The following is a 72,089-nucleotide window of genomic DNA, read 5'->3' as shown; positions in this document are numbered from 1 at the left end:
GGGGGAGCAGCGGAGGGAGAGGGAGAAGCAGACTTGCCGCTGAACAAGGAGCCTGATGCGGGGCTCAATCCCAGGACTCTGGCATCATGACCTGAGCCAAAGACAGATGCTTAGCTAACTGAGCCACCCAGGCGCCCCTGGTGAGTATTTTCTTTCCTCTTCCTTTACTCTCATTCCAGGGGCCTTCAAGGAGTATGGTCTTATTGGAACACTGTCATGTAGATTGCTCAGGCTGCCTTCCTCTAGCCTGTGGCTACTCTATGGGGAGGAGAAAGCCTGCCTTTTGGCTGGAAGTTAGTACCCTTGCCAGGATGGTAAGAAGACCCAGAAACTTGAAGCCCTCTCTTTATTTCTGTCCTTATAAAAGTTGTCTGCCTTAGGCACGGGACAGCCACCTAACTCACCAGGACAGCTGCCAATCTAAAGACTACCATGTGAGGTTTCCTCCTGATTGATCTAACGTGATCCCTTTCACGTCCCTGGTCTATCTGCCTCTGGCTGTGGGGCTCCACTGGGAGCCACCTGAAACCAGTACCCAGTGTAACTAAAACCCAACAGGGGGCCGTTTCCTAGGAAAGTTGGCTGTAAAGACCACATGTCTTGGAATGCCGTTTAGACCATGATGGTTTTCTGTTTTTACTGTTTTCCATCAGTGTCCTCTACTGACTAAACTACAAAATTGGGTAATTTCCCCTTGTAAAAGTTTTCTAGTATTTTCCATGGGTTAAAAGTGGCGGGGCGATAACACAGCTTTCAAGGCATAGGACTGCATGGCATAGGACTGCATAGGACTGCACTCATTAGTAGCCTAGGATGCGATAGGGAAGGGAGGGATGCTGGCATCCCTCCAGGGCCTTTTATGGCAGGAATGCCTTCACTGGAAAGCCAGATGGTGATCAGTAGTGATTTTTTGTTTGAAGGACACCTCTGGTCACTTTTGACACAGGGGAACCTCTGACATATCCTGTGTGGGACGCCACCCGAGTTGGGGCGGATTTAGTAATGGACCTTCTTCACTTTTCTGGGATCATGGCCTCAGTAGGCTTCTTCGGTTCCCAAGGACTCTCCCTTGGGATGCCTTTTAACCCACTGGAAACAAATTGGATTGCAAAATTTTGGAAAGGAGTAACACTGCATGGCCTCTGGGATCTATCAGTTAGGTCTCTTCTGCAGGAAACAGGCAATGGACCTAGGGCACCTTCATTGCTCTACACCAGGACTCTGACCTAAGGGTCTCTTGCAGAATGTGTTTGCCCAAAAGTGTCAGCTAGTAAACTCCTTCCTAACATTGGATGATAATTATCTAAATAGGCCTTCTCCAATTAAACCAAGATTGCTGGAGGAAAGACGGGCCATCCCTGGCAAAGGGGACTCTGACTCTCTCTCTCACTGTTCCTTCTAATAGATGTGGGGGCTTCTCCCTAATTCATTCATTTCCCCAGTTAATGGCTATAACTGGAGCCAACTGTCGTTATTCTTCCTTAGGACAGGGACTTCAAGGAATATTTCCAAGCAACTGCCAAAACTCCCTCTGTTTGGGGGAAATTCCCTGTCTTCTCCAGCCGGACATGGACTGTCTATTCCCCCTTGTTGGCGAGAAAACATGGTGTCTGCTCCTCTGTTGGAGCTGATGAGCTCTAGAACCAGGAACCCTTTCTCTGCCTTCTGGCAGCACTTCCCTTCTGCCTCCCCTCCCCCACCTCCTGTTTCTGCACCACCTTGGGTGCAGCCTGCATAACTGGCTAATAAATGTACCATCCTCAATGCCTCCTGCACTGTGAAGCCTCCTACTACCCTTGGTATCAAGGAGCAGAAAGAGCACCCCCTGGACTTAATGTTGCCCACTTCAGATTTCCCCACCAGTGTTTCAGGTAAAAATTGACGATGGGGAGCAAACGGACTTTTAAAAGAGGATCCAGGTGGAATATAATTCAGTATTTAAACTAATTTAAGTTTGTTGGTTTAATTAAGATAGATACGTCTTTAAAGTTATCAACACTAAATGTAAAACTTTATTCTGTCGAGGTTTACTGAAGGTCAAATAAGCTTGTATTATCTCTGTTGCAATTTGCATCTAGCAAAAAGATGACTAAAAGGATGGTTAAACTGTCTCGAAGTTTTCATGGGCAATTGTTAAATAGCTTTTAAAGTCTTTGGTAACCTGAAACTTTAGTTTTGCTTGGATGATAAATGGGATTCAATTCACTGGACATCTAGGTCTTTTCCAAATAGGATAAGGTGCTAAGCATTGAGTATTGGACATAGGTTTGTGCTTTTGACTACTTACTGCAAAAAACAAAGGATATTTGAGTCTGTTGGTAAACAAGCTTTGTGCTTATTAACTGATTGACAAATTTGCCATCTAAAGTTTTGGTGTAACAGTTTACAGTTGATTATTACTTAGTTTTCACTGGACACTGAGGTTTCTAAGAGTGCAGAATTCTACCAAATGTAATTAAGACTGGGAATAATGGAAACAACTCCGTATGTAGAAAAGTAGGAGATATGTTAGAAGGATATAAGGAATTTTTGTTGAAGGTAAAAGAAGGTAATTTGTCCTAAATGAGACTGGTTGTGTGGAAGGAAATGGCTTAGGACAAAATCTGAATGCAAAAGAAAGTTGTAGAAGGTTTGTGAAGGGAAATCTTTAGAAAGGAATTTTAGGTCAGAACAGAGTAAAATTAAAATAAAGGGATTTTGCAAGTGCAGTGGCATAAGATTGAAATTCTCTTCTCTGTTCAAAAGACAAAGTTTTCTTAAATTATTGGTCTGTCCTTGATAAGAAATTGTAAACAGTTTTTTGTCCTCTTCTGTCTAGGAAACCAGTTTCTATGTTTTGTCGCTGTCAGGTCTTCCATTACTTGGTTAAAACTTCTCAGTGTTAAAGGAGCTGAGTTTTGCTAATAACCATAACTCTACATATTTGCCTTTGGAATCTCTTATTGTCACCTTGGTTAAATAAAAATAATTGAGTTTTGCAATCCTATTCAGGCATGTGCTATAACCTTCCAAGGTTTTAACAAACTTTACCAAGATTTAAATTGTAAATGAAGTCTCTTTAACTCATTAGGCCTTTTTATTTGTATGTTAAGTTACTTTGAAGGTAACTTTTACCTTTTAAAAAACAAATGTTTTAACAAATTGTTAAAAAAAAAACAAATAAAAAAAGTACTTTAAAGCAAATAATAAGCTTAGGTTACATTTGGGTAAATGCTATTTCTGGAGGTGATACGCAGTTCCTGAAGTTTTAATGTTTTAATATAAGACCATCACTTAATATTTTGATTGTTGTGTTATGTGTCACAGAAATAACTAGATTTCCTTGCCAGCTATACTGTAACCTCTCATCAGATCTTTAACCATTTTGAGTCTTGTCATTTGTCATTTACAGTTACTCTTCTTTTTCTCTTTAAAATGGTTCATCTCAAGGAGAGTCATGTAAAGGACTTTTAGGACAAATACAGATATTCGATATCTGTAAGATTAAAACTGAAGTGGTTAAGAATTTCCAGAACTAACTAAAGCTGCATTCGAACTGAACAAGAATAGTAACACGGAACTAAGTGAATTGGGTAAATGTTCGTAGTTTTTTTGTAATTCTTGGTTGAGACATTGCTGGTTCTCTAATATTTGTTCTTCCAGACTAAGGAAACTTTCTCTTAAGGTATCAGTGATATCCAGAAATAATAATAAAACAAATTAAAGCATTTAACTTTTCTATCTGAACCCTCTGAAATTCAGAAAGTCTCGGTAAGTATTCTTCCTGCGAGTCATAGTCATTTGCATAAGTTCAGTAAAAACCTGTTCTCCTTGCAACAGGACACCATTGGAAACCTTGGTTATTTTACCAAGGCTTTGACTGGAATGTCATATTTGAAAAAGACATGCATAGACTCAGATACGAACAGCTTTAAGGAACTGAGGTTGACTTTATGAAACCTGGAGCCATAAAGCCCCTTGGAAATGTTGGCCCGGTACCTTGCTTACAGAGTTCCCAGCAGCCTTACCAGGTGTGTAAAAAATGTCACTTCCAGGCAGGTGCAGGAACCTCAGGATACTCTGGGGACCTCATGAAGAGGAATTTGCCCAAATCTACAGGTTTTGCAGTCACGTCTGATGGCTTCTGGCCTAGAGAGACTACTAAAAAGTTTAACCTAGAGATTCCTTATAAAAAGTTCCAGCAAAGGAGATTCTAAAAGATCTGTATGACCAATCATTCTTGCTAAGCTTATGTAAATAATTAGGCCAGGTTTGTTAAAATTGAACTTGTTTTACAAGTGAATTAATCTTGATTTGGCTATCTCTGAAAATGAGGATTATCTTAGAAAAACTATGTTTCAGTAACCCACCTTTGCAGATGTTAAATCCTAGTTTTGATTGCCCTTAAATGTTGTTTGCTTAAGCTAGACAACTCGAGGTAAACTTCAGAGAAATTGTCACAGTAGCGCACATATAGATAATCTTGCTTTTTATTCTGTGGGGATAATAACCGGACCCATGAGCCTATGATTATTTAGGATTAATCCCCCAGCAATTGTATAATTCATCTACCACCTTGACCAATTCTGTGTGACTGGGATGACAAAAATTTTTCCTTAAAAGCCAGAGCATACCCCACTGTATGGGGTTGACTGTGGACCTGGGGAGATAATGGACGAGCTCGCTTTCTTTATGATTGGATTGGATAATGTACTTGGGGATGCCCTTATCTCCTGAGACAAGTCTTCTCCCACTTGCCATGATTCCTTGTAATTAGGATATGAACACTTTACCTCAAACGAAGAGGTCTTCTTGATGGTATTATCCCTTAGTCATATTTATCCTAAAAGCCACCTCTGTTGAGGTGCAATTACAAATGCTTTAGCCAAGCATACAACAGTCCTTTTGGTAGGAGCCTCAAAACTCAACGATGGGACAGTCCCTGACCCTAATGACTTCACATCAGGTCCAGAATGTCTTAGAGACCAAAGGCCACCAATAATAGATGATAGGAGACTGACTTATTAAATACCAGGTTATGGTTATAGATATGCCTGAAATAATATTTAAACCCTATCAAACTTTAAACCTAGCTACCCTTACGCCTGGACCTGACCATTGTACTTTCATAGAGCATAACTGTTCAGAGGATACTGATCTTGTTTATTGTAGTCAACCAGATTTAAGATGCCCCTATTAAAAATGCAGATGACAGTTGGTTTACCAATAGCAGTAGTTTCATGGAAAAGAGGATAAGAAAAACGGGGTATGCTATCGTCAGTTTAACTCAGACTGTTGAGGCCAGAGCCCTGTCAGCAAATGTATCTGCCCCAAAAGCAGAGTTAATAGCGCCCACCTGTGCTTTGCAGTTGGCAAAAGCCTTAAAAATTGATATTTATACTGACTCCTATGCTTTCCTAGTCTACATGCCCATGGAGCTAGCTAGTTAGCTATTTATTTATTTATTTATTTATTTATTATTTGTTTATTTATTTATTATGTCAGTCACCATACAGTACATCCTTAGTTTTTGATGTCGTGTTCCATGATTCATTATTTGCGTATAACACCCAGTGCTCATTACAACACGTGCCCTCCTTAATACCCATCACCCGCCTACCCCATCCGTCCTCCCCCCCTCCCTTCTGTAACCTCAGTTTGTTTCCCGGAGTCCAGAGTTTCTCATGGTTCATCTGCCTCTCTGATGCCCCCCCTTCAGTTTTCCCATCCTTCCCCTAATGTCCTCCGTGCTATTCCTTATGTTCCACATTTGAGTGAAACCATATGATAATTGTCTTTCTCTGTTTGACTTACTTCACTTAGCATACTCCCCTCCAGTTCCATCCATGCCAGTGCAAATGGTGGGTATTCATCCTTTCTGAGGGCTGAATAATATTCCATTGTATATACGGGGCGCCTGGGTGGCACAGCGGTTAAGCGTCTGCCTTCGGCTCAGGGCGTGATCCCGGCGTTATGGGATCGAGCCCCACATCAGGCTCTTCGGCTATGAGCCTGCTTCTTCCTCTCCCACTCCCTGCTGTGTTCCCTCTCTCGCTGGCTGTCTCTATCTCTGTCGAATAAATAAAATCTTTAAAAAAAAAAAGAAAAGTCAGAGATGTGTAAGAAAGCTATAAGGAATGGAAATACATTTTTGTTGGAGAAAAATGTAATTTTGTCCTAAAATGAGACTGGTTGCTTGAAAAGAAATGGCTTGGTACAAAATCTGAATGCAAAAGAAAGTTGTAGAAGATTTGTGAAGGGAAATCTTTCGTAAGGTAATTTTATGTGTGGTTAGAACAGGCTAAGATTAAATGAATGGATTTTAAATTGCACTGTGTAAGACTGAAATTCTCTTTCTCTCTGTTAAAGTTTTCTCGGATTGTTGGTCTGCTCTTGATAAGAAAATGTAAACATAGTTGTTTTTTCTTTTCTCTCTGCCTGAAAAACAAATTTCTATGTTTTTTTTTTCCATCTTTGATTATCTGTAATCCTATTAGGCATATGCTTTAAAAGTTTCTTAAGTTTTCTAACAAACTTCCCCTAGATTTGAAATTGTAAATGAAGTCTTGTTGACTAACTAGGCTTGTTGATTTGGTATGTCATGTTCTAGTATAAGGGTCCTCACTCCGTATTATGATTATTAAGGTGTTATGTGTCACAGAAATAACTGGATTTCCTTATCAGCTGCATTATAATGAGCTCTCATTTCAGATGAGTAACACTGTCCATTTCTGAGTTTTTTGGTCACTTCCTGTTCTGGTGCTCTTGAAAACTGTGTTTCATTTTCAAGGAGTTTCATAATGGGCTTTTGACAGATACAGGTGTTTGATACCTTTAAGATCAGAAAACTGAAATGGGTAGGCATTTCCAGACCTGACTAAAAAGCTCCATTCAAATGGAGCAAGAATTAGTAACATGGAACTAAATGAACTGAAGAAGATGATTATAGTGTTGTGATTCTTGTTTGAAACATTGCTGGTTCTCTCATGTTTGCTCTTCCAGACTAAGGAAACTTTCTCCTAGGGTATCTGCCCTACAGAAATACGATAAAGTGTTCATATGTGAACAAATGGGAGCATTTAACTTTTCTCTCTATTCAGAACTTTTCAGTGAGTACTCCTTCTTTTATGACAGTCATAGTTGTTTGCATAAGTTCCGTAAGAATCTGTTCTCCTTGTAACAAGATACCGTTGGAAACATTGCTTATTTTAGCAAGGCTTTGACTGGAATGTCATAGTTGAGAGACATGCATAGGCTCAGATATGCCCAGACAGCTTTAAGGAACTAAGATTGACTTTATGGAGTCAGTAAAGCCCCTTGGAAGTGTTCCTCTGAAACCTTGCTTCCAGAGTTCCCAGCAGCCTTGCCAGGTGAGTAAAGAATGTCACTCCCTGGCAAGTGCAGGAGCCTCAAGATATTTGGGGACCTCCAGCAAAGGAATATGCCCAAATCTACAGGTATTGCAGGCATGTCTGATGGCAAGTATTTGGCTTGGCTTCTGGCCTAGAGAGGCTACTGAAAGTTCAACCAAGATTCTTTATGAATAGTTCCAGCAGAGCAGATTTTAGAATTATATGGTCAATTACTATTCCAGCTGAGCTTATGTAAATAATTCGGCCAAGTTTGTGAAATTGGTCTTGTGTTGCAAATGAATTAGTCTTGATTTGGCTCTCTCTGGAAATAAGGTGAATTTAGAGAAGAATTATGTTTCAATAATACACCTTTGCGGATGTTGAATTCTAGTTCTCATTGTCTTTGAATATTTCTTATTTGCCTAAGCGAGACAACTTGAGGTAAGTTCTGAAAAATTGCCACAATAGCACATGTATAGATACTCTTCATGCTTGTTATGCTGTGGGGATGACAGGACCCCTGGACATATGATTATTTGAACAGCTGGAAAATGGAATGGGTTCTGCAACATCTGTATAAATCAACTAGTGACTGGGATGGCAAAATTATTCCTTAGAAGCCAGTGTGAACCCCAGTCCATGGGGTTAACGATGGACTTATGGAGATAATGCATGGCCCCACTTTCCTTATGATTGGATGGATGATACACTTGGGGATGCCTGTATTCCCAGACAAATCTTCTCCCACTTGCCAGTGATTCCTCATAATTAGCATATTGTTATGATTGTTATGGCTAGCTTCAAACAAAGTGGGCTCCTTGATGGTTTTATTCCTTAGCCATATTTGCCCCAGAGGCCACTTCTGTTGATAAAAAAGTGCAAGTAGAGGCTTGAGCCAAGCACACAGTGACCACCTTTCACTAAACTCGATATGCAGGCACCCACAAATTCAAAAGACGTTGCTCCCAAACTGAATGACCCTTGATGTCCTGATGGGAGCTCAAGGTGGAACCTGTGATTTGTTAAAACAGAGTGTTACGTATATACTCCAGAGTACCACAGAAATAGTCTAGGTTTCTAACTGACCTGGGTGCTGGGGGCCAGTGAGAAGGGCCGAGGTTAGCAGGGGCAACTCCCAGGCATTATAGAGCCATGGACACAGCCACAGACCATCAAGGACCCTCTGTGGAAACAGGGCAGGGAGGTGTCACTTGTAAGACCCAGAGCAGAGAGAGGGTCTGAGGCATAATATCGCAGACTGAAGTCACACCCCCAGACATCCTGAGCTCATTCTGGGAGGAGCAGGGAAAGGGCAGTGGGGTGGGGATGGGGGCGTTTGTGATCAGAAAGACTGACCTCAGAAAAGCTCCTTACCCAGTCAGACCAAGAAGTTGTTTTAGGGTAACGTGAAATTCTCCCTCTCCAGTCTCACCCCAGGAAGTTTGTCAAGGGGATGATGATGCCACAGATGAAAATTTTAAAAGCGATATTTTCTTTGAGCATCTGTGTGTTTTCAAAAGCAGTTGGAACCTCTCATTCCTGCAGTTGGAACCCTGCCACAGTTGACTGGTTAACAAAGATGAAATGGAAGAATCAGAGAGCTGGAAAGGTCTCACTGCTCAGGTCAAAGGCTTTAATTTTACAGATTATTCCCTTAGTCCTAACAGCAGGAAGAAACTGAGGCACAGAGAGGTTAATGACTTGCTCACAGTGAGAGTGGGAACAGTGGAGCCCTCCGACCTGTGGCCTCACTCACTATGCTGAGCCTCTTCCAGACAAGCTCCTTAGACCCAGTGCTGGGCTAGAGCCCACAGGCCCCCAATGGATTGGGTATCTTGGACGCCAATTTTGGCCCCACTGGTGTCTTTTGGTGCCTAGTACACTATTGAACACACGGTAGGCCTTCATTAAAAGCATCCTGATGCTGTTTGTGAAACACTATTTGAAAAGCACCTGGACTTCTACCAGTACCACTCATGGTTTTGTCATCTGGGGATTTCCCAACATAACCTCAGACATGCCTGGAAGGTCCGCAGGAAGGTGCTTGTTCTGGCGTTTGTTTAGACCCACACACATTTCCTAGGCACCACTCTGGATCAGGTCCGAATGTACCCCATTGGTGCGGAAAAGTCAGACCCATGGACACACAGATTCAATAAGGTCAGCTTCGCTTCTTTAACTACACGGAAGGTACTCGTGTCCACAAAGGGGGTTGGGCGGAGCTGATACCTGGTCTGGGTAAAGTTAACAGTACTACAGTGGCTGTAAGAAAACTAGTCGCACTTTGCTCCACCTGATTTCCATTCCCATTTTCCTCTCAGAGTCCAGTTTCAACCAGTTCAGTAGTTTCTTCTGTTTACTGCTGTGTCCTTAAATGGCATGCTCCTACTGTTACTTGCTGATTACCTAGAAGCTGAGAGTTTAGGTTGCTAATATCCTCGTGCCTCGCACCCACTTCCCACCGTCCCAAAGCAGAGGTGGGAATTTGATTCCTATTTGGTGAATGACTTAAGTACTCATTATTCACCGTGACCCATGTACATTTCTGTGTCTCCATTTCTAGACAAGTTTTCATATTCCTTGGAATCAAGAGTTCCTTTTTTATAATTTTAGAGTTTTCTTTGCCCCATCTTTTTTTAACTCCCCTTTCCATGTGGTCAGGCCTTCCTCAGGCTCTCTCCTTGCTTTGGTCTAGTCTCTTTGCTCCCTGTAGCTTGTGCAGGGCTGTCATCCTGGCATTCCCCTCAACTGTCTGCTTACCAAATTACCTGTTTGTAAATACAGAGGTACTGTCTTTCTTCGTTTTCTCCGTCATTTTGGCAGAGCCCATCTCCTTGTAGCTTTCAGAAGAATGATGCGGAGAGTAAATTTTTTTTTAAGAATGTGCATGTCCTCAGACATATCTCTGCTCTACCCTCATAGTTGATGGATGATTTGAGCATAGAATTCTAGGCGGGCTGGAATTTTCTCTATGAACTTGATGACATAGAGACTTGTCTCTGGTATCACTGTGGAGAACATTAGTGCCCCTTTGGTTTCTGATTCCTTGTATGTGACCTGTGTCTTGCTCTCCTCACTCTTTCTATAAGCATTTGGGATCTTGTTGTCCCTGGTGTTCTGAAAATGCATGACAGTGTGCCTTTTTGGACTTGCTGTCATCCATTACTCTAGACAGAGGTGCCCAACAGCCCTTTCTGCAGTGATGCCAACGTTCTCTATCTGCGTTGTCCAGTATGGTTGCCTCCAGCTGCATGAGGCTGTTGTACACTGGAAATGTAGCCCTTGTGGCAGAGGAACTGCATTTATGATTTTATCTACTTTAACAAATGTATATTTAAATGTAACTTGCCATATGCGTCCAGGGGCTGTGTATTGGACAGTGCACTCTATTAACCTTTCACTTTAGAGACTGTGGCTCTTCAGTCCTGTGAAATTTTCTTGAATTATTTATTTCATTTGTTCTCTTCCTTATTTGGAAACCACTGTTGGTCAGATGATGGAATTCCTGGAATTATTCTGTAGTTTTCTTATTTTTTCCTTCTCATTTTTGGAGTGAATTACTTACATAAAATTAACCTAGTGAACATGTCTTCATTTAGAATTTTGATATTTTATCCCTTATTGACTTCTTTGCATTAATATTGATTCTTTAACACAATATGTTCAAATAACATTTGTAATTATATAATTACTCCTGTTTTAAAAAGTTTTTATATAAACTCCAGTTAGTTAACATACAGTATAATGTGCGCCCCTTAATCCCAACACCTTTTTAACCTGTCCCACCCACCCCCATATCCGCTGGTAACCATCTGTTTGTTCTCTATAGGTAAGGGTCTGTTTCTTGGTTTAACTCTCCCCCCCCCTTTGCTTGTTTGATTTCTTTTTTTTCTTTTTTTTTTCATAATAATATTTTTATTATATTATGTTATTCACCATACAGTACATTCTTAGTTTTTGATGTAAAGTTCGATGATTCATTAGTTGCGTATAACACCCAGTGCACCATGCAATACGTGCCCTCCTTACTACCCATCACCAGTCTATCCCATTCCCCCACGCCCCTCCCCTCTGAAGCCCTCAGTTTGTTTGATTTCTTAAATCCAACATGTGAGTGAAGTCATATGATACTTGTCTTTCTCTGACTTAGTTAGCATTATACCCTCTTTCTCCCATTCCATAGGTTGCCTTTCAGTTTGTTTCTTTTGCTGTGCAAAACCTTTTTATTTTGATAATGTCCCAGTAGTTTATTTTTGGTTTTCTTTCCCTTGCCTCAGGAAACATATGTAGAAAGAAGTTGCTATGGCCAGTGTCAAAGAGGTTACTACCTGTGTTCTCCAGTAAGATTTTTATGGTTTCAGGTCTCACATTTAGGTCTTTAATACATTTTGAATTTATTTTTGTATGTGGTATAAGAAAGTGGTCCAGTTTCATTCTTTTGCATATTGCTGTCCCATTTAACCAAAAGCATTTGTGGAATAGACTGTCTTTTTCCCATTGGTATTCTTTCCTACTTTGTTGAAGATTCATTGACCATATAGTTGTGGGTTCATTTCTGGGTTTTGTGATCTGTTCCATTCATCTATGTGTCTGTTTTTGTTCCAGTACCATACTGTTTTGATCACTACAGCTTTGTAATATGTTTTGATATCTGAAATTGTGATGCCTCCAGCTTCGCTTTTCTTTTTCAAGGTTGCTTTGGCCATTAGGTTTCTTTTGGGATTTTGGGATTATCTGCTCCACCTCTGTGAAAAATGCTGTTGGTGTTTGGATAGGGATTGCATTAAATGTATAGGTTGCTTTGGGTAGTAGAGACATTTTACCAATATTCGTTCTTCCAATCCATGAGCATGGAATGTCTTTCCATTTCTTTGTGTCCTCTTCCGTTCCTTTCATCACTGTTTTATAGTTTTCAGAGTACAGGTCTTTCACCTCTTTGATTAGGTTTATTCTTAGAAATCTTACAATTTTGGGTGTGATTATAAATGGGATTGATTTCTTAATTTCTGTTTCTGCTGCTTCATTATTGGTGTATAGAACTGCACCAGATTTCTGAATGTTGATTTTGTGTCCTGCGGCCTTGCTGAATTCGTTGATCAGTTCTAGCAGTTGTTTGGTGGAGTCTTTTGGATTTTCTGTATAGAGTATCGTATCTTCTGAAATAGTGAAAGTTTGATTTCTTCCTTGTTGATTTGGATGCCTTTTATTTCTTTGTATTGTCTGATTTCTGTGGCTAGGACTTCCAGTACTATGTTAAATAGCATTGGTGAGAGTGTTTCCCCATTGAGGATGATATTAGCTGTGGATTTTTCATGTATGGCCTTTATTATGTTGAGGTATGTTCCCTCTAAATCCACTTTGTTGAGAGTGTTTATTACAAATGGATGTTATAATTTTCAAATGCTTGTCTACATCCATAGAAATGATCATATGGTCCTTATCCTTTCTTTTATTGATGTGATATATCATGTTGATTGATTTGTGAATATCTTCTTGCAACCCAGGAATAAATCCCTTGATCGTGGTGAGTGATTTTTTTAATGTGTTGCTGGATCTGGTTTGCTAGTATTTTTTTGAGAATTTTTGCACCCACATTCATTAGGGATATTGGCCTGTAGTTCTCTCTTTTGGTGGAGTCTTTATCTGGCGCTGGTATCAGGGAATGCTGGCCTCATAGGATGAGTTTGGAAGTTTTCCTTTCTTTTCTATTCTTTGGAATAGTTTGAGAAGAATAGACATTAACTCCTCTTTAAAAGTTTGGTAGGGTTTGCCTGTGAAGCCATTTGGCCCTGGATTTTGGTTTGTTGGGAGTTTTTTGATTACTTATTCAGTTTCTTTGCTGGTTATGGTTCTGTTCAAGTTGTCTGTTTATTCCTATTTCAGTTTCAGTAGTTTATATGCTGCTAGGAATTTATCCATTTCTTCCAGGTTGTCCAATTTGTTGGCATATAGGTTTTCATAATATTCTCCTATTTAAAATTTAAATTCAGGGGCACCTGGGTGGCACAGCGGTTAAGCGTCTGCCTTCGGCTCAGGGCGTGATCCCGGCGTTATGGGATCGAGCCCCACATCAGGCTCCTCCGCTATGAGCCTGCTTCTTCCTCTCCCACTCCCCCTGCTTGTGTTCCCTCTCTCGCTGGCTATCTCTGTCAAATAAATAAATAAAATCTTTAAAAAAAAAAAAAATTCAGTTAATTAACATGTAGTGTATTATTAGTTTCAGAGGTAGAGTTTAGTGATTCATCAGTTGCATATAACACCCAGTGCTCATTACATCAAGTACCCTCCTTAATGCCCATCACCTAGTTACACCATCCCCCCACCGACCTCCCCTCCAGCAACCCTGTTTGCTTCCTATAGTTGAGTCTCTTATGGTTTGTCTCCCTCTCTGATTTTGTCTTATTTTATTTTTCCTTCCCTTCCCCTATGATCCTCTGTTTTGTTTCTTAAATTCTGCATATGAATGAAATCGTATGATAATTGTCTTTCTCTGGTTGACTTATTTTGCTTAGCATAATACCCTCTAGTTCCATCCATGTCATTGCAAATGGTAAGATTTCATTTTTTGATGGCTGAGTAATATCCCATTGTGTGTGTGTGTGTGTGTGTGTGTGTGTGTGTATATATATATCACTTCTTTACCCATTCATCTGTTGACGGACATCAGGAACAGATGGAGATTTCTCAAAAAGTTAAAAATAGAGTTACCCTATGACCCAGGTATCGCACTGCTAGGTATTTACCCAAAGAATACAAATGTAGTGATCCAAAGGGGCACCTGTGCCCCAGTGTTTATAGCAGCAATGTCCACAATAGCCAAAATGTGGCAGGAGCGCAGATGTTCATATTATTCTCTTATAATTGTTTGTATTGCTGTAGTGTTGGTTGTTATTTCCCCCTTCTCATTTGTGATTTTATTTATTTGGGTCCTTTCTCTTTTTGATACATCTGTCTGTCTAGAGGTTTATTGATATTATTAATTTTTTCAAAGAACCGGCTTCTGGTTTCACTGATCTGTACTATTGGCTTTTGTAATTTCTGTATCATTTATTCCTGCTCTAATCTTTATTATTTCCTTCCTTCTGCTGGCTTTAAGCTTCATTTGTTCTTTTTCTAGCTCCTTTCGGTGTGAGGTTAGGTTGTTTATTTGAGATTTTTCTTGCTTCTTGAACTAGGCCTATATTTCTCTATACTTCCCTCTTAGGACTGCTTTTGCTGCATCCCCAGTTACTGAGATTTTTGGCAATTTTGTGGTCAAGTGGAACTCCTCGCTCTTCTCTTGTCCCAGCCCTATCTAGAAGTCTCAACTGAATTTTATAAAGGCACTATGTTGATAAGGAGAGGATGACCCATCCTTTCTCCTATATTTTGGTTCTTTTGGGGTTTAGCATTTCTTGGCCTACAAGGCACTCTACTTAGTGAATTACTTAGAGACAAATTCTGCCCACTAGGAGAAGGGGGACAAGAGGTATAGCAACCTAGTGGGGCTTTAGATCCTACAGGGGTGGGGAAAAGTGAGGTGTGGTGGTCCTGCTCCCCACCCTGTGTTTACACAGCTGGACAGACACTGCAGGCTCCAGTTAGAATCCAGGAAATGAAATCTCTAAACATTTATGAGCTCAATGGCTCCTCACAGACCAGGGGGTAAAAAGAGCCAGTTAAATATAATCAAGAAGGAAAAAGTAAACAGTCCATATCCAGCAAACTCCCAGTCGTTTAATTTTGTTTCTTTCTTTTTCACGTTCTTATTTAAATTCCAGTTACTTAACATATAATATAATATTAGTTTCAGGAGGAGAATTTAGTGATTCATCACTTACAGATAACCCCCACTGCTCATCACAAGTACCCTCCTTAATACCCATCACCCATTTAACCCATCCCTGCCCACCTCCCCTCCAGCAACTATCAGTTTGTTCTCTATAGTTACGAGTCTGTTTTGTGTTTTGCCTCTCTCTTTTCCCCCCTGTGTTCATCTGTTTTCTTTCTTAAGTTCCACATATGAGTGAAATCATAATGATATTTGTCTTTCTCTGATTGACTTATTTCACTTAGCATAACACACTATAGCTCCTTTCACATCATTGCAAATGGCAAGATTTCATTCCTTTTATGGCTAAGTAAGTTCCTTCTTTATCCATTCATCATTTGATGGACATTTGGGCTCTTTCCATCATTTGGCTGTTGTTGATAATGCTGCTATAAACATCAGGGTGCATGTGTCCCATCAAATCAGTATATTGCCTCCTTTTGGTAAATACCTAGTAGTGCAATTGCTGGACTGTAGGGAGTCCTATTGTTAACTTTCTGAGGAACCTCCATACTATTTTCCAGAGTAACAGCACCAGTTTGCATTCCCACCAACTGTTCTAGAGGGTTCCCCTTTCTCCACAACCTCACCAACATCTGTTGTTTCCTACGTTGTTAATTTTAGCCATTCTGACAGGTGTGAGGTGATATCTCATCGTAGTTTTGATTTGTATTTCCTTGATGATGAGTGATGTTGAGCATCTTTTCATGTGTCTCTTGGCATCTGTATGTCTTCTTTGGAAAAATGTCTATACATATCTTCTGCCCATTTCTTAATTGGATTATTTGGTTTGGGGTGTTAAGTTTGATAAGTTCTTTAGCGTTTGGATACTAACCCTTTATCAGATATGTGATTTGCAAATATCTTCTCCCCTTCTGAAGGTTGCCTTCAAAATGGATGAAAGACCTAAATGTGAGACAGTAAGTCATCAAAATCCTAGACGTGAACACAGGCAACAACCTCTTTGACATGGGCCGTAGCAACTTCTTACTAGACATGTCTCTGGAGGCAAGGGAAACAAAAGTAAAAATGAACTATTGGGATTTCATCAAGATAAAAAGCTTCTGCACATCAAAGCAAACAGTCGAACAAACAAAAAGGTAACCTTCAGAGCGACATTTCAACTAAATCTTGAACTCATGTCTCCTCTTCCTGCTAAAGAAAATACGTTGCATAATTTGGGGTTACTCTATAACTCTTGTCCTCTCTTAGACATGAGTTGAACTCTTCATGAGTTCATATTGAGTGAACATTTCTAAAGGGCCTGCCAAGGGTCAGGTATCTGGCTGACCAAAGTCACCAGATATACCAGTACCATTACTTTATAGCAGGTGTCTTGATTTATAGCTCAATATTTGAGGGCTTGTTTAGTGTCTCTCTCCCCTTTAGCGTGTCAGGTTCACACAGGAAGGATTTTGACTATTTTATATTTAGTGCTTGGTGCATGGTCTGAAAACAGCAGGTGTAGAGCCCAACCAGTATCGAATGACAATGGGAAAAGTGCCCACCTCCTCCAATGCCAGGAATGTCCATGGACCATTCACTTTCCTCACCATTCCCACACTCTAGCCATAGAGTCTAGCCACCATAACTTAGATGCCACCTAGAATTGGCAACATCAACTGTGGTCTTACTGAGAAGAATGGGGGCTGGATAGAGGAGAAACAGACACTTTGCTTTCGTTTTTGCACACTCGAGATAGTGACCTGTGAAATTTGGATGTAATGCGCAAATCATTCCAGAGCAATACCGGCTCTCCTACTGTGAGCAGTTCTCTTGGCTGGTAGAAATCAGGCCCAGCCTCCAAAAGAGGTGTCACGTGGATTCATCATATAAGGGGTGGAAATATTAGCCAGAGCTCCTGTATCATTAGTTTCTGCCAACCTGTCCACCTACGCTGATATCTGAGCCTAAGGCTTCACTGAATGTTATTTGAGATTCAGTTTTGACCAATAGTTAGGGAGACTGAGAAAGCAGATAAATCGTTCACTGTTGAGAAGGACACATAGTTACTTTCACTTGGCTGTACTATAATTATCTGTCAGTTTCTCTGTCTTCAACCTGAATCATGTCTGTGTCTTAGATATATTTTTACCCCATGCATTTAGGGCAGAGTTTGGAAACTTCATGATGAGGATAGTACAGGAAGGAGTAGATGAGAGCCACGGGGTGTGCGAGGTGTTCTTCTGGCACACGGTGTCTTTCTTCATGCATTCTGTACAACTCTGAGGTTGTGAGTCCCATCATATCAGGTGTTCCCTTCCGGGGAAGGATGGGGCACAAAGCTCACACTTCTGTTGTGTCCCTTTGCAGGCAGGTCATTTGCATTGGTTCAGTGCTGGCTGCATTTTAGTCCCCGGTAATGACGAGCCTATCCCTATCAGGATAGATTGCAACCAGCTGGAGCAGGCCATGAGGTGAACAGAGCAGCAGATGCTCATATTAGGCTTACTTATGAAATCATCATAGATAAGTTTGCATATTAGAGAAGGATGAAAGCATATGAGTTGCTATAGAGGCTTAGTTTCAAGTAAAATAAGAAAGGCTTTGTGTTTAGGTGACAGAATTAAGTTGTCAAGAATTACCAGATGAGACGGCCTGGATGGCTCAGTGGGTTGAGCAACTGACTCTTGGTTTTGGCTGAAGTCCAGCCACACATTGGGCTCTTAACTCAGCAGGGAGTCTGCTTCAAGAATCTCTCCCTCTGCCTCTCACCCCACTCATGCTCACTCCCTCTCTCTCAAAAACAATGATCAGATGTCACACATCTTTCCTTGTTTGCACATATTCTCTGTAAGCTCTCTGCTGGGGAACATAGGGAGGGAGACCCTGCCCAACAATACCCTTAGTATCATCTTGATTAACATCTGTCTTCCCTTCTGAGATAAGGTGGACCTTTGTGGAAGATCCATGACGAGGCTGCTCTGCAGGTTGCTATGTAGATAGGAACAGAATTTTAACCAGTTTGCTGTGTAGCCTGGGTCTCACTATCTACGTAGTTACCCTTGTCAGGGACAGGCAAACATTGAATATCAGTATTGCAGAGCACAGAAGACTTCAATCTCACTTGGTGTTTGCTTATACCAGCTTCCTGTCTTTCCACTGTTGCTCCTCAAGCATAGAGCTCCTTCTCTCTTAATACCTCCGTCGTCCCAGAGATTACAGAGGTATGCTACATAATCCACAGTTTCTCAGGGCATGCAGACACAGAACGCGGGTCAGAGGCGGGTATGTGGCATGGTCCAAAAGTTCCACGGAAAGGGCACACAAGAAGCCCAGCAATTTCACTTCCAAAAGTCAAATGCACTAAACTTGCTGGATGCCCACTGAGGATACAGCGCATTGCTAGGGACTAGGAACAGAATGTTGACAAGTACTCAGACTGCACCCTGGAGAAGCTCGCTATCTCAGGCTAATAGGTGTGGAGACCAACAATGGGGCTAGAGGGTGGAGAGGACAATAATAGAACTAGTGCTGGGGGGACAGAAATTTCCCAGAGGAGGAAGTGGTTGGTTATAGGTGTTCAAGGAGGCTGGTGAGGGAAGACCCTAACACAGGGGATTCTGTCAGAGCTCAGTTTGAAGGATGAGTAGGTTCCTTCTAAGGGGCACAGGGGGCATTTCTAGGCAGAGGAAGCTTCATGGGTAAAGACGTGCAGACCGAGCTTGTTTGAAGGATTTCACGTATTTAAAGATAGAGGCAGCCATGGTGACAAGGGCAACTTAGAGACTTGAGGAAAGTGAGTTTACCTGAGGTTCTGTAACCTTTGAGATTACCGATAACACCGACCGAGTTGTTTATTGATTTTGGACAGAATATGAACTCAAAGGTCCATCTGGGAGTGTCCACAATGTTTTGCCAGCATTCCTGGCTGGGGGGCACCTGCTAGTGACTGCAGTCCAGCCCCACCCCCTTTCCTTTTCTTTTCTTTTCTTTTTTAAAGATTTTTATTTATTTATTTGACAGAGAGAGAGACAGCCAGCGAGAGAGGGAACACAAGCAGGGGGAGTGGGAGAGGAAGAAGCAGGCTCCCCACAGAGCAGGGAGCCCAATGCAGGGCTCGATCCCAGGACCCTGGGATCAGGCCCTGAGCAAAAGGCAGACGCTTAATGACTGAGCCACCCAGGCGCCCCCCACCCCCTTTTCTGTATATACATCCCAGCCTCACTGAATCACCACTGGTGGGAAGGGAAGCTCCGCCCACACAGGCCAGCAAGGACCAGCACACACTGCTGAACAACAGTAGAGGAGATTCACAGGGAGAAAGTGGCCATGGACCTGATTCCAAGCTTTTCCACGGAAACCTGGCTCCTCCTGGCTACCAGCCTGGTGCTCCTCTATCTGTGAGTAACTGTTCAGACTCATTGCCTCTGGAACCCTGGACTTGGGTTGCTAATCAGCACCCACCCCCTTTTCCTTGTCTGTTTTGAGGATCAAAAGAGTTAACAGAGGGGACGTTGCTTAAGTGTTGGGTGCTTCAAACACGCTAGGAACACGTAAAGGGTTGTTATTGACCTCACCAGATCTGCCGAAGAAGTAACTCCATCCTCCAGTCCCTTTTCTGTAGCTAGCAGGATTGAGTGACATTATTTGCTCCTAGGGATGATCTGATTGCCACCACCTGGGACCTAGACTAATCAAGCAGAATTCAGCAGAGGCAGAGTAAAATCAACAGGCCTCGGTGCTCTGGGGTCCTCACCACCTTCCCAAGCCATGGGGATTCTAGTAGCTGAGGGACTGGGTTGCGTCTTTGTCTCATTATGTTCACTTTCTGGTCTGCATCTGCTGCAGGAGACGTGTAGAAGGATTGAGCCTGTGTTACTCAAGTGGTCCTGCTCCCTTCCTTCCACGGCCAGTTCCCATGTACACAAGACACCTGGTGCACCCAGACTTCCAAGGGGGCTGGAGATGCCTCATCTTCCTGTTCTGACTGGCTCTTCCCTCTTTTCTGCGCCCCTGTCCGGGCCATCCCCCACCCTGTAATATGCAGAACACCTTACCCTTAAGTGAGCATCTTTCAAACTGAGGAGACTTGGCAGAAAGCTTCAGATTTTATTCATTTCACCTTTTCCTCCCAGTCTCTGTGATGGTTAGCGTCAGTATAGGGATTTCTTCCCCCTACCCCCCAATACGAAATCTGCTAGCAGCCTGCAAAGGCAGGCCCTGAAAGCCAACGTGGATTTTAAGTATTGTTTTTCCCTTTATGTGACAGTACAGGAGGAGGAATTAAAACATCTAGCAGAGGAATTCCTTTCAGTGGTGGGATTCCCGGCATCATGGAACAGGATGGGAAAGGACTTAGTTTCACAGCAGAGGTAGGGATGGACCCTCCATCACATTTAACTTCTGTGTCAATTTCACTTTCTTTAAGAAATCATGAGGACATGAACATAGAATATGGAAAACTCATTTTCATTTTTTTCCCCATAAAATCTAACATTGTTTATTTGGGTTTAACAATACACATTTTAAGATTTACTGCCCATCACAGTTTTCTCTCCTTATCTTCCCCTATTATATTAATTAAGAGTCTTTTAAAAGCAACAACAACAACAACACTGATTTATTCTCTTACAGTTCAGGAGGTTAGAAGTTGGAATGACAGGTATTGTGGAAACATATTTTTTGTGTGATGACATTTAAGATTAATTGATGTGGTTTAATTTCATTGTTTTTAATAATAGATTTTTTGCTGAGATAAGACTATTTCCAGCATGTTCTTCCGAAGGATAAAAGAGGGCTGTCGGCCTTTTTGACAGTAACGGTACATGGATAACCTCAGCCTTCTAGAATAATGTTGAGAATATTAATTTAGTGTCTACATGCATCCTTCTATGACATAGATTGTATATTTTTAAGTACATGGGTCCAGCAGGTTATTTTAACCTCTCAGCACAGGCACATAGTGAGACTGAGGCAGTACTGATGTGAGAGGCATCCAGATAGGACTCGGGGATGGAGTGGGAGACTGTTCCTCCCTCAGAGCAGACCTCCCAGAGAAACTCCTTGATCCTGGTCCCAAGGAGGTCATCACGGAACTGCAGCGTTAGTATCTCATCTGCTAGAAGCCGGGGGACAGGACCACTGTGTAAATCACATTGCGTGGTCTGTCCAGCAGTGGGGCTGTCACTGGATACTGTCCCCACCAGGCAAACAATCGTGTAGACCGAGAAGACGCTGGTGTAGCCAAGAGTCAGTAGCTGTAGGCGGTGCCCTCTGCGTGCAACACAATGTAAAGGCAGTAAAAATGAGTGGCTTCATTGTTAGCCCCTTCAGTTGTACTAACAGCAGCATGACTTTACCAAGAAGAGGGAAGCTGGAAAGAATCAGAAAAATTCAACCAGCCCACGCTCTGCCTTCTTACGGAGCCATGTGAGTTTAGACTCTAAACCAGATCTTTCCTTGGCACCAGTGTTGCTGACACGTTTACTCACTTGCTTGGCCTCACTTGGGAGTTCATGGAGCACATTGAACGTTCAGAAGCAGAAATCGGTTTGTTGTGGTGGTGATGGAAAAAAGGAACGGAAGTGGGACTGAGGCCACCCCTACTTCTGGCCGTTGGTGCATATGCATCCATGAACTGTTTTGGAGGAAGTACCAAACACCCAACGGGGCCCGGCTGTGGTCCCTCTGCTGGTCCCTCAAGCACATGTCCTTTCATGCAATTCTGTGGGTTTATTTGATTACATAATATAAGATTTGCTGGATTTCTGCAGAATATTTGGAACCTGTACCGCCAAAAGGCTAACCTCCAAAAAGGAGGAAACAAAGTCTTAATTCAACTCTGTGGAACATTTTTACTCATTTTATGTTTTGCAACACGTACTCTGCTGTCAATTGGAGGTATCTGAACTTTGGAAGGCCCCCTATCCGTTAGCTAAAAGCACCTACAGGGCTTGTTGAACCATTTCTACCTAGCCTCCTTTTCCACCATACTTTCCTAATTTGCCACTCTGGGGTTAGTCTTGTAGACCTGGCAGGTTCACGGTTAAAATGGTTTTGGGCAGCCTTTCCCTCAGCCTCTCTTCTTCCTCCACTCACCATCTCTCAGAAACACCCAAGAGGACGGCTTGCAAAGATCCAGAACACCAAGTTGTGAGATTCCTCATTAATCTCATGAAAGATGAATTACAGGCAGTTCTGTCATAGGGGGCACCATCCATAATGGGTTCCTGAGACAGTTGATGCACAGCGTCAATAACCTGACAGCTTTCTGAGTGACCATCTTGAAAACAGTGAGTGTGCCTGGCAGTGTGTTGAGCACATGAGTATCACAGGTTGGAAGAACAGATGTCACACAGGGAAGAGTGGTCTGGAAATGGATTGTTTAGTCACCGATTCCTTAATATGGTACCGTTAAGGGCACATGTGGGTCAGTCCCCCTGCTCTGCAGCTCGAGAGAACCAGAGTGCCTGACAACAGAGACAGGTGGAGCTGAAAGCAACTCACTTTTCTATGAGCTAGTGGAGCCTTGGACACAGTATTGTGGTTGCTCAGAGCCTCTGTATGAAGATAGATTTAAGAAGGACCAGATCCCAAACAGCGACAGGGCCTACAAGGAAGGAAAACCTCTGAGGACACTGTAAGAACATTTTCATGGTAGGCTCTCAATAACCCTCAGCTATTGAGTGGGTACAATTAAGCAAAATCTCATCATTGGAGGAGAGAAAGAATTTTTCCCCTTTCCACCTAGAATGAGAATCTCCAAAATCATGAAGAGTCATTTACTAAATAGGCATGAGTGAATTTCCTGGAAGAAATTGGCATGAAATTTTCAGGTGCTCTCAAGTGTGGATACATTTCTCAGGTATTCGTTCTAGGATTGAGACCATGACATTTTTTGCTGCTCTTAGCTAATCATCCTTACTTTTTGTGGGCCTCACAGTGGAGGTGGTAAAGCAGATGATGAGTGAATGTAATTATTGCCGTTGAAATTGCTGCTATTATTTCTTGCCTACATGTTACCTCCCCCCCCCCCTTGCCTGTTCCCCTTCTGCATCAGTGACTGACCAGCCCCAGCACCTATCCCACCATCCCTGTGACCTGGCTTTCTCTTTCACTTTATAGATACGGGACCTCCACACATGGACTTTTTAAGAAGCTGGGAATTCCTGGGCCAACACCTCTGCCTTTCGTGGGAAATATTCTGGACTACCGTAAGGTAAGTGTTGTTTGAGCTCCCTCTTTTGCATCTTATATTTGCTAATCCCAGCTTAATTCCATAGTGAATATGCTCCTTCTCAGGAGGAGGTGCTTAGGTTCCAGACTTTGCAGAAATGGTGACACAGGCCCCACCCAGCACATGGCCAGGTCTACCCCAGGGCTCTCTTGTCTGCTGTTAGGAGCCTCAGGGGTTTGCCTCAGCAGGCAGCCCAGCTCTCTGACTGATTCAGCACAGGACTTGATGTTCTAGCTTGTGAGGGTCCTGAAGAGGCTTTTGTTTCTGGAAGGTGCAGATTCCCAGGAAAGCATCATCGTATTTGATATTAGGAGAAGAGCATCAAGGGGGTCCACGCTAGTGGTCCATTAAGCTGTGTACCCTTGAGTCAGACTTTTAACTTCATAGCACAATCTCTAGATAGCTTTTTCATTTTCTGGATAGCTCTGGAACTTCAGATTATTGGGCAGCCCAAGATTCATTTTTTGGGAATTTGTACATACTTGAATTCCCTCAAGAACTGACCGACCCCCTGCAGTTATTTCCATGGCTCTAAGTCTTTCTTTGTCACCTGTGACATCTTTTGGGATTTGCGCCGTTGAACCGGAGCTCTCTACTCTACTTTTCTATCTTCAAAGGAGGCATCTGCTGGGTGAGTTGAGCAGGGAGGGAGTATAACTGAGAGTAGATGGTGCTTGTCTGTTGACTTCAGATTTTAACTTTTGAACAATGTGTGTGTGTGTGTGTGTGTGTGTGTGTGTTTTGCACACAAAAATAGAACTGCTCATATAAAACCACTAGAAAAGAGACACTTTGATGAAATTATTAAGAAGTTAATGTAACTCAGTGGAATGTACTATCTGACACACAAACCGAACGTTGGTGTAGGCTTTGTGGCTAGTCCAGGTCTGATACCTCACCCAAGGCTGGGCCTCTGAACAGAAGGTTAGGAGCTCACGTCCGGAAGGCCAGCAGGCAGTCTCACATGCAGGCTGCTCTCTGCTGTGGAGTTCCTTTCCCCCAGACCTGAGGCTTGTTTCTCAGATCCCACTGCTCCCTGCTGAGGCTTGCTTGCCCAGTACTGCCTAAGAACTCCTGGACCTTTTCCCTCCAAAACAACAATTTCCTTTCCACTTTTCCCAGATCAGCTACTTAGTAACGCACCCAAGACCTACATTTCTGAGACCTTCCTTTGTGTAGCTAAAACATCAAATATCACAGCAAAACTTAGCAACAGGAGGTTTTGTTGTTTTTCTTTTAAGTGACAGTGAAAACACAGAGCAAGTGTTTTATTTATTTATTTTTATTTAGTTTTATTATTATTTTTTTTGTTATTACATTCAGTTGGCCAACATATAGTACATCATTAGTTTTTGATGTAGCATTCAGTGATTCATTAGTTGCATATAACACCCAGTGCTCATCACATGTGCCCTCTTCAATACCCATCACCCAGTTACCCCATCCCCCCACCCCCCTCCCTTCTGTAACCCTCAGTTTGGTTCCCGGAGTCCAGAGTCTCTCATCGTTTCTCTCCCTCTCTAATTTCTTCCCATTCAGTTTTCCCTCCCTTCCCTGTGGTCCTCCACGCTATTCCTTATGTTCCACATATGAGTGAAACCATATGATAATTGTCTTTATTTGCTTGACTTATTTCACTTAGCATAATCCCCTCCAGTTCATCCATGTCGATGCAAATGGTGGGTATTTATGCTTTCTGGTGGCTGAGGAATATTCCATCGTATATATGAACCACATCTTTTTTTTATCCATTCATGTGTTGAAGGGCATCTCAGTTCCTTCCACAGTTTGGCTGTTGTGGACACGAGGAAGTGTGTTAACTTGCTCTATCCTTTGTGGAGTGGTGGCACCGTCCCCTCTTTTCCGTGTTGAGGTGGATGACTGGAAGGCGAGTCCACCTTGTCATTCATTCATTCATTCATTCATCACTCACTTTTCTCACTTAAGAAACGTGTCTCAGACTTCTGTAAATCTGCTAGACTGAAAGAGATCCCTGGTGTCTTTAATTTCCTAAATCCCCTGGAATTCTAGTAGAGCTCATGAGATCAACGAGCAGGTGGTAATGGGGGGTTCAGAGTGTGCAGGCCACGCTGACTTTCCCTCACCTCCAGTTTTCCCACATGGCCGTGGAGGTAATAATTCAGAGGGTTCTGAGATTTAGAGACAGCACAAGCCAAACATGTCAGAAAGAAAGGGGTTATGCAGTCCTCACAAGCAGGGTAAGATGTTTAGTATCTATAATACTTGGAGAGAATTCAAGAGGGACTTGAAATTATCTGTTTCAATATCTCTTCTACTTTCTCTCCTTTCCGATGAGATGCCTGTAAGCAAGAACTTCCCTCTAACTGCCAGCGAGAGGTAGTAAGCCACATTTAATGAGATCTGAGTTATTTTTGTCCCCAGTAAATGTACAGCTCAGTACATTTAGATTAGTAATGTGTTTTGTTTCTTCTTGCAGGGCTTTTGGAATATTGACAAGAAATGTTTTAAGAAATATGGAAGATTTTGGGGGTGAGTATTCCGGAAACTTCCATTGGATAGGCTGGTTATGCTGAGGCTCCCAGCCACGGAGACAGTCTCAGTCGAGAGCCCCTTGGGATGAAGCCCACTGTAGTAAAGCTTCCGGACTCTCTTCTTCCTGGGATCCCATGTATCACCAGGTGTACGGATCTAAATGTGATCGGGCCTGGAGAGCTGCAGATCATCAGTGATCTCCAAACATTGGTGACCAGGGACTCCTAGCATCGCTGTCTACCCTGTCTTGTGATTACCCTCTTCTCCATTTCTCTCCTTATGTCCCCTTTAAATGCAAAAATACATTATTTCAACCCTTTCTAATATGTGGCCATAAGTGCATCTTATTACCTCTTGCCCACAGGATTCACTTTTCGTTAAAAGCCAGAGATCCCGTGTTTAAATTTTGGATTAAATATGTCCTTTTTAAAGGTGGGCTGTGGGGATGTCAGTAAACAGAATGGGAAGCCATTTCTGCTCAGTTTTTTCTTTCTCTGCAAGTGTGGAGCTTGTTTTGTTTTTTATATGAGGCCAAGTCTAGTCTTTCAATGCAGGCGTATACAAGTGTTTCTTTACAGACTTGAAGAGATGTAGAATATTTCTAAACCGCGGTGCTTCTTGGTGCGCTGATAGACTTGGTGATTTTGTAGAGTGGCCTCTGCTGCTTGCAGTGGATGCTCCCATTCAGAGTGGCTGGAGGTTTGGTGACGTAGAGGGGGAGGTGTAGGGTGGTGCTGGGATGCTTACAGCCCGTGTTGTACCTTCGTGCATCTCTTTATCTTCTTTCATCAAGTCCTCAGGCACCACAGGGTCCTGCTGAGTTGGCGTGGCCCATAAGCAACATGATGGCATAGAAAGAACACAGATCTCTACTTTTCGGACATGGGCAGTATTTAGTACAGTGGTTCTCAGTCATTTTTAGATGTGATCACAAAGCCATTTGAAAGTCCTCTGTGACATCAAAGAAAGAATAGGAGACTTGTGGAAAATCTTCCATTTTGTTCTGGCAAATGCAAATGATTTATACTGGAAAACAAAATGCCGGAGGATGGTGTAATTAAGCTTAAAATAAACCTCATGCCCGTTGCCCCTTGCCTTTCACAGGCATATTGACAGTCAGGAGGTCAGGCTAGATAGGGATGGATCATACAGAAAGAGTCAGCTTTGTGTGAGACATGTGTCAAAAGTGGGCTTGCCCTGCTGCTCCGGGATGTCACCTACATAGAGCCCAAGGGACTCACACTTGGGACCCGCATACAAGAAAAATACAAGTAATAAAAAGAAAATATTTTGAAAATGAATTATGCATGTCTTCTCTATTTCTTTATTCTCTTTGTCCTTTTGTTTCAAATTTTTTTGACTTTGATGTTACCAAGGACCTCTCTTTAATAGTTAAAATAATATTTTCTTTCTCTCATCTATGGAACATAAGAAGTCGGAAGATCAGTAGGAGAAGAAAGGGATAAAGAAAGGGGGGTAATCAGAAGGGGGAATGAAACATAAGAGACTATGGACTATGAGAAACAAACAGGGCTTCAGAGGGGAGGGGGGTGGGGGAATGGGATGGACTGGTGATGGGTAGTAAGGAGGGCACATATTGCATGGTGCACTGGGTGTTATACGCAACTAATGAATCATCGAACTTTACATCAGAAACCGGGGATGTACTGTATGGTGACTAACATAATAAAATATTATTATAAAAAAAAACAACGTTATAAACTAGGAAGGAATTTTAGAAAATAGGGCAAAGAAATCATTCATAATCCTACCATCACTTTTTGAGCATTCCAGGATTTTGTCATTTGCAGATAAATCTTATATATTTGTGATCAGTGTATCTACAATTTTCATCTAATATTCTATTATATCTTCCATGTGTTTGATATTTCTTTAAAATTACAGTTTTTCTTGTCTGATGGGTAGACTTTCTCAATTTTTCTTCCTAGATAATTTACTTGCCTTCAGTTATTTACTAACCCAACTATCTTTTGGATAATATATATAAATTATTTGAAATGTTTGAAATACTTCTAAGATATTTGACATATTCTAAACATGCAAAAAATTATGGTGAATGGTCCCAGAAATACCCATGTACTAGAGTTAACAAATGTTCTAATGTTACTTCTAATCATGATGTCAGAGTTTGGATTATGTAATGTCAAGATACAAGTCTGGACTTCCAGGCGTGGCTGCAGCTACACAAACTGTCGTGTTAAATGTAATCGGCTCTGTTTTCCCCACACAGGTTTTATGATGGGCGACAGCCTGTGTTGGCTATCACGGATCCAGAGATGATCAGAACAGTACTAGTGAAAGAATGTTACTCTGTCTTCACAAACCGGCGGGTAGGCATCGGTTTAGTTTTAATTCACAGATTTATTTATTTATTTATAAAGCTTTATTTTGAAATAATTATAGATTCATAGGAAGTCGTCTTGGGAGGTCCCATGTCCTGTGGTCTTCAGGCTGTTTCCCCTATGGTAATATCCTGCATAACTATAATACAGTATGGAAATGGAAACTGACATTGGTTCTAGCCATAGAGCTTATTCAGATTTCAACAGTTTTATGTGCACTTACGTGTGTGTGTGTGTGTGTGTGTGTTGCTCTCTGAATATTTATCTGACATGTAGATTTGTGTATCCACCACCCCAGTCACATTAGAGAGCTGTTCCATCACCAAAAGTCTCTCTCTTACTAATCTTTTATAGGCACAGTGTGTAGCTTGTCTCTTCATTGTCTCAGGGTCTTCAGCAGAACAAAGTTTTTTGTGTTTTTTTTTTTAATTTTGATAAGGTCAGTTTATCCTTTTTTCCTTTCATGGGTTGAGTTTGGCATCAAGTTGAAGACTCTTTACCTAGCCCTAAGTCCCAAGATTTTCTCCAAGTATTTACTCTTAGGTTTTATATTTAATATATTGTCTTACATACTTCTATGTTTTACATTTATAATGTAAATCTTATATAGTTTTGTTTTACATGTAAATCTGTGATGCATTTTATGTTATAATTTTTTAAAATTTTATTTATATTTAAATTCAATTAACATATTGTTATTATTGTAGTATTTTATTAGTTTCAGAGGTAGAGCTTAGTGATTGATCAGTTGCATATAACACCCAGTGCTCAATACATCAAGTGCCCTCCTTAGTGCCCGTCACCCAGTTACCCCATCCCTCCACCCACCTTCCCTCCAGCAACCCTCAGTTTGTTCCCTATAGTTAAGAGTCCTGTTATTTGTGAGGTGTGAAGTTTAGGTCAAAGATCTTTGTTTTTGATGGAATATTACTCAGCCATCAGAAAGAACGATTACCCAACATTTGCAGCAACATGGACAGGACTGGAGGAGATTATGCTAAGTGAAATAAGTCAAGCAGAGAAAGACAATTATCATATGGTTTCACTCATTTATGGAACATAAGAAATAGGAAGACCAGTAGGAGAAGGAAGGGAAGAATAAAGGGGGGGTAAACAGAAGGGGGAATGAACCATGAGAGACTATGGACTCTGGGAAACAAACTGAGGGCTTCAGAAGGGAGGGGGGGTGGGGGATTGGGATAGGCTGGTGATGGGTAGTAAGGAGGGCACGTATTGCATGGTGCACTGGGTGTTATACACAAATAATGAATCATGGAACATTACATCAAAAAGTAAGGATATACTGTATGGTGACTAACATAACATAATAAAAAGTTATTATTAAAAAAAAAAAGATCTTTGTTTTTGGCCTATGGATGTCTAATTGCTCCAGCACAATGTGTGAAAAGGCTATACTTCCCCCACTGAATTGGTTTTGTACCAGTATCAAAATTGAGTTGAACCTCTTTGTGAGTGTCTGTTTCTCATTCTCTGTTCTGTTCGTTGATCTCTGTATCTCGCCTTCTACCAAAGCCAGGCTCTCTTGATTACTGTAGCCACATAGTAAGTCTCAGCATCGTCAACAGTGATTCCTCCCATTTTATTTTTGTTTGAATGGTGTAGCTATTCTAGCTCCTTTGCCTTCCTGTACAAATTTAGAATCAGCTTATCTGTGTTTACAAACAATTTGCTGAAATAAGAATTGACTTAAACCCATAGATCAATTTGGGGGAAATCTATATCTTTACTAAGTCCTATCTTTCAGGGCATGAATGCAGTATGTTCGTTGATTTATTTAGGTTTTCTCCGATTCTTTTCACCAACATTTAGTTCTCTGCATAGAGATCTCATCCATATTTTGTTAAATGAGCACCTAAAGTATTCCACCTTCTTTGAGTGATTATAATTGTTACTATGTTTTTAACGTGTTTTGACACAGTCATTGTGGTTGATTTTTGTGTGTTGATCTTGTTTTCTACAACTAGCTCAGCTCATTTATTAGATGCAGAGGTGTTCTTTTTTATGTTCCTTAAGATTTTCTACGTTGACAGTTAATGTCACCTGAAATAGGATGACTTCGATTTTTATCTTTCCATTCTCTATACCTTTTTTTCTTTGTTTTGCCTGTTGCACTACCTAGGATTTCTAGTGAGATATTAAATAAGAGTGGTGAGCGGGGACATTTTGTCTTTTTCCTGGTATTAGGGGGAAGCATTCAGTCTTTCACCAATTAAAAAATTTTTTGTTTTTGGGCACCTGGGTGGCACAGCGGTTGAGCGTCTGCCTTCGGCTCAGGGCGTGATCCCGGTGTTGTGGGATCGAGCCCCACATCCGGCTCCTCCGCTGGGAGCCTGCTTCTTCCTCTCCCACTCCCCCTGCTTATGTTCCCTCTCTCGCTGGCTGTCTCTATCTCTGTCGAATAAATAAAAACAAAATCTTTAAAAAAAAAATTTTTTTTTGTTTATTTATCACAACTAAAAGTGTATACTTTTAAGGTGCACAATGTGATGTTGTAATGTATGTAAATACATTTTGAAATGATGAACACACATGAATTAACACAACCGTTAACACGCAGAGTTACCTTTACGCTGGCGTGTGTGGTAAGAATATGTAAGATTTACTTTTTTAGCAAATTCAAGTATACAGCTCAGTATTTTTTTTTTATTAATAATGATTTTTTATTATATTATGTTAGTCACCATACAGTACATCCCCGGTTTTCGATGTAAGGCTCGATGATTCATTAGTTGTGTATAACACCCAGTGCACCATGCAATATGTGCCCTCCTTACTACCCATCACCGGTCTATCCCATTCCCCCACCCCCCTCCCCTCTGTAGCCCTCAGTTTGTTTCTCATAGTCCATAGTCTCTCATGTTTCATTCCCCCTTCTGATTACCCCCCCCTTTCTTTATCCCTTTCTTCCCCTACTGATCATTCTAGTTCTTATGTTCCATAGATGAGAGAAATCATATGATAGTTGTCTTTCTCTGCTTGACTTATTTCACTAAGCATTATCTCCTCCAGTGCCGTCCATGTTGTACAGCTCAGTATTAACTATAATCGCCATGCAGTACATTTAGTCTTCAGATCTGATTCATCTTATAACCAAAAGTTTGTACCATTGGATTAACATCTGCCCTTCACCCTTCTCTCCAGGTTCTCATAACTATCATTCTACCCTTTGTGACTGAGCTTGATTTTATTTTTTATTTTTTTACTTTTATTTTTTAATTTTTTTGAAAGATTTTATTTATTTGACGCAAGCAGGGTGAGGGGCAGAGAGAGAGAGGGAGAAGCAGGCTCCCCACGGAGCAGGAAGCCAGATACGGGGCTTGATCACAGGACCCCACCGAGGATCATGACCTGAGCCAAAGGCAGATGCTTAGCCAGCTGAGCTACCCAGGCGCCCCTGATTTTGTTTTTAGATTTCACTTATAAGTGAGATCATACCGTATCTATCTGTCCTTCTGTGTCTGGTTCAGTTGACCTATTAGCCTGTTGTCCTCCAGGTTTGTCCTTGTTTTTTGGAGAGCACAGGATTTCTTTCTTTTTAAGGCTGAAGGATGCTCCATTTTCTTCATGCATTCATCTGTCCACTTACATTAGAGTATATATGGATAGGTAAGGATTTACTATTGTCTTTCATTAGTCCAAGGTTTTCGTAGATCCCTTGTTCCTTCTTTCTGTCTTCTTTGTGACTTCATGGGTTTTTTTAATGGGGGAATGCTTTCATTCCTTTGTTTTTGTCTTTTCCATATCTACTCTAGGTTTGTGCTTTGCAGTTACCAGGAGGCTTACATAAAACTTTTTATAGTCTTATAGATATAGCAGTCTACTTTGAGCTCATAAGAACTTAACTCTGTTCTCATTCAAAACCTCAGTGCTTTTACTCCCCCTCCATTTTATGTATTTGAATTCACAATTTACATATATTTATATTGTGTATCCATAAACAAATTCTTAGAGTTATAGGTATTTTAAATTGTTTTATGCTTTACAGTTGAGTTATAAGTGATTTGCGTATCACCATTACAATATTACTGTATTCTGAATTTGAGTATTTATTTTTATTTACCAGTGAATTTTGTACTTTCATATGATTTCATGTTACTAGTAAGTGTCCTCTCTTTTCACCTTGAAGAACTGCTTTAGTATTTCTTGTAAGGCAGCTTTAGTGGTGATGAAATTTTCCACTTGTGTTTGTCTGGAAACTCTCTCCCTCATTACCTGCTTTTCCAGGTAAATTATTTGTGGTTACTAATGTTTGCTTTTTGGTTTTTTTTGTTGTCGTTTGTTTCTTTTACCACTTCGAATATGTTATCCCACTCTCTTTTGGCTTTCAAGATTCCTGCTGATAAATCCACTGAATAGCCTTATGGGTGTTCCCTTGTATGTGATGGGCTCCTTTTTTCTTGCTGCTTTCAGTTTTCTCTGTCTTTGGGGCAGGCGCTTCGGGGCAGGTGGCTCAGTCATTGAGCATCTGCCTTCGGCTCAGGGCGTGATCCCAGGGCCCTGGGATCGAATCCTTCAGTCGGGCTCCCTGCTCCGCTGGGAGCCTGCTGCTTCCTCTCCCACTCCCCCTGCTTGTGTTCCCTCTCTCACTGGCTGTCTCTCTCTCTGTCAAATAAATAAATAAAATCTTTAAAAAAAAAAAAGATTCTCTTTGATTTTTGACAGTTTTATTATAACATGTCTTGGTGAAGTCTTCTTGGGATTCAATCTGATTGAAGACTTTTAACCTTCATATCCCAAGATTTCCATATGTTTCCCTAGGTTTGGGAAGTGTTCAGCCAGTGTTCCTTTAAGTAAGCATTCTGCCCACTTCTCTTTTGTCCTACTAGGACTCCCCAAATGTGAATATTGTTTCACTTGATGGTGTCCTATAAGTCCTGTTGGCTTTTTTTCCAAGTTCTTTTCATTTTTTTTTTTCCCGTCTCTGGCTGCATGATTTCAAATGCAGAGAAGTGCAGTTGGCTCAGGCAGTTGGGGGCCACAGCATCAGCAACTGCATGATCCATGGGAGCAAGAGTTGTGGAGGGTTCGTCGTGGCTGTGTTGCTGTTTGGGTCTTCAGTAGTACCTCCAGTTATGGCGTCAGTGGACTGGGTCAGGTAGAATGGTGGCCAGAGTTGGTGCTATGCACACATTCATCTGTGGGCACTGAGGGGAGGCACATGTCCAAAATGAAGGCTAGGCCCCGTAGCAGGGGCCAAGGACAATGTGGGCACATTGAGTGCCCGGGCTGTCTATGTACATTCATGTGGCTTCAGGGCTAGCCATTGTTGCACGCATGGCATTGGGGCTTGTGACCGGAGTTCAGCCTGGCAAAGTACAGGGTTTAGCTGTGGTGTCATGTGGTATTGCAGGCCAGTGACAGGAGTCAGGCCTGGCCTCAAGCACCTGAGAAGCTGCTGGGATCTGTGCTGGTGTTGTACACATACCCAGTCACAGAGGCCAGGGCTGGCTTCTGGTGCAATTTCCAGGGCTCAGGGTGCTGATAGTGGCACTGGCTGAGACAAGTCCAGTAGGGGCAGAGGGAGCAGAGCTGGACTCAGGCAGCTGGAGTCTGTGAATGTGAAAACCTATGAGACTATCAGCAAACTCTTAGAGGTGGCTGATACTGGTAGTCCTGCCCTTCTTTGTTCCTGGCTGTGTCTAGATGTGTCAGCCATGCCAGTCTCTGGGCGAGGTGAATCCCAAGTTGGTTGTTCGTACCATGCCCCGAAGGGGTGGGGCTAATGGTGGCTCAACTTTCTGTCCATTATCCAGGAAGAGGAAATACCTCAGGTCAGAGGGTATCCTCTTGGTGCTGAGCAGTGCTAACCTGGGTCATGGGGTGATGCAGGCAAAACGAAGCTAATCTCCCGACTTTTCTTGTACAGTTATTCTCAAGAGTTTTGCTCCACTGTGTTGTTGAAACTTCTTAAATGAACTCCTAAGCTCTTAGGCCTATTTTTGTTTGTGGATAGCTGTCTAATTGATGTTCTTTGTGGGGTGACAGAGGCTGGAGTGCCCTGTTCCATCATCTTCGTGATACCACATCAGTCTTTCCTCACTGAGGTGATGTTAGCGGTAGGGTTTTTAGATGCTCTTTATTAAGTTGAGAAAGTTCCTTCTGTTCCTTGTTTGTGAGTTTTTATCATGAATGCATATTGGAGATACCCACTTTAAAACACAGCAAGAGTTTTGGAAGATGGAAGAAAGATTCGAGCTAAGTAGCTTGATAGGCCAGTCCCAAGCTGAGAAACAGGGAAAAGGTTTCCATGTGACTGTACCATTTCTTCACAATAACAAATAGATTCCTAATGTTTTTTTTAAAAACATTCCTAATATATTTTTTTAAAGTCAGCGTATCAAAACATCTGTTTTTCCAGATGCTCATGCTGTACATATATGTAAAGACAGAACTGGTCTGAGGCAACATGCAGTTTGCCAGGCTATCTGGCTGCCTTCCACCAATCCAATTCTACTCTGCACAGCTGAGGAGAATGTACTAGGTGTTTTGTTTTTTTTGCATGTGTATGTGTGTTTTGTGTTTTTTTTTTTAATTAATAAGAAAAAATCTCTTTTTCTATTTTTTATAATAATTTTTTATTATGTTATGTTAGTCACCATACAGAGAATGTACTAGGGGTTAACTGTGTGTATTCCTCTAGTGGTGTAATTTCTCTACCAAATTATTCCATACCGTGTTTACATTGAAAGGAGATGGAATATAAAGGCTGGAAAGCACATCAGGTGGCTCAGTGCCTCCTTCAGCCTTGCAGGAAGCTAGGCATTTGGGATAGATACCTGTTGAGCAGCTAGCATATGGCCTGCTACTAAGTAGGCCGTCACTAAATATTTGGTGAGTAGTTCATACCTATTGAACACATTTTCCACAAACTTTGAGACCCCCAAAACTCACGTAGGGCAAAATGTGTTTTTCTCTGACTCTAGTTTTTTGGTCCAGTGGGATTTATGAAAAATTCCATCTCTCTGTCTGACAATGAAGAATGGAAGAGAATACGAACATTGCTGTCTCCAACCTTCACCAGTGGAAAGATCAAAGAGGTAAGAAAGAAGAGGATTTCAATTAAAAAGTTAAGGAATACATCTGGGGACAGGTAGAAAATAAGAATATATTCCTTTTCTAGGGAGTAGTCTGCTATATTTGGGCTTCCTAAAAATGGTCTCTTCTCTTCCTGTCCTAGAAAAGACATGATAAGATTTGTCATTAAGTGTCTCTTACTCTGACTGATTTATTTTGCTTAGCATAATACACTCTAGCTCCATCTATGTTGTCACAAATGGCAAGATTTCATTCTTTTTGAAGGCTGAATAATATTCCATTGGGTATTATTGCCACATCTTTTTTTTTTTTTTAAGGATCTCACTCATATGTGGAATTTAAGAAAGAAAACAGATGAACGTATGGGAAGGGGAAAAAGGGAGGAAAAAAGGAGAGAGGGAAACAAGCCATAAGTGACTCTTAATGACAGAGAACAAACTGAGGGTTGATGGAGGGAGATGGGTGGGAGATGGGCTAGATGGGTGATAGTTACTGAAGAGGATACTTGTTATGATGAGCACTGGGTGTTGTATGCAAGTGATGAATTACTGCATTCTACTCCAAAAATCAATATTGCACTATATGTTAAGTGCAATTGAATTAAAAAAAAATGTACCTTACTGCTCCGTATTTGCAAAAGCCAGGTCATTCTAGGACTTGATTTTCCAATTTAACTTCAGGTGGTGGTGTATTTTGTGTGTAGATGTTCCCCATCATTGGCCAGTATGGAGATGTGTTGGTGAGGAACCTGAGGAAGGAGGCAGAGAAAGGCAAACCTGTCAACTTGAAAGAGTAAGTAGTAGTGCAGCTGCTGGGATTCCTGTTCTGTCACGACACTTTGCAGCTGCTGCCACAGAGCCAGATTCCCACTGTTGAGTTACTCCAGTGAACAAGCTGAAGTACGCATGTGGTGTTAAACTCCAGTGGGCCAGCCAAGACAAGGTAGCTCGCCTAAAAAGGCAGGGCAGCCAGGAGAGGAAGGATCGGCTCCTGCTTACAGGAGTGAGGATTAAATTATCTACTTAATTGTCACTTTGGTTATCCTGGAAGACCAAAATACATTCTTGAATAGAAGAAACAGAATCGTACCAAAGTTTTGAAAGTAGAATGTACGCAATGGTGAGAGGGGAAAGTCCTTAGTACATATTGGCAGGCAGTGGGTGGGGCAGGAAAGTTACAAGGTGGAATGGGAACAACTTAAAAACTTCATGATTTTTTGTGGATATTCGCAGAATGCTAAATATTAACTTTTACTGCGACTTTTCCTTCCTTCAATCTCAAAAGAGCAAAAGTGTGTACTACACAGAGTATGGGTAGGCTGGCCGTGTCATTTGTTGTCTAAATTTGGGTATTTTTTAATTACGCAGGCATAACAGGTGTACACTGGGTTGTCCTGTGAAAACTAGGGGCATATAATCACTTAGTTATGGGCTTCCATGAATCAATTTTGGAGTGATCTACTATTTTTTTTCTGGGAACATTCTTAGTTCTTACATTTTCCAGAAATGAGTGAGTCCTCAGGGTAATCTCAGATCACTGGAGATGAGAAAGAGTGGGTCTTTCAGGAGACTTAGCAGGGGTGTGGAGAAGGGATGGTGTTCCTGGCAGCACAGAACAGGGTGTTGGTGTTCTGTCATGTGCTGAAGAGGAATCAGCTCTGAGTGTAGATACTGTGGTGAGAGAAGATCCAGATCAATTTCACCTTTCTTGACTCCCTGAGGAAGGGTTAATTAGTCCACCATCTGTCCTGCTCAGACACAGTGCTTCTCCGCCTTCTACTGCCCATACTCACAACACACTACTGTAATTTGTCCAGCTTTGGGCTCTATCCCTCCATGACTGAGCTCCGTGAGCTCAGAGGTAGTTTTAACTTGTCATAGTGTCCCCATAACTCCTAGCACAAGGCCAGCTGCATCGTGGCATCTCATAAACACCTCATGAGGGAGTGTGATGGCATATAGACTCTTCAGATGATCCAGCAGCTGGTACTGAACGTGTGGCTCTTGTCTTGTCTGGACATCAGAATCTACGTGCACTTTTTGCTGCATGTATTGTATAAGGATACTGAAGAGGTGCTGGTTTTAATTATCCATGTCTTTGTTTCTCTCACAGCATCTTTGGGGCCTACAGCATGGATGTGATTACCAGCACATCATTTGGAGTGAACATTGATTCCCTCAACAACCCACAAGATCCCTTTGTGAAAAATGCCAAGAATCTCTTCAGATTTGAGTTCTTTGATCCATTTTTGTTCTTAATATGTATGTACACTATTGTTTTTTCTTTTCTTTTCTCTTCCCTTCCTTTTTTTCTTCCTCCCTCCCTCCCTTCACTTTTTCCTTTCTTTCTACAACAGCTTTATTAAGATACAATTCATTTACTATATATATTACCCTTTTAGAACATAAAATTCAGTGGTTTTTATGGCCTCAGTGTCTTATCAATGAAGGAATGTAGAAAATGTGTGTACACACACACACACACACACACACACACACCTACATAATGAAATCTATTCAGCCATAAAAGGAAGGGGATCCTGTATTTGTGACTATATGGATGGAACTTGAGGGCATTATGCTAAGAGAAATAAGTTAGAGGAAGACAAATACTGTATGATCTTACTTCCATATGGAATCAACCCCCCTCCCCAAAACCAACCTCATACAAAAACAAGACCAGATTTGTGGTCACTAGAGGCAGGAGATCGGGGTTGGGAATTGAATGAAGGTGATGAAAAGGTACAAAGTTTTAGTTATAAGATAAACAAACACTGGCTTGTAATATACAACAGGATGAGTATGGTTAACATTGCTATATTTTGTGTTTGGAAGTTGCTAATAAGAGAGTAGATCCCAGAAGTTCTCATCACAAGGATTAAAAATTTCTGTTTTTGTGAATACATGAGATGACGGACAGCTTATTGTGGTAACCATCTCTCGATACGTGTATGTCAAAGCATTATTCAGTACACCTTAACTTGTACAATACTGTATGTCTGTAAACTCAAACGGAAAAAACTGGTTTTGGCGCTTTCAAAAATATGTGCAACCATTACTATAGTCAATTATTAGACTATTGTTGTCAACTCAGAAATCCGTACGTTTATTTTTTTACTCTCACTACCTACTTTCCTTAGTCCTGAGCAACCAGTAATCTGCTTTCTGTCTTAATAGATTTGCCTCTTCTGGACTCTTCATACAGATGGAATCATAGAACATCTGATCCTTGTGGCTCCTTCCTTCATTCAGCATCATGTTTTAAGATTCATCCCTGTTGTAGCATGAATCAGGACTTTATTTCTTTTTATGGCCAAAAAATATTCCATTATGTGGACATACTGCGTTTTATTTATCCTTTCACCATTTGGTGGACATTTGGGTTGTTTCCAACTCTTGGCTATTGTGAATATTGCTTCTGTGAACATTCATGTACAAGCTGTTGTTTGAATACCTGTTTTCAAGTCTCTCGGGTATGTACTCGGGTGGAATTGCTAAGGTATGTAGTAATTCTGTGTTTAAGTTAATAAGGAACTGCCAAACTGTTTTCCATAGCTACACCATTTTACATTCCCAGTAGTCAAGTATGAAGGTTCTGATGTCTCCCCATCCTTTCCAACACTTGGTCAACCCTTTTCTGTCTTTTTAATGATGGCCACCTTCATGGGTGTGAAGAGTATCCCATTGTGGTTTTGTTTTGCATTTTCTAATGGCTAGTGAGGTTGAACCACTTTCCATATGCTTATTGGCCGATTTTGGTGTTATATCTAAGAATTCATTGCCAAATCTGAGGTCATGAACATTTACCCCTGAGTTTTCGTCTAAGGATTTGTAATTTTAGCTCTCATATTTGGGTCTTTGATTCCTTTTGAGTTTATTTTTGTATGAGGTAAGAGTTCAGCTTCATTCTTTTGCATGTAACCATCCTCTTGACTCAGCACCATTTTTTGAAAAGACTGTTTTTCTCCATTGAATGGTCTTAGAAACCTCAAAATTCCGCTGACCGTAAACACATAGGTATATTTTTGGAGTCTAAATTCAATTCCACTGATCTGTATTCCTCTCTCTATGCCAGTATCAGATTGCCTTGATTATTATAGCTTTGTGGTAAGTGAAACCAGAGTTGGAGTTCTGCAGCATTATTCTTTTTATTTTTCAAGATTGTTTTTTGGCTGTTCTGGGTTCTTTGCAATTCCATATGAATTTTAAATTTAGAATGCCAATTTCTACAAAGTAGCCAGCCAGGATTCTGATACAGAATGCATTAATCTGTAGATCAATTCGGGGAGTATTGCCATCTCAACAATGTTAAGGTTTCTGATCCATGAACATGTGGTGTTTCTCCATTTACACAGCTTCTGTAATTTTTTCAGCAATGTTCGTAGTTTCCAGAACGTAAGTTTGCACTTATTTTGTGAAAGTTATCCTTAAATATTTTATTGTTGTCGACGTTACTCTAAATGGAGTTTTATTCTTAATTTCACTTTCGGATTGTTTATTGCAGCAGATAGACATACAATTGATTTTGTGTGTGGATCTTGTATCCTGAAACCTTGCTAAGCTTTATTAGTTCTAAAGATTTTTAGTTCATTAATTCAGATTTTTCTTTCAGATTGGATGGTTATATAATTGTTTTTTTTTAATTATCTTATGTTAGTCACCATACAGTACATCATTAGTTTTTGATTTAGTATTCCATGTTTCATTGTTTCCTTCAGGTTTTCTGTATATAACATCATGTTATCTGATAATTCAGATTGTTTTACTTCTTTATTTCTTATATGAGTATCTTTTGTTCTCTTTCTTGCCTACACCCCCAGCTAGAACCCCTCGTACAGTGTTGAATAGAAGTGGCAGTAGAGACGTCCTTGTTTTGTTTTTAATCTTAGGGGGAAATGTCCAGACGATCACTGTTAAGTATGGCATTAGCTATGAGCTTTTCATAAATGCCCTTTATCAGATTGAGAATATTCCTTTCTATTCCTAGTTTGTTGAGTGTAATTATTACAAAGGGGTATTGCATTTTTGTCAATACTTTTCCACATCTATTGAGACGATTGTGTTGTTTTTGGTTTTTATTCTTTTGGCATAGTGTATTACACAAACTCACACTGCCGGCATAAATCCCTCTTGGTTATGATGTATCCTTCTTTTCATATGTTGCTGGGTTCAGTTTGCTAGTATTTTGTTGAGGCTTTGTGCATCCATGTCATAAGATACCTTGGTCCGTAGTTTTCTTTTGCTGTGATATCTTTGTTTGTTTTTAGTATTGCAGTAATACCGCCCTCATAGGATATGTCAAAATACTAGGTCCTCTTCTGTTTTTGGAAGAATTTGTTCAGAATTGGTGTTGATTCTACTTTCAATATTTGGTAGAGTTCACCTGTGAATTATCTTGAGTTGAGCTCTTTTTTAGGGTAGTTTCTTCACTACTAACTCAATTTTTTTACTTGTCTTTAAGATTATCTACTTTTTAGGTCAGTCTTCAGTTTGTGTCTCTCTGGGAATTTTTCTGTTTTGTCAAAGTTACCTAATTTATTGGCATGCTGTGGTTCATAGTATTCCTTATGAGATACCACCTCACACGAGTCAGAATGGCTAAAATTAACAAATCAGGAAAAAATAAATATTGGCGAGGATGCAGAGAAAGGGGAATCCTCTTACACTGCTGATAGGAATGCAAGCTGGTACAGACACTCTGGAAAACAGTAAGGTGGTTCCTCAGAAAGTTGAAAATGGAGTTATTCTACAAGCCAGCAATTGCACTACTAGGTATTTACCCAAAGGATACAAAAAGGGGCACCTGCATGTACACCAGTGTTCATAGCAGCAATGTCCACAATAGCCAAACTGTGGAAAGAGCTGAGATATCCATCGACATGGACATGGATGAATGGATAAAGAGGATGTGGTATATATACATACAATGGTATATCACCTAGCCATCAGAAAGGATGAATACTTACCATTCACAGTGATGCGGATAGAACTGGAGGGTATTATGCTGAGCAAAATAAGTCAATCACAGGAGGGCAGTTATCATATGGTTTCACTCATATGTGGAATTTAAGAAACAGCACAAAGGATCATAGGGGAAGGGAGGGAAAACTCAATGGGAAGTCCTCAGAGAGGGAGAAAAACCATGAGAGACCCTTATCTATAGGAAACAAACTGAGGGTTGCTGGAGGGGAAGTAGGTGGCAGGATGGGGTAGTTGGGTGAAGGGCATGGGGGGGGGCATGTGATGTAATGAGCACTGGGTATTATATGCAGTTGATGAATCACTGAACTCTACTGAACTCTGAAACTAATAAAACACTATGTTAATTAACTGAATTTAAATAAAATAAAATTTTAAGAAATGAAAAATCAAACTTTTTAAAATTTTATTATGTTAGTCACCATACAGTCCATCATTAGTTTTTGATGTGGTGTTCCATGATTCATTGTTTGCGTGTAACATCCAATGCTCCATGCAATACATGTCCTCCTTAATAAAACCTTTTTAATGTCAGTATGAATCTGCCCTTTCATTTCAGATGATAGAATTTGTTTTTTGGGTTTTTGGGTTTTTTTTTACATTTTGGGGTTTTTTTTAAATTATATACTGTTCTTTTTTTTAATATATATTGTGTTAGTCACCATACAGTACATCCCTAGTTTTTGATGTAAAGTTCAATGATTCATTAGTTGCGTCTAACACCCAGTGCACCATGCAATACGTGCCCTCCTTACTACCCTGGTGATGGGTAGTAAGGAGGTCAGATGATAGAATTTGAATCTTGTCTCCTTTTCTCTTGATCATCTAGCTCAAGATCTTTTAAAAGAATCAGTCTTGGTTTAATTGATTTTTTTCTATTGTTTTTTATTCTTCATTTCATGAGTTTCTGCTCTTGTCTCTTATTTGCTTCCATCTGCTTGCTTAATGTGCCTAAGACCTGTTTGGTCTTATCATTTCAGCATGTTTAAGATGGAAAGTTACGTCATTGATTTGAGATCTTGGTTCATTTTGAATGTAGACATTAATAGCAGTATTTCTCTCTGGTGACTGCTTTTGCTACATCCTATGAGTTTTGGTATATCATGTCTTCCTTTTTATCAGTCTCCAAGTAATTCCTAAGTGCCTTTTGATTTCTTCTTTGAACCATTGTTATATAGGAGTGTATTGTTTAATTTCCCCATATTTGTGAATTTTCTAATGTTCCTTATGTTCTTGATTTCTAATTTTATTCCATTGTGGTTGAAGGGCATACTATGTATTATTTGTATCCTGACAATAATTTCTTAAATGGCACAATTAATTAAAGTAACATATTATGGTCTGGTTTATCCAAAGAGGCTCTAGTCCAGAAGATAAAAGGCTAAGAGGTCCAGGAATGTCCTGTTCCTTTGGTCACTCCAGAGATGTCCAAGAGGCCACTGATCTCAGTGCTGGAGTGGTGGCCCTTATGTACGACTTGCCCTGGCTTAGTCCTTGGCTTGGAAGTTGGAAGAAAGTTCATAGAGGGAGTGACTCCTGGTTTGAAAGACTCCTGTTCTTTTACTCTTCTAATTGGTAGAGCAAAGTATAATTGCTCCAAGTAAATTTTGCATTTTCACTGTGCTTTCCTTTGTTCTTTCTCCTTACAGTACTCTTTCCATTCCTTATCCCAGTTTTTGAAAGATTAAATATCTGTGTGTTTCCAAAGAGTGTTACTGACTTTTTCACAAAATCTGTAAAAAAGATGAAAGAAAGTCGCCTCAAAGATAAACAAAAGGTAAATCCGTTGATGATTACATACAGTTTTTCATTTTTTGATAGTTGAGCTGTATATATCTTCTATGTGTTTTTTTTAAGGTAGGTAGAGAACTGCAGTATTCAGATCAGGAGAGTTCTATCGTTTTGGGCAGAATGAGGAAGGTGGAGGTTAGGGAAGGAGATGAGAAAATGAGCCAGAGAGACAACATTTTTTTTAAAAGATTATTTATTTATTTATTTATTTGACAGAGATAGACAGCCAGCGAAAGAGGGAACACAAGCAGGGGGAGTGGGAGAGGAAGAAGCAGGCTCCCAGTAGAGGAGCCCGATGTGGGACTCGATCCCAGAACGCCAGGATCAAGCCCTGAGCCAAAGGCAGACGCCTAATGACTGCGCTACCCAGGCGCCCCAACATTCAAAATTTAGAAATAAGCATGGAAATTACTATGTTACTGCATAAAATTTGGTGAGAGAAAAACTGCCACTCCCCTTCAACAAATTGTCAAAGGATAAGAATCACTATGTAAAAATCATTTTCTGGGTAGTATAGTTTTGCCAGATCTTATATATCAGAGATCCCTTCAAATCCAAGCCTTTACTTTACACATTCTCCAGTGAAGTTTCTATCAGGCACCTGGTGTTTAGTCGGTATTAAATTTGAGCCTGTCATAGGCTGGAGTGGGCAGGAAACTGCAAGATGGCTAAGCCCGCTTTGCCTTCCTGAGACTTAGCAGCCAGCATAAGGATGTGTGTAGGACAAGGATATAAGGCTGGGTACCCCAGGATGTCACTTAAGATTCTGCAAAGTTCTGGGAGGGTGGGGCATTGGAAGATGCTGACACAGAAGGTGCTGGTGGACTCAGCAGAGGTCAGGGGATTGATCTGGGTGGCCACTAATTAAGAATTAAAGCTGGAGGAAAAAAAGGACTGAAGTCAGGGACTTTCTCCTGGGCAAGCAGGAGTGACAGGAGAGGGAGCAGGCAACTCTTTGGCCAGGAAGCTGTGTTCAAAAGCCAGACAAGCTGAAGATCAGAGAGGGCAAGGACCAAAAATCAGTTGGACATGATGGCTGGATTCGTATCAGGGAAACATCCTGCTCTGCAAGTTTCAGAACTGGATGTTTTTGTTCACTGATGACTCAGGCAACACTATCAGACTTCTGGCCATTAAGGGGCTGTATTCTCAGGAAAGAAGTTAGGTACTGCACCCCTGATTTATTTCTGACTTCACAAGTGACATTTTATCATTGAAACTTCTCTTTCTACTTCCAGCACCGAGTGGATTTTCTCCAACTGATGATTAACTCCCAGAATTCTGAAGAAACAGACACCCATAAAGGTAAGCAAAGAGAGCTTCAGAGGGCCAGCAATGGGGAGGCTCAGGGGCAGGGGGTGGTTCTGAGATAGGGAGGAGGATTTTTAGCAGATGAAATTTCCACAAATTGAAGAAGGACACATATTCAGTTATAAATGGTAGACAGAACCACTTTCCAGAAGCATGCAGCCACAACTCTGTTCAGTACTTGAAGGGTAGCCATAAACAAGGCAGTCAGTGGTCTGTGGATCACCTACATCAGGACTTCTGGGCAGCTTGCTTCCAGTGTCAGTTCTCTGGTCAAATCAGACCCTCTGAATTGGAACCTCTGCCTGGAAATTTGCATCAGGTCTTCATCACATCAGGAGGCACTTGGCCCTAGTGTTGGTGACCTTCACCTGGAATACTTGGTTGAACTTGTGTTCACTGGCTTAATGTACTGTAAAGTTTTATTTTTTGTTTTGTAATTAAGTAACTGTGCAAGATCCCTTTGCGATTGTGTATAAATACTGTGTTTTTCTTCAAACATTCGTCTACTACTTATATTATCCATCTATGGTATTTGACTGAAACAATTATTACTATAGTGGCTTCAAAATGGTAACTTTTTAATTCCATCATTTCTTCCAAATTTATGAGTGATAGTCCATTATAAGGGAGCTTTACATTCTCTCATTAATTTATTTATGTCAGTATGATCTCATATATTGCTAACTTAGTCTCTTAAATCATTCTTTATTTAGATCCTCAAATTCACTCAGGTTTGTCTATTGGAAGCCCTTATAAGTGGGATCCTGTGTGCTTTTCTTTTCTCTTTTTCCTTTTTTTTTTTTTTTGAATAGGCTTTTTTATAGCAGTTTTAGATTCACAGCAATATTAAATGAAAGGCACAGAGATTTCCAGTATTCCCCACCTACGCACAGCCACCCCCACTTTCACAATCCCTCCACATGTGGTAATTTCATTACAATCAGTGTACATACAATGACACATTATTACCACTTAAGTCCATAGTTTAAATTAGGATTTATCCTTTGTAGTATTTCTATGGATTTTGACAAATGTGTAATGGTGTATATTCACCATTATAGTGTATAGAGTATCCTGCATCCTTTTCACAAATTATTTTATGAGCACTTCCTTGCTTCTGACATAAGATATTCTAGGTCTCCCTTCTATTTCCCCCAGTGAGCCTTGAAATCAGCCCTTACTTTAAGGAGCTCTGTTTCCTTTTACTGAGAATAGTATTTAGAAACCAAACTCTGGGGCGCCTGGGTGGCTTAGTCAATTGAGCATCTGACTCTTGGTTTTGACTCAGGTCATGATCTCATGGGTCATGGGATCAAGGCCCACATCCGCCTTTGTGCTCAGTGGGGCATCTGCTTGGAGAGTCTCTCCCTCTGTCCCTACCCCCACTAGCACACACATGTACATGCTTTCTGTTTCTCTAAAATAAATAAATGAATTTTTACCAAAAAAAAGAAACCAAAACCTGGGACCTAGGAGTGCTCATTGCTATTAGGGTTGCTTTTTTTCTAGATCCTCTCAGTAGACCAGGCTGATCACATCAGATATATTTACACAGGACTGAGAAACCTAAATATTCTTATAGCTCCATAACCAGTGATGTAGACATGCTCTCTCTCTCCCAGATAAAAGCCTTGATTTAGTTTCTTTCGATGACAGAAACATTCCCATCATGGTTAACTTCAACCTATCAAGGTTTCACAACCATCTCAAAAAATTCTGTATATTTAACAATTGATTCTGGAGAAAAAGGACAGCCTTACTCCACTACGTCACTAAAATATATCCGTACCTATGTATACATCTACGTCTATCTATCTGTGTTTGGTTCAAGAAATTTTTGTGATGAAGGAAGTACTCTGTATCTGCCCTGTTCAGTACAGTGACCACTGTACACATGTGGCTGTTGAGCACTTGACATGCGGTTAGTGCCACTGAGGGGCTGAAACTTAATATTGTATTTAATGTAATCAATTAAAATTTATATTTAAATAGTCACATATGGCAAATGGCTACCATATTGAACAGTAAAGATCTAAACTTTGAATGTCACTGGGTCCATGCTAAAGGAGGAAAGGTTGGATAGTTGAATTTTTCCACAGTGACATCACTGAAAGTATCACTTGAAAATCTGAAATCTGTAAACCTTTCTTTCACTTATGATATTGTTTCTAGTTGTGAATTACATGTCTGTTGCAGGTACCTTGTTCATTTCAGTGCTCTAAGTATCTAAAGGTCCTAATCCAGTTCCAGTCAAATAGATCAGAGCCTGGGTATGCTTAGTTTCTGCCAGGAGAAAATCGAAGAGAGACCAATTTATATTCAGGGTGGGGCCATTCGCTAAGCAAGGTGACATTCAGGCCATGATTGAATGAGCATTGCTATATCCACTCACTGGATTCTGTTTGTATTTCGTGCTGGCCAGTACCCTTCTATTGACACATTCTTTCTTATGCTCTTTTAATGGCATTAATTACCCTAGCATCAATCTCCCCTCTTCTAGCTTCTTGTCTGTGTTACAGTTTCTGTACATATCTGAGATTATCCACTTGAAGAGTAGTTCCCCAGGTCTCTTACCAGATACCTCTCAAAGGTATAATCTGTGCATCTCATCACATTTTGTGTAAACTCGGATTTTGATTCCATAGTTCTAGGATGAGGTTTGAGAGTCTGCATTTCTAATAAGCACCCAGACGCTGTAGATGCTGCTGGTCCATAGACCACACATTGAACAAGTTTATCTGTAGCCCAATACTGTTCTCTTAAGTTCCCGCTAAAACGTTTAGATAAAAGATCATTGAATTTTCCTGACAATTAAACCTTAGCATTGAGAACTCTCTCTCTAAAAAAAAAAAATTAAGCTGTAGAAGAACGTAAATTTTGCCTGGGGAAGAAGACTAGCCTGTGTTACTTATGGCTAAAGTACTTTTAGGACTCTTCAGGGACAGACTGATAACAGTGCGTATATGAGACAGAAATGCCATCTCCTGAAATTACACACTTGTGTTGGTGGGGAGGGTGGCGTGAGCAGAAACAGATGGCTAAGAATAGTATAGACCTTGGGAATAAACAGATCAAGACAACTTTCGCCTCTTCCTGGCTCTGTAGGATAGATCTCAGAGTGCAAACCACCCCTAGTCTGATTGCAAATTGCTTTTACATATTTCCCCCAAGGGATTTGAGAGTTTCATTTGGATATCTTGTCATCTAAACTGTGATGTTTTGCATTCACCAGCTTTAGCTAAAATGTCTTTCTTCTCCTCTTAGCTCTGTCTGATCTGGAGCTTGTGGCCCAATCTATGACCTTTCTTTTTGCGGGCTATGAGACCACTAGCACTTCTCTTTCCTTCTTTGCCTATGAATTGGCCACTCACCCTGATGTCCAGCAGAAACTGCAGGAGGAGATTGATGCGACTTTCCCAAATAAGGTGAGCAGGCCATACCTGAGGAGAGAGGTCAGAATAAGCTCTGTTATGCCTTAGTAAGAGATTAGCCCTCAAATCTAGTGGGTTTACATAGCAAAAGTTTACTTCTGACTCACATTTGCATGTCCACGATGGGTATTAGTTGAGGAAGGGAGTCTCTGCTCCACATACATATTTGGTGATACAGGGTAAAGAGGCTCTGCTTTCTTATACGTGCATTATCTAGAATGTGAGGACTTTATGTTGGCCAGGGAATAAAGAACGACAGTGTTGCTCACTTGTTTTTCCAATATTTGGCCCCGAACTGATATACAGCTCCTCAGATCACAGCCCATTTTCAAAGTGGTTTCCCCTAAGTTCAGGTGGGCTGGGAACTATGGGGGTCTACATGGATCCTGGGTGAGCAGTGAGTGTCTCTGCCACACACCCTATGAAGGGTCAACTCTAATTATCTCAGTGTAACAAGTCAGAAACTGAACTACAGAGACATAACATAACTTTCTTTCACTATCACAAACCTAGTGGTAAAAAATCCAAGCTATGAACCAGGATGCCTAGATCCTGATAGAACTCATAACCTCTACAACGTTGGCTCTTAAATATAACACCAAGCAATAGACACAATTGCCCACAGTTTTCAGACCTCTGCACAAACTGGAATGCTCTGCTTATGAAGACACCTGGCCTCGGGCTGGAACGGCTTATTTGGTTTATTGTCAACCTTGAAGCAACAACTATGAGACCCTTCCAGCAACAGAGGGTGGGGTTGAGGGTAGAGTTCTTATTCCCTTTACATCTTTTCCTAGAACTGAAATTGTATACCATGGTACCATATAACCTTGATCTTTTCTCATATTTGTGTTAGAGAAGAACTAGTTTCCCTCCAAATTATTTATGGAATTTTTTACATAATATAGTGCTTCTCTCCAAACTTTATATATATCATCAAAAACTAGGAAGCAGGATATTTCACCTAGAAGATTTTATGCGGAATAGAGGATTTTTTCTGTTGCCCATTCTCTTTCCTTGGTACAGATGTGTGGGCCCTCTATTGAAAGAAAACAATGACTTCAGCATATTGCAAGTAAGAGCAAAGGTTATAGGCTTTTAGTCGCTTTTGTTTACACAAGGAAGAATAACCAGTACATGGTGGTGAGAGGAATTTTAGGCCCTGTTTAGGGGGTTGTCCCAGCGGTCTCCACTAGTGATGTGTCACATGTGTAGACACATGTCTGGGCTACTGAGCAGGTCAAAGTACATGGTAGATATTAAAATGCTAAGATCCTTTGCTGAAATAAATGACTCTTAGTGATTCCTGACACTTCAGTAGTAGTGTATAGACTGAGTTGAAATTGATCCCAAATCTCAGTTTATCAAAATAGGTTTCTTTCCTTCCAGGCACCACCCACTTACGATGCCCTTGTACAGATGGAATATCTGGACATGGTGTTGAATGAAACTCTCAGGTTATACCCAATCGGTGGTAGACTTGAGAGGGTGTGTAAGAAAGATGTGGAAGTCAGTGGTGTGTTCATTCCCAAAGGGACAGTGGTGATGGTGCCAGTCTTTACTCTTCACCGAGACCAGGATCTCTGGCCAGAGCCTGAGGAGTTCCGTCCTGAAAGGTACAGGGAACCCTGGAATGGGGAACCCACCCTCATATTGGAGGATATTCTGATATTTCCTTAGTATAGATGACAAGCATGTGGTTGTACAATTATTTATTTGGACATCTTTTTGCTCTCAGAGGTTTTTTTCTTACTACTAAATGCTCATTCTTTGGTGTCAGTATTTTATAAACTGTTGACTAGAAACAAAGAAAATTATAGTCATCGACAGAACCAATAAGTTAAGATTCTCAATAATGTCATGTATCTCCTTATGGACATTTTTCTATGTATATAGGTTACTAAAAATTAGGATGGTATTATAATTTCTGGTTTTAAACTGCTTATTTTAATGTAACTTTAGACTACAAACAGCGTGCTGTATTTCTGTGTGTGATTATATGTATATGACTTATTTTTTTTAACCACTATCATCTTTCGGGAAATAGGCCTTTTTTCCCTTTAAGTTTTTCTGTCCTCTCTAGCTCTCTGAATTCACCCCCCAGCCCCCACATTCCATGTTTGTAACCCTGGGCCACCCTTCCTGCTAGCCTTAGTGGGAGAGCAGATGCCGTGGACCTGAGTCCTCACCCTGGCAGGAGGAGCGGCTTCCTGAGGACAGGAGCACTCACAGGTCCCATGCTATGTGTGGCTGCAGTCCTGTGCCAGCTCCCACCTCTCTTGGTATCTGGGGTTCATCCAAAGCAAGGTCGTCTGCTCTCTAACTAGCTGAGACATCCTCCTTGGAGGGCTCTTGAGCCTTCTCTTCTGGGAATTCAGAGTCTGGCTTTGGGCAAAGCTTGAATTCTGAAAGAGTTGGTGCTTTCCTATATATTGTATTGGTGAACAAAATTTAGAGTGAACTTTTTAGGGATCTAGACTTTTAGCCCCTGACTCTAAGCTCCCTGATGGCAGAGGCCTTATCTTGTTGTATGGTGTCCCTAGTGCTAGCATCACGTTTACACATACTACTTGCTGAAGGAAGTCAGAATTGACCAAGTCATCTGTATTTTGGACCAGGAGTCCTGGTGGTTCCCACAAGCTCAGCAGTCCCCACTCCTGTAGCTTCTTGAACAGAAACCAGAGAGCACTCCTGGTACTTCCATGTGATTCATTCAGTCGTGAGAGGAAGTGCTTACCTGTGTATGTCAGTACTGGGCCGGGGGTAAGAAATCCACATGTTGAAAATGGCTCTTATGGAGAATTTTTGACACATACACAGGCATATCCTAGAGACACACATTTATGAAATACTTTTAATGCATCACGTGTGCCTATCACCTGCCCAATAACCACTAACCCATATCGGATGCCCCATCCACATGCCATTGTAATCTTTCATCTGATTCCATATTACATTTATGCACATCATCTGCAGTCATTCTAGAATGTTCTCCATAACATAAGGACTTTAAAAATTACCTCACCGCAATGCCATTATCACTTTTCCAAAATCCACGTTTTCCCTTAATATAATCAAATATTCAGGAATCAATTTTGAATAAAATATAGGATTAACCTTCAAGGAATTTATAGCCTCATGAAATTAGTGATTATACTGATTATATGTATCAGTGAGTATGATGACAGTAGAGTAGCATCATATGCCCATGTAAATCTTCTGACTTAAGTTGTTTTTTGGAAGTGAGAAAGGATGCAAGTGGAGAGGGTAGGGACAAAAAGGTAAAAATAGCCCTTTAAGTCATGAGAGGCGGGTTGCCTGGGTGGCTCACTTGGTTAAGCGTCTGCCTTCAGCTCAGGTCGTGATCCTAGGGTCCTGGGATTGAGCCCCGAATCTGGCTCCCTGCTCTGTGGGGAGCCTGCTTCTCCCTCGCCCTCTGTCTGCTGCTCCCCCCCCCGCCCCATCAAATAATAAACAAATCTATAAATCAATCAGTCAGTCATGGGAGGCATTTCCCCTACTTCCTTTTTCCATGAGCATGCGACCAATGTAAGTGGGAGTGGAGGCAGGAATCTGCCTTTCCTTCAGTCAGTCTCATTTCCCGCTTGCCTTTCAGAGTGTGAACATCACACAACCCTGAATGTAATTCTAGTGTTTAAGATAAATCTTCTTGGGGCGCCTGGGTGGCTCAGTCATTAAGCGTCTGCCTTCGGCTCAGGGTGTGATCCCAGAGTCCTGGGATCGAGCCCCACATCAGGCTCCTCTGCTGGGAGCCTGCTTCTTCCTCTCCCCCCCCCCCCACTGCTTGTGTTCCCTCTCTCACTGGCTGTCTCTCTGTCAAATAAATAAATAAATAATCTTTTTTTTTAAAAATCTTCTTTTCAACAGCATTCATTTCATCTCAACAAGACTAAATGCTCCCATCGGGTAAGGGAAATGCATAGGATCTGTATTTTACTACTGTCACCACAGAATAAGCATAGCAAGATTTCAATCACCAGCCCCCAAAAGTGTCCTGTGTAGTCCTGGTGAGAATCCCAAACATGTAGCTCTTGTGGTTTTTATGTTTCACTAATGTGTTTCCAACGTGTATGGTGGAACCAGGTTCAGTAAGAAGAACAAGGACAGCATAAATCCTTATATATACCTGCCTTTTGGAACTGGACCGCGAAACTGCATTGGGATGAGGTTTGCGATCATGAACATGAAACTCGCCCTTGTCAGAGTCCTGCAGAACTTCTCCTTCAAACCTTGTAAAGAAACACAGGTCAGAGGGATTGCTTTCTGCATAAGTACTGTTTTACTGTTTTTTTTTCAAACTAAGAGATAAGTAATGGATATGTGTGTCGGGGGGCTCATTTATCCGGAGTTATGTGTTCTGTCAGCCCAGAGAATCTGTTTGGAGTCATGTGTGACCATTCTTCAGCTCTTGAGTGCCATGTCTGTGGTTTCTGACCACTCACCATAAGGGTCATCTAGTCAGTTAGTTAGCTTGACATGATTATGCACGGACCTTTGAACTTGAGCAATGTTTTAAATTTCTTTCAAGTCCACTGAAAGGAAGGAAGCATGTTGTGCATAGTCTTGACGTGCAGTGATATCATGACATGACTTTTGAAGGATGCGTTCTCCACCATGACTTACAGACGCTTTCATGACCATGGTTCTCAACCTCTGTTTGTACATTGGAATCAGTGGGTTCTTTTGAAAATCCTGACTGAAGAACACCTGGGACACACAGAGGGGAGATTATTCCCTCTTCTAGGAGTGTGTCCCTGAGAGGCAGTGTTCACAGAGATGCCTCTCCAGGAACAAATGAGCTGGCTGGCACGTTTTACTCCCCTGCCTCTCATCACAAACCCAGAGTCACCTGTAGGAAGCAGCACAGTGCCTGTACTGGCTGCCTAACTTGCTTACACTGAGCCCGACCTCCCTATGTTCTGGTGAGACTGCCCTCAGTCAGGCTTGCCTCCCAGCATAGCAGATCCCTTCCCCAGAAGACCAGCACAAACCCTTGCCCACACCATGTCTCCTGACCAGAGAGTTCTACAGGGTGGTGGAGTTGGTGTGAGGTCTCATTTCACAAGCAGATCAGAGCACACCTAGTTAAAACTTGCCACATGCAGGCCAGGGACCAGACATTGGCCACAGCAAGCAAGGAGAGCCTCTGCAGACAACTGGCCTGATGGATAAAGCAGCCAAATCACAACAGCAGAGCACATGCACCACACACCAGTGACACTTCCTGAAGCTCCAGGCCCTGGGTGCTACATGACCTCTTAATCATAAGGCCATTACTTTCAGGAGCAGGAGACAAACTGGGTTTTCTAACACAGAGAAGAAGGCAGAGACTTAGACAAAACACCAAGATGGAGGAATTTACCCCAAATGAAAGATCAAGATAAGGCCACAGCCAGAGATTAAGCAAAACAGATATAAATAACAGGCCTAATGGAGAATTTAAAGCAACAATCATAAGAATACTCACTGGACTTGAGAAAAGGATAGACGACATCAGTGAGGGGCGCCTGGGTGGCTCAGTCGTTAAGCATCTGCCTTCGGCTCGGGGCGTGATCCCAGCGTTCTGGGATCGAGCCCCACATCAGGCTCCTCCGAGGGAAGCCTGCTTCTTCCTCTCCCACTCCCCCTGCTTGTGTTCCCTCTCTCGCTGGCTGTCTCTATCTCTGTCAAATAAATAAAAAATAAAAAGTCTTAAAAAGAAAAGAAAAGAAATCAGTGAGACCCTTACCACAGAGATAAAAGAGTTAAAAAAGAATCGATCAGAGATGAAAAATGCAGTAAATGATTAAAAACAGGCTTGATGCAGTGAACAGCAGCTGGAGGAAGCAGAGGAATGAATTAGTGACCTAGAAGATAATGGAAATAACAGAAAATGATGAAGCTGAACAAAAGAGACAAAAGAATTATGCAACACAAGAATAGATATAGGGAACTCTGTGACTCTATCAAACATAACATTTGTATTATATGAATCCCAGAAGAAGAGAGAGAAAAGGGACAGAAAATTTGTTTGAAGAAATAATATCTGAAAACTAACCTAATCTGGGGAAGGAAACAGACATCCCGATTCCAGGAGGCACAGAGAACTCCCATCAAAATCAACAAAATCAGGCCAACACCAAGACATGTAATTAAATTTGCAAAATAGGATTGCCTGACGGGCTCAGTCAGTAGGGCACATGACTCTTGATCTCAGAGCATGAGTTCAAGCCCCACATTGGGTGTGGAGTCTACTTGAAATAAATAATAATAATATAGAAAAATTAAAAATATTTTTTAAAAATTTGCAAAATATAGTGATAAAGAAAAAATCTTAAAAGCATCAAGACCAAAGCAGTTCTTACAAGGGAAAACCTGTATGGCTAGCTGGGGATTTCATTTTAGAGCTAAAGGTACCTGCAGATTGAAAGTGATGTGACAGCAAAATATTTATCATGCAAACAGATGTCAAAAGAGAGCTGGAGTAGTAATGCTTATATCAGACAAACTAGACTTTAAAACAGATACTATAAAAAGAGACGAGGGCATTATATAATCATAAAGGGGACAATCCAACAAGAAGATCTAACAGTTGTAAATATTTATGTACCAACATAGGACCACCCAAATATATTAGACATTATAGTGAACATAAAGGAATTAATTGATAATAACACAAGAACAGTGGGGGACTTAAATACCCCACTGACAGCAATGCACAGAGCATCTAAACAGAAAATCACACCCAGTGCACCATGCAATACGTGCTGGGTGTTAACGCAACTAATGAATCATGGAACTTTACATCAAAAACCAGGGATGTACTGTATGGTGACTAACATAATATAATAAAAATATATTATTATTTAAAAAAAAGAAAGAAAAGAAAATCAGCAAAAAAAAAAAAACAATGGCTTTGAATAACACCCTAGACCAGATGGACTTAACATATATTGAGAACATTGCATCCCAAAGCAGCAGAATACACATTCTGTTCAAGCGCACATAGAACATTCTCCAGAATAGATCACATATTAGGTCACAAAACAAGCCTCAGGTAATACAGTAAGATTGAAATCATACCATGCACCTTTGCCGACCACAACACTATGAAAATAGAAGTCAACCACAATAACAAATTTAGACAGATAGTCTCCGCAAATATATGGAGACTAAACAATGCTACCAACAATGCATGGGTCAACCAGGAAATCAAAGAGGACCTAAAAAAAATACATGGAAACAAATTAAAATGAAAACACATTGTTCAAAACCTTTGGGATGCAGCAAAAGCAGTCCTAAGAGGGAGGTGTATAGCATACAGGTGTACCTCAAGAAGCAAGAAAAATCTCAAGCAACCCAACCTTACACTTAAAGGAGCTAGAAAAAGAACAGCACATGAAGTCTAAAGCCAGCAGGAGGAAGGAAATAAAAATTAAAACAGGAATAAATGATACAGAAACTACAAAAACAATAGAACGGATCAATGAAACCAGGAGCTGGTTCTTTGAAAAGATTGATAAAATCAATAAACCTCCAGCCAGACTTGTCAAAAAGAAAAGAGAAAGGACCCCAATAAATAAAATCACAAGAGCTGAGAAATAACAACCAACACCACAGAAATACAAAAAATTATAAGAGAATATTATGAAAACCTGTATACCAACAAATTGGACAAACTGGAAGAAATGGATAAATTCCTAACAACATACAAACTACTGAAACTGAGACAGGAAAAAATAGAAAACTTGAACAGATCAATAACCAGCAAAGAAACTGAATCAGTAATCAAAAAATTCCCAACAAACCAAAGTCCAGGGCCAGACGGCTTCACAGGCAAATTCTGCCAAACATTAAAGAGTTAATGCCTGTTCTTCGCAAACTATTCAAGAATAGAAAAGGAAGGAAAACTTTCAGATCCCTTCTATTAGACCAGCATTGCCCTGATACCAGCACCAGATAAAAACTCCACTAAAGAAGAGAACTACAGGCCAATATCCCTGATGAACATGGGTGCAAAAATTCTCAATGAATACTAGCAAACTGAATCCAACAATACTTAAAAAAAATCATTCACCACGATCAAGTGGGATTTATTCCTGGCTTGCAAGGGTGGTTCAATATTTGCAGATCAATCAATGTGATACACCACATTGATAAAAGAGGATAGGAAAGATATCATTTCAATAGATGCAGATAAAGTATTTGACAAAGTACAACATCCATTCATGATAAAAGTCCTCAACAAGGTACATTTTGAGGGAACATACCTCAACATAATGAAGGCCACATATGAAAAACCCACAGCTAGTATCATCCTTAATGGGGGAAAACTGAGAGTTTTTCCTCTATGGTCAGGAACAAGACAGAGATATCCACACTCACCACTTTTGTTTAACATAGCACTGGAAGTCCTAGCCACACAAATCAGACAACACAAAGAAATAAAAGGCATCCAAGTAAGGAAGGAAGAAGTCAAAGTCTCCCTATGTGCCGATGACATGATACTCTATATAGAAAACCCAAAAGATTCCACTAAAAAACTGCTAGAACTCATCAGTGAAGTCAATAAAGTTGCAGGATATAAAATCAATGCCAGAAATTTCTATACACTGATAATGTAGCAGCAGAAAGAGAATCAAGAAATCAGTCCCATTTAAAATTGCACCAAAACAATTAAGATATCTGGAAATAAACCTAACCGAAGAAGTGCAAGACCTGTACTCTGAAAAATATAAAACAGTGACGAAAGAAATTGAAGAGGACACAAAGAAATGGAAAGACCTTCCATGCTCATGGACTGGAAGAACAAATATAGTTAAATGTCCATACTACCCAAAGCAATGTACATGTTTAATGCAATCCTTACCAAATACCAATGGCATTTTTCATGAAGTTGGAACAAATAAGCCTGACATTTGAATGGAACCACAGAAGAACCCAAATGGCCAAAGCAGCCTTGAAAAAGAAAAGCAAAGTTGGAGGCATCACAATTCCAGACATCAAGTTATATTACAAAGCTGTAATGATTGAAACAAAATGCCACTAGCACAAAAATAGACACACAGGTAAATGGAACAGATTAGAAAACCCAGAAATGAAGGCACAACTATATGGTCAATGAATCTTCAACAAAGCAGGAAAGAATATCCAGTGGGAAAAAGACAGTCTCTTCCACAAATGCTGTTGATTAAACTGGACAGCAACATGCAAAAGAATGAAACTGGACCACATCCTTACATGATACACAAAAGTAAATTCAAAATGGATTAAAGACCTAAATGTGAGACCTGATACCATAAAAGTCCTACAGGAGAACACAGTCAGAAATCTTTTTGACATCATCCATAGCAACTTCTTTCTATATATGTCTTCTGAGGCAAGGGAAACAATAGCAAAAAGAAAAACAAAAACCAATAAAAAAAAAAAAACTACTGGGACTTCATCAAAAGAAAAAGCTTCTGAACAGTGAAGGAAACAATTAACAAAACTAAAAGGCAACCTACAGAATGGGAGAAGACATTTGCAAATCATGTATCTGATAAAGCGTTGGTATCAAAAGATGTAAGAACTTATAAAACTCAACACCCAAAAAAACAATTAAGGAGGGCACGTGTGGTGATGAGCACTGGTGGGTGTTATACGTGACTAGTGAATCATTGAATACTATGTCAAAAACTAATGATGTACTATATTTTGGCTAATTGAACATAATAAAAAAAAACAAATAATCCAGGTAAAAAGTGGGTGGAAGACATGAACAGACATTTTTCCAAAGAAGACCTACAGATGGCCAATAGACATGTGGAAAGATGCTCAACATCCCTCATCATCATGGAAAGACATATCAAAACTACAATGAGGTATCGCCTCACACCTATCAGAATGGCTAAAATCAACAACATATCACAACAGGTGTTGGTGAGGATGCGGAGAAAGGGGAACCCTCTTGCACTGCTCCTGGGAATACAAACAGGTGCAGCCACTCAGGAAAACAGTATGAAGGTTCCTCAAAAAGTTAAAAATACGACTACCATGATAGGTATTAAGGAGGGGACTTCTTATGATGAGCACTGGTGTTATGTGTAAGTGATTAATCACTAAATTCTACTCCAGAAACCAATATTACACTGTATGTTAACTGACTACAATGTAAATTAAAAATTGATACCAAAAAAAAAAATAGTACTCCCCTACAGTCCAGCAACTGTACTATGAGGTATTTACCCAAAAAATACAAAAATACAAAGGGATACATACACCCTGATGTTAATAGCAACATTATCTAGAATAGCCAACTAATGGAAAGAACTCAAATGTCCACTGACTGATGAATGGATAAGGAAGATGTAGCATATATATATATATACAATGGAATGTTACTTAGCCGTAAAAAAGAATGAAATCTTGCCATTTGCAACAACATGGATGGAGCTAGAGAGTATTATACTAAATAAAATAAGAGAAAGACAAATAAATGATTTCACTCATATTGAATTTAAGAAACAAAACTAATTATGTACTATATGGTGGCTAACTGAACATAATAGAAAGAAAAGAAAAAATATGAGCAAAGGGGAAAAAAAGGAGCGTGGCAAACCAAGAAATAGACTTTTGACTATAGAGAACAATCTGATGGTTACCAGAGGGGAGGGGGTGGAGGGACAGGTGAATAGGTGATGGAGATTAAGGAGTATACTTGTTGTGATGAGCACGGGGAGATGTATGTAAGTGTTGAATCACTATGTTATATACCTGAATCTAATACTATACTACATTAACTAACTGGAATTTAAACAAAAACCTTTAAAAAATGAATAAAAATCCTGATGCCCAGGTCATCTGAGATTTTCTAACATAATTCACCCAGAGCGTGGCTTTAAAAGTGCCCCCATTGAGTCTCATGAGGATGCAAGGTTGAGCATCGGTGGTGTGAAGCACGTCTGCCTGATGTGAAGGACGCCCAGGGTCCAGACCATCCTGGCTACTTGGCCCCGCCTTCTGCAAGCCTGACTCCAGTCCAGCTACGCTCCCTTTCCATCCCAGTCTGAGCTCTTGCATGCTCTCCTCCCATCTGTTCTTAATCGTTCCAGGCCTGGTCAGAACCCAAGTCCCTCCCTGGTGCCTCCCCATGCCCCAGATCCCATTCCCTCCTCTGCTATATTATAGGTTACTGCAGGCCCCTGTCATCAGGGAGTCCCCAAACCGAACACTTTGTCATTAATCCATCCACTCTGTTCTATGTTTTCTTTGTACCTAAGAGTGTCTTTAACTCTAGCACCTCATTTTATTCCTTTCTTAAACTCCCACCGGTGCAAGACTGGAGCGTGGGAGTATTCATCCACCACTCATTCAACAAATACCGACTGAGCACCTACTCTGTCATCCAGGGAAGTTCGCAAGTCATTTGAAGTTGATTTAGAGCCCTGGGATGCAAATTATAAAGAATTTTAATTTTAATAATTTAACAAATGACATTTGTGTATAGGCTTGTTGTGTGTGTGTCTGTCTTTCTGCAGGGGAAAGACAGCCCTGAGAGAAAGCAGGGCTCTGGCACATTGGGCTGGGGCAGACACTCCCTGGCTTCACAGGGTGGCAGTTTTCACCCTTCAAGGCAATTTGCTTACCCTTCAGTCAACTGAGATTAGAAGGTGACTCTGCTGGTGGCTCCCGCTTACTTTAGGATAGTCACTGGGGGAGAATGGGGTCAAGATTCACTCAGAATACTGTAGGGTCTTCAGAAACTCACCATTTGCACTACATTCTGTAGAAAACAACCATTGTGCTTCACAAAGAACTCCTGCCATCAAGAATGGATGGTTCCACTAGGAGAGGTGACAGGATCTTTAGCGGGGAGGATGGCCATACGTTAAAATGCGTAATACCCACTCAGGTTTACTTTGCAAGCTTGAACATACACAAAATACACCTGTATTACTTTTGAAAATACTTTGACATGATGCCTAAGAATCTGGTTTAAAATTTAAAAGTTTAGGGGCACCTGGGTAGCGCAGTCGTTAGGCGGCTGCCTTCGGCTCAGGGCGTGATCTTGGCGTTCCAGGATCGAGTCCCACATCCGGCTCCTCCGCTGGGAGCCTGCTTCTTCCTCTCCCACTCCCCCTGCTTGTGTTCCCTCTCTCGCTGGCTGTCTCTCTCTGTCAAAATAAATAAATAAAATCCTTTAAAAAAAATTTAAAAGTTTATTCCTTTTACTTAAAATTAAACCGAAAGGAACACAAGCCAACAAAAGTTTATTGCCAGCCCGATACAGAGTAGGTGCTCAATAGGTATTTGTTGAATGAGTGATGGATGAATACTCCCACGCTCCAGTCTTGCAGCTTACGGAGTAAGATCCCAGATAGATGAATCTAAAAACAGTATTATGTGTTTATAAGTCATTATTGTCCTTCATGTTTCTTGTCTCCTTTGTTTTTGTTGTCAGTAGGGCTTCATTCCTGGTTCTCACGTGCTTGTGTACCTGTTGCAGATCCACCTGAGAACGAGCACTCAAGGGGTTATTCAAACAGAAGAACCCATTGTTCTCAAGGTTGAGCCAAGAGATGGGAGTGGGAGTGGAGCCTGACTTTCCCTAAGGACTTCCCCTTTGTTCTTCAAGAAGCTGTATCTCCCAGATCACCAGAGACCTCAATTTCCTTTGTGAGTAAAACCCAGAAATAAAGATGAGCTTCATGTACTGCCCGTGACGGACGAGTAGGGATTCTGTACGTTCGTTAACTTTCTCCAGTGTCTGTGTGGAGCATTAGATATTGTGGAGAGTAAAGGAGGTGATAATACTTGCCAGAGATGTAGACTCAGCCTGTCTGGTTCACACAGGAGACCCCCAGTTAGTATCATCTACTCCCCTGAGCACTGATCAAGACTAAAACTTTCTCAACAATTTTATCAGCAAACTTTAATGAAAACGAGAATTATTGTCATGACTGTGGTAGTGACATTTATACACACCTTATTTTGAATATTCTACATTAAATATCCCACTGAGCCAGTCAGTCAACATCTCTTTACAAAAATACTAACAGATGTATTTGTGCACATTAACAGTGAGTGAGAGCCAGTGACTGAATGTTTTGACCATCACAGTCACTGAGTGGATGGAGCTTGTTCAAATTTCCAATGTGATACGTTAAGATAGGTGAGAATTAATCCACTGTGACTCTACCCATGGCTCAGAAAGTATATTCATAGTTGAATTCTACAGGTTTTGAAGTACATGTTTTTTATAACTCTGAATTGAAGCACTTAGATTATATTAGTTTTTTTTACTTGAATTTTTTATTTTTTTATAATAATTTTTTATTATGTTAGTCACCATACAGTATATCCTTAGCTTTTGATCTAATGTTCCATGATTCATTATTTGCGTATAACACCCAGTGCACCATGCAATACGTGCCCTCCTTACTACCCATCACTGGCCTATCCCAATCCCCCACCCCCCTCCCCTCTAAAGCCCTCAGTTTGTTTCCCAGGGTCCACAGTCTCTCATATGATTAGTTTTGATTTAATGTTTTCATCTCATCTGCCCTGATGTTCTGGTAAGCAAGGAACATCTTTCTGTCTGTGTTCCAGCCTCAGCTTCCAACTGTCCTGACACAATGAACATCAAATTAGAGATGGTTGATTGACCAGTTGATTGGTCAGAAAGGCTAAAAGCATTTGTTCATTTCCGCTGGTATCAGGAGCTGCACAGGATTCTTCCTTTTCCTTCCCCTCTCCACCCCTTCTTTCCCATCTCCTCTCTTCTCTTATTTTGCCTTCTTTCCTGGATAATTCAGTCCTAGACCCAGTCGGTGGGGCACAGCCAGGTGGGCAGCCCCACACTGGGGGTCAGAGGCAGAGAAGGGAGTCACAGTGACTCCAAGTTAGAAACTGAGTAGGGTAGGGAGGGTGTCCACATGGAGGAGCAGCCTGGCATAGGTATGGGAGCCCAAGGTAGGTGAGAAAGATGCCCACACATAGCGGTGGTCTGGCAAGAGTCCACAATAGGACAGGGTAAGATGATCTCAACATCACCTCTGGGATATTCTTACCAGGGAGGCAGACCTGCAAGAAATCCTCAAAAAATCAGACAAAACCAAATAAAAGAATATCTACTCTTAATCTGTAACTGGTGTGTAATCTTCAATAAAGTCAAGGTCCTGAAAATGATAAAAAAAAAAAAAGAAAAAAACAAGCCCAGATTGGAGGCCCCCCCACCTCACCTCACAGCAAATCAACAGTAATAACAGTTTCAACCTATCCCAGGAAGGGGACCTTTTAAGAGTCCATCTGAAATTTCCTGATGGGCACTAGTGAATCATCTGCAGGATAGAAACCCTGCAAGTCCATCCCCCAGAAAGAAGGTGTCCTGACCTGATACAATCCTTTCTTTTCCCCCTGTGCACTTCTTGCCCCACCCTCCCTATAAAACCCTGCATTTTGTACACTTCCTGGGAGCAGCTGCCTATTTGCCAGGCGGGATGGTGCCAATTCATGAATCCCTTAATAAAGCAAATTAGGTCCTCAATTTGATTGCTGGAATTCTTTCTTTAACAAAAGCTTTAACTTAGACAAAGTAAGTGTTCCAGACTGAAGTAAAGAGGCTAAAGAGGAGTGAAATGTAAAATCAGTGACTGAGTGAAGTCCTTCTGCTATAAAGGACATTGTGGGGACATCGGGGAAACAGGCTCTGATGGTTACTTGGCAGTAATGTGTCAATGTCCACTTCTTAACTTTGAGGGAGAATATCTTTGTAGGAATTACAGGGGATTATGAAACATCAGGCCAGCAATTTACTCCGAGATGGATTGGGACCATAGTTCTCGGGAGAGACTCTTCCGGAAGCTTGTGATTGTTCCCAGGAGAAGTGGGTCACAGAAGCAGCTTGGGCGTACACAGCTCTCTCCATCCCTTGCCTTAGTCTGACTGGTTTGTTTTTTTTTTCTGGTTGAAAACAGCATTTACATGATTCAGATTTAACAAGTTTTGGGGGGATTCCCACTCAATGTCAGACATTGTGGTAGATATTGACACACACATATGCACACATGTACACTTAACTTCTTCAGTGATATCACACTACATGTTACTCTTCCCCATTTCTGTTGGTTAAAATGAGAAAAATGAAGAATTTGGGCAGATCTGGAACTTCACTGACGAGATGTAAACAACAGTAGGAGATAATGTTGTGTGATGGTTGGAAGAGAAAGTTCCAGAGCGTCTGGGTCTAAATCCTGGGTCCTGTCATATAATAGTTAAGTGATCTTGGGCAAAATACTTAATTCCTCTCTCTATTCCTCAGCTTTCTCATTGCAAATTTCAGATAATATCTGCCTTACAGGGTTGCTGTAATAATATGTGATAATATATGTACAGCACCTGGGGTTAAAAAAAATAGAAAGTCCAATTTAGGAATGATTAAAAATAAGTATTAGTGAGATTCCTGCTTGTGCCTATAAATATAATTTTTTAAGTATTCAATTGCTGAAACAGAATAGTTTTAAATTATAGTTATTTATTTTTAACGTTTCTATACACGATCAATGAGGCTGAAGAAAGAGAAATTAGGGAATCCATTCTATTTACAATAGCACCAAAAATCATACATTATCTTGGAATTAACTTAACCAGAGATGTAAAGGATCTATATTCTAGAAACTACAAATCACTCTTGAAAGACATTGAAGAAGACACAAAAAGATGGAAAAATATTCCATGCTCATGGATCGGAAGAATTAACATAGTTAAAATGTCCATGCTACCCAGAGCAATCTACACTTTCAGTGCCATCCCAATCAAAATACCAATGACATTTTTCAAAGAACTGAAACAAACAGCCCTTAAATTTGTGCGGAACCAGAAGGCCCCAAATTGCCAAGGGATTGTTGAAAAGGAAAAACAAAGCTGGGGGCATCACAATGCCGGATTTCGAGCTGTACTACAAAGCTGTGATCACAAAGACAGCATGGTACTGGCACAAAAACAGACACATAGACCAATGGAACAGAATAGAGAACCCAGACATGGACCCTCGGCTCTTTGGGCAACTAATCTTTGACAAAGCAGGAAAAAACATCCAGTGGAAAAAAAGACAGTCACTTCAATAAATGGTGCTGGGAAAATTGGACAGCTACATGCAAAAGAATGAAACTTGACCACTCTCTCACACCATACACAAAAATAAACTCCAAATGGATGAAAGACCTCGATGTGAGACAGGCATCCATCAGAATCATAGAGGAGAACATAGGCAACAACCTCTACGACATCGGCCAAAGCAACCTTTTTCATGACACATCTCCAAAGGCAAGAGAAACAAAAGATAAAATGAACTTGTGGGACTTCATCAAGATAAAAAGCTTCTGCACAGCCAAGGAAACAGTCAAAAAAACTAAGAGGCAGCCCACGGAATGGGAGAAGATATTTGCAGATGACACTACAGATAAAAGACTGGTATCCAAGATCTACAAAGAACTTCTCAAATTCAATACACGAGAAACAAATAAATCATAAAATGGGCAGAAGATATGAACAGACACTTTTCCAATGAAGACATACAAATGGCTAACAGACACATGAAAAAATGTTCAAAATCATTAGCCATCAGGGAAATTCAAATCAAAACCACCTTGAGATACCACCTTACGCCAGTTAGAATGGCAAAAATTGGCAAGGCAGGAAACAACAAATGTCGGAGAGGATGTGGAGAAAGGAGATCCCTCTTACACTGTTGGTGGGAATGCAAGTTGGTACAGCCACTGTGGAAAACAGCGTGGAGATCTGTTAAAAAGTTAAAAATTGAGCTACCCTATGATCCAGCTATTGCACTACTGGGTATTTACCCCAAAGATACAGATATAGTGAAGAGAAGGACCATATGACTTGTATTATTTAATGCAACAAGGCAGGACCACACAGTGATGAGAGATGGGGAGCTCTAAGGCTGCAGCTCCTGGGGTTTGAATGCCAGCTCAGTCCAGGGCTGAGTTTAGACCAATCAGTGGCTTTGGGTAAAAGAGGAAGAGGTGCCCCTTTTGCATAGCTGGGCCCACTGGGCTTGGGCCACCCTCCACTACAGACACTTATACCTGGGACCTTGAACAAATTACCTAATACCTCACTTCTCAGGACTTAGTGCCTCAGATTGTTAAAATAAGGGGATGAGGCCAGTGCCTGATAGGACGATGAAACGAGATGATGTGTGTGAGGTATTTAGCACACAGGCCACGAAGCATGCAGAAAGCACGCAATCAGTGTCAGCTGTTACTTTCATAGCTGTATTATCCTCAGTCCTCAGGAGGCCATGTTGGTCTGGATCTTTGGGCACCAGCCTAGTCAAGCCCAGCTTCAATCTGCCATTTGAGAAAGTAATTGCATACATCTTTCATGGAGGTTTAATCATGAAGGTATTCATGTCTCAGCTGATGCTGTTCAGGAATTTTCCAAAGTACAATATAAACATCCCCATTCTAGAAGTGCCTTTGTCAAGAGAGTATAATGTGAACCTCACTAGGATGGAGTGGGGAGGTGTCAGCAGGGGGCGCCCTCACCACCCTACCATGCACACCCAACTGGAAGAGATGAACTTGACCTCACAGGGACTTGACCTTGTTCTACCTTACTATCCCAGCTGAAGAAGGGCTCTCCTTGTCAGCACAACCCACCACCCCTTCTGCCTCACAAGAGCTCCGGCAACGAGAATCCACCACAGTTCTAACTCCTGGGTTACTCCAATGGACTCCGGTTTAAATCAGCCTTCCCAGCTTCCCCTTTTCTCCTGAAAAGAACATACCGTAGAAGACACTTTTTAGGCAAACAGGCTTGAGTGATGGATTGTAGAAAGGGCCCTCAGCGCCTCCCTGGCTGAAAACAGACAGGCCCGTCAGGTGACCCATCTGAAAATATCCATTGACCCAAACCTACCAATGGTTTGCTTACAACTGGGGAAAGTTACCCAAAAAGAGAAAATGCCCTTTGTCACCGTAACTCATCTTCCCCAAACAGTCCCCACCCACTGTGTCCTTGCAGTGTATCCAGTAAACTATCTTATTTGTTCTGCCTCAGGTGAATTCTTTCACAGCCTGTGCCACCAGCTTCTTCCTGATCGTATCCCCACATTTGGGGAGCCCCATCGGAATGGGACAGACACGCCATTTAGACACCACATTTGATGGTTCCACACCAGGAAACTGTCCCCCCCCCACACACACACACACATTTGGTGGCCACTGATGAAAGGCCTTTGCCAATTCCGGACTCTTCCTGGATTCTCAGGAATTTCTGGGGACTCTCCGTCCGTGGACCCACCCTAGTACTCCTCGGGGAACTGATGACCTCTGGTGGAGGTGACGCCCCAGGATCCAAAGCCCCAGAGGGAACCAGCCCCACGGCCCTGCCCAGAAGGGTGAGGGATTTCCCCTTCAGCCCTTGGGGCGGGGGGCCTTCCCTCCCCCTCCTTTCTCTTTGAGGCCGTTCCACAGTCCAACCCTAGTACTTCTCAGACAACTGAAGGTCTCCGGCTGGGGCTGTCTCCTCTGTGGTCTGAACGTCTGACGGCGAACACACCACACGGCCCGCACCTGTGAGGGCGAAGGACCCCTTCCCTCTGCTTTGTCACTCCACCCGGCAGGGGTGTTCCAGCGCCTGCGCAATTAGCCACTGGCCTGGGGCGAATACGCACACGTTACAGGCTGGGTTGGGACCGTTTCCTGACCTGGTGACACTCAGGCGCCTCGCTTCTTTCAGCCTCCGCCCCTTTCCTTCTCCTCGCGTGTGTCCAGCCCCAGACCAGCTGCCATCTTGATCTGCGGGCAAAGTCCTTGCTGCTCCTGTGAGCGGCGAGTCTTCTCCCTCCTTTTCCCAGCCGATCAGGCCAAACTGCTGTGCGGCCCTCCCTGTTGCCAGGGAACGTTCCCACAGGAAGTGCCAGGCCAGCTGCTGTGACCCCCTCCGTGGTGGGACGCCACCAGGACAGTTTGCCGCCTCCTATGGGTCCTGTCCTTTTTCAGGTGAGCAGGTCTCCCGGGGTGAAATCGGGACCCTCAGCCGGAGCTCCCACCCTTTGGCGGTACACCTCTTGGGAATCAGTGGCTGGTCTCCCCCCCCCCCCCCCCCCCCCCGCCCCGTGGGAGCCTTTCTCCTCCTTGGACTCACCCTTAGGCTGTGTTCTTAAAAGCTGGCACAATCTGACCCCCAAGGCCTGGGGAAAAGCATACCTTTTTGTGTTTCCTGGCCTGTGTACAAACTTCCCAGATGAAGACATGGCCCATCCATGGGACTCTCTTATGAGATACTATTTTCCAGAGGCACCTGGGTGGCTCAGTACGTTAAGCGTCTGCCTTTGGCTCAGGTCATGATCCCAGGGTCCTGGACTCCAGCTCTGATTCAGCTGTCTGCTCAGCAGGGAGCCTGCTTCTCCCTTTCCCTCTGCCTGCCACTCTGCCTACTTGTGCGTGTGTGCGCTCTCTCTCTCTCTCTCTTAGCCCACATCCCTAAGATCCCTATAAAACAAGGGCGCACGGCCTGGGTCCCGGTCAATAATTTGGGCTCTGGACAACCCCGCAACCTCTCCTCATCAGAATGACGAGAAGGAGAAATCCCCCCCCAGCAAAGAAAAGACAATGAGTCGGTGGCCTCTGCCACAGAACTAATGAATATGGATATAACCAAATTATCAGAAATGGAATTCAGAGTAACAATGGTCAAGATGATGTGTAGACTTGAAAAAAGTATTAACGAAGATGTGAATGAGAATATAGAATCTCTAAGGGCGGAAATGAGAGCGAATCTGGCAGAAATTAAAAATTCTATGAGCTAAATGCAGTCAAAACTAGAGGCTCTGACGGCCAGGGTCACTGAGGCAGAAGAACGTATTAGCGAATTGGAGGATGGGTTAGTAGAAGAAAAAGCGAAAATAGAATCAGGACTTAAAAAAATCCACACCCATGAATGTAGGTTATGGGAGATTACTGACTCAATGAAACGATCCAATGTGAGAATCATCGGCATCCCTCAGGGGGTGGAGAAAAACAGAGGTCTATAAGAGATATTTGAACAAATTGTAGCTGAAAACTTCCCTAATCTAGCAAGGGAAACAAACATTTGTGTCCAAGAGGCAGAGAGGACCCCTCCCAAGCCCAAGCACGACAAACCTACGCCACGTCACATCATAGTGCAATTTTCAAATATTAGATCCAAGGATACAGTATTGAAAGCGGCCAGGGCAAGGAAATTTCTCACGTACCAAGGCAAAGGTGTCAGAATTACGTCAGACCTGTCTACACAGACCTGGAATGAGAGAAAGGGTTGGGGGGGCATTTGTAAAGCTCTTTCAGAGAAAAACATGCAGCCAAGGATCCTTTATCCAACAAGGCTCTCATTCAGAATTGATGGAGAAATAAAGACCTTCCAGAATCACCAGTCATGACCAATTTTGTAACCACGAAACCAGCCTACAGGAGATATTAAGGGGGGTTCTATAAAAGTAAAAAGCCCCCAAGAGAGATACAGAACAGAAAGTCACAATCGATAGAAACAAAGACTTTACTGGCAACATGGCACCATTAAAATCATATCTCTCAATAATCAGTCTCAATGTAAATGGCCTAAATGCTCCAATAGATGCCACAGGGTCGCAGATTGGATAAAAAGACATGACCCATCCATTTGCTGTCTACAAGAGACTCATGTTGAACCTAAAGATACATTCAGACTGAAAGTAAAGGGATGGAATCTCATCTTTCACGCCGATGGACCTCAAAAGAAAGCTGGAGTAGGAATTCTCATATCAGACAGATTGGATTTTAAACTAAAGACTATAGTTAGAGACACAGAAGGACACTATATTATTCTTAAAGGATGTACCCAACAAGTGGTTATGACAATTATAAATATATATGCCCCCAACAGGGGAGCAGCAAGATACACAAGCCAACTCTTAACCAGAATAAAGAGACATATAGATAAAAATACGTTAATAGTAGGGGACCTCAACACTCCACTATCAGAAATAGAGCACCCATGCAGAAAATCGACAAAGAAACAAGGGTTTTGAATGCCATACTCGACGAGTTGGACCTCATAGATATATATAGAACGCTACACCCCAGAACCAAAGAATATTCATTCTATTCTAATGCCCATGGAACATTCTCAAGAATAGACCATGTTCTGGGTCACAAAACAGGTCTCAACTGATACCAAAAGACTGAAATTATTCCCTGCATATTCTCAGACCACAATGCTCTGAAATTGGAACTCAACCACAAGGAAAAATTTGGAAGAAACTCAAACACTTGGAGACTAAGAACCATCCTGCTCAGGAATGATTTGATAAACCAGGAAATCAAAAATCAAATTAAACGATTTGTGGAGACCAACGAGAGTTAAAACACAATGGTCCAAAACCTATGGGATACTGCAAAGGCAGTCCTAAGGGGGAAATACATAGCCATCCAAGCCTTACTCAAAAGAATAGAAAAATCTAAAATGCAATTTTTATATTCTCATCTAAAGAAGCTGGAGCAGCAACAGAGAGACAGGCCTAATCCACGCACGAGGAAGCAGTTGACCATGATTAGAGCAGAAATCAATGAATTAGAAACCAGGAGTACAGTAGAGCAGATCAACAGAACTAGAAGCTGGTTCTTTGAGAGAATCAATAAAATTGACAGACCACTGGCAAGACTTATCCAAAAGAATGGAGAAAGGACCCAAATTAATAAAATTATGAATGAAAAAGGAGAGGTCACAACCAACACCAATGAAATTGGAAGAATTATTAGAAACTTTTATCAACAGCTATATGCCAATAAATTAAGCAATCTGGAAGAGATGGAGGCCTTCCTGGAAACCTATAAACTACCAAGACTGAAACAGGAAGAAATTGATTTTTTAAACAGGCCAATTAATTATGAAGAAATTGAGTCAGTGAAAAACCACCTTCCAAATAACAAAACTCCAGGCCCGGATGGTTTTCCTGGATAATTCTACCAAACATTCAAAGAAGAAATAATACCTATTCTCCTAAAGCTATTTCAAAAAATAGAAACAGAAGGAAAGCTACCAAACTCATTCTATGAGGCCAATATTACCTTGATCCCCAAACCAGGCAAAGACTCCATCAAAAAGGAGAATTACAGACCGATTTCCCTAATGAATATGGATGCCAAAATCCTCAACAAGATCCTGGCTAATAGAATCCAACAGTACATTAAAAGGATTATCCATCATGACCAAGTGGGATTCATACCTGGGATGCAAGTGTGGTTCGACATTCCCAAATCAATCAGCGTGATACATCATATCAACAAGAAAAGACTCAGGAACCATATGATCCTCTCAATTGATGCAGAAAAAGCATTTGACAAAATACAGCATCCTTTCCTGATTAAAACCCTTCAGAGTGTAGGGATAGAGGGTACATTCCTCAATCTCATAAAAAACATCTATGAAAAGCCTACAGCAAATATCATTCTCAATGGGGAAAAGCTGGAAGCCTTTCCTTTAAGATCAGGAACACGACAAGGATGCCCACTCCCGCCACTATTATTCAACATAGTACTAGAAGTCCTGCAAGAGCAATCAGACAACAAAAAGGGATAAAAGGTATCCAGATCAGCAAAGAAGAAGTCAAACTGTCTCTCTTTTCAGATGACATGATACTCTATATGGAAAACCCAAAAGAATCCACCCCCAAATTACTAGAACTTACAGAGCAATTCATTAATGTGGCGGGATACAAAATCAATGCTCAGAAATCAGTTGCATTTCTATACACGAATAACGAGACTGAAGAAAGAGAAATTAGGGAATCCATCCCATTTACTGTAGCACCAAAAACCATACGTTATCTTGGAATTAACTTAACCAGAGATGTAAAGGGTCTATATTCTAGAAACTACAAATCACTCTTGAAAGACATTGAAGAAGACACCAAAAGATGGAAAAATATTCCATGCTCATGGATCGGAAGAATTAACATAGTTAAAATGTCCATGCTACCCAGAGCAATCTACACTTTCAGTGCTATTCCGATCAAAATACTGATGACATTTTTCAAAGAGCTGGAACAAATAGTCCTTAAATTTGTATGGAACCAGAAAAGGCCCCGAATCGCCAAGGATCTGTTGAAAAGGAAAAACAAAGCTGGGGGCATCACAATGCCGGATTTCGAGCTGTACTACAAAGCTGTGATCACAAAGACAGCATGGTACTGGCACAAAAACAGACACATAGGGTGGGGGAATGGGATAGACCGGTGATGGGTAGTAAGGAGGGCACGTATTGCATGGTGCACTGGGTGTTATACACAACTAATGAATCATCGAGCCTTACATCGGAAACCGGGGATGTACTGTATGGTGACTAACATAATATAATAAAAAATCATTTAAAAAAAAAAAGAGACAAAAACAAAATGTTATATCTTGTATAAAATAAAGGAGGAAATATATTTATGAAAAAAAAAAAAAAAACAGACACATAGACCAATGGAACAGAATAGAGAACCCAGACATGGACTCTCGGCTCTTTGGGCAACTAATCTTTGACAAAGCAGGAAAAAACATCCAGTGGAAAAAAAGACAGTCTCTTCAATAAATGGTGCTGGGAAAATTGGACAGCTATATGCAAAAGAATGAAACTTGAACACTCTCTAACCATACACAAAGATAAACTCTAAATGGATGAAAGACCTCGATATGAGACAGGAATCTATCAAAATCCTAGAGGAGAACATAGGCAGCAACCTCTACAACATTGGCCAAAGCAACTTTTTCATGACACATCTCCAAAGAAGATAAAATGAACTTGTGGGACTTCATCAAGATAAAAAGCTTCTGCACAGCCAAGGAAACAGTCAAAAAAACAGAGGCAGCCCATGGAATGGGAGAAGATATTTGCAAATGATGCTACAAATAAAAGACTGGTATCCAAGATCTACAAAGAACTTCTCAAACTCAATATGCGAGAAACAAATAAACAAATCATAAAATGGGCAGAAGATATGAACAGACACTTTTCCAATGAAGACATACAAATGGCTAACAGACACATGAAAAAATGTTCAAAATCATTAGCCATCAGGGAAATTCAAATGAAAACCACACTGAGATACCACCTTACGCCAGTTAGAATGGCAAAAATTGACAAGGCAAGAAACAACAATTGCTGGAGAGGATGTGGAGAAAGGGGATCCCTCCTACATTGTTGGTGGGAATGCAAGTTGGTACAGCCAGTCCCTTAAAAAGTTAAAAATTGAGCTACCCTATGATCCAGCCATTGCACTACTGGGTGTTTACCCCAAAGATACAGATGTAGTGAAGAG

At 41.3% G+C, this 72,089-nt stretch overlaps 1 protein-coding gene across 2 annotated transcripts; it reads left to right on the top strand.

Annotated features, from left to right (window-relative positions):
- Positions 1 to 18,984: 18,984 nt before the first annotated feature.
- Positions 18,985 to 60,468, top strand: LOC113267901 (cytochrome P450 3A12-like). Of its 2 annotated transcripts, none has more exons than XM_026516220.4 (13): positions 18,985 to 19,484; positions 23,209 to 23,302; positions 25,779 to 25,831; positions 28,086 to 28,185; positions 35,142 to 35,255; positions 35,957 to 36,045; positions 37,366 to 37,514; positions 42,881 to 43,008; positions 44,261 to 44,327; positions 47,598 to 47,758; positions 49,154 to 49,380; positions 51,869 to 52,031; positions 60,252 to 60,468. In XM_026516220.4, the coding sequence occupies exons 1-13, from the start codon at positions 19,414 to 19,416 to the stop codon at positions 60,345 to 60,347; spliced, it is 1,512 nt and encodes a 503-aa protein (XP_026372005.1). In that variant the 5' UTR covers positions 18,985 to 19,413; the 3' UTR covers positions 60,348 to 60,468. The 2 variants fall into 2 exon arrangements, with proteins under 2 accessions (XP_026372005.1, XP_057171205.1); XM_057315222.1 differs by lacking the exon at positions 18,985 to 19,484 and adding an exon at positions 20,355 to 20,456.
- Positions 60,469 to 72,089: the final 11,621 nt, after the last annotated feature.

Source organism: Ursus arctos, unplaced genomic scaffold (assembly GCF_023065955.2).
Source record: "Ursus arctos isolate Adak ecotype North America unplaced genomic scaffold, UrsArc2.0 scaffold_2, whole genome shotgun sequence".
Classification (NCBI taxonomy): Eukaryota; Metazoa; Chordata; class Mammalia; order Carnivora; family Ursidae; genus Ursus; species Ursus arctos.
This window is presented reverse-complemented; position numbering and strand designations above follow the sequence as displayed.

Excerpts from the sequence above, each read along its gene's own strand:
- LOC113267901 (XM_026516220.4), top strand. The coding sequence starts at position 19,414 with ATGGACCTGATTCCAAGCTTTTCCACGGAAACCTGGCTCCTCCTGGCT. Across the intron at positions 25,832-28,085 it reads AAATATGGAAGATTTTGGGG|GTTTTATGATGGGCGACAGC; the intron begins GTGAGTATTCCG and ends TTCCCCACACAG. Across the intron at positions 52,032-60,251 it reads AACCTTGTAAAGAAACACAG|ATCCACCTGAGAACGAGCAC; the intron begins GTCAGAGGGATT and ends TACCTGTTGCAG.